General features: G+C 38.7%; 1 long non-coding RNA gene across 2 annotated transcripts; it reads right to left on the bottom strand.

The window, feature by feature from the left end:
• Nucleotides 1-48,378: 48,378 nt before the first annotated feature.
• On the bottom strand, nt 48,379-57,694 carry LOC116486833. 2 transcript variants are annotated; one of them, XR_004253004.1, is made up of 2 exons: nt 57,610-57,694; nt 48,379-49,794 (listed from the first exon to the last, which is right to left on the bottom strand). It is a non-coding gene; the product is annotated as an uncharacterized LOC116486833 (long non-coding RNA). The 2 variants fall into 2 exon arrangements; XR_004253003.1 differs by lacking the exon at nt 57,610-57,694 and adding an exon at nt 56,928-57,594.
• Between the last annotated feature and the right edge of the window lie 14,395 nt (nt 57,695-72,089).

Here is a 72,089-nt window from a genome sequence, read left to right as displayed (position 1 = left end):
AGTTCATGATTTCTGGGAGATCAGAAATCTTTACCTAGATTTCAGGAAATACAGATCACATCCAGGAAGTTTAAGATGCTGAGGTGATATCTGAAATAGATCTTATTATTCTATTAACTTGGTGTATCAGGACTCAGGCAGGAGTGACCATAGGGCAACCATCAGTGTAGCAAAGAGATACCCAAAGTAGAGTTAAACCAGCTGGTTTAAATATGACAATGGTTTTGGCATATAGCACTACAGAGCACTACATAGCGCTGCAGGTAAATTCACATCACTTCTTGGCAGGCAAAATTAGCCTTCATGAACTCCATGCTGCTACAGTTTTTTTGTTTCTGACACTCAGTGTATCTTCTTTACAACTTTATGCTTAATTACAAACTTCAGACATTCTGGAGTGCTGAAATACAACTTCCATATCGTGCTTTGTAGCCTGAAAAGGTTCCTTTGTTCTGTGTGCGAGTTATGTTTTTATGGGGCACTTAATGTTCATATGTTCCTCTGCAGTACAGTGTGGCTGTCTTGGATGCTGCTTCACTTAGACAGTCATAGTCTTCAGCTACAAAAATAGCTATGACTGAAATGGCTGCTTTCCTTACTAAATTGAAAACAAAATATTATTGGTACATTAGTACACAAATATTGAAGATGACACTGCTTGAAAAGCAAAATATCTGGATTAGTGTTTTTGCGATAATATAACAACTGCCTTTGTGAATGGTAGGAGCCGTGTTTCCTACAGATTTGTGTATCATGTTAGGGTTCTCAGGCATTTAAGAAGGTGTGACCTATAATTACCTAAGGGTGAAGTAATCCTGTTTCTCCCCCACGAGTGGATTCTGGACAGGGATGTAGTAATGGCTGAACTCATGTTCTATTCTTTCACTCAGCAAGAGTTTTGTTTTTTTCTGATTTCCTGTTTTCATGAAAAGAAGGTCTTCATTTCTGTGAGATCACCCTTCTGATATCTTTGTTTGAAATTAATAATCAGATTCAAAATTTACATGGAGAGGAAGAGATAGATACACACATATAAACATGAACCTCTTTCCTTAAGAAACCAGGATAAAAATAGTAATGAACCCCAGAACTGTTAAAGTCTGGTTCATTCAAGGCAGCAAATGACTGCCATCACTATGATATACAAGTCAAAGCTAAGCATTAACTAATGCAGCATAATCTGCGTGTCTAATATGTCAATGCCTGAAGTGTTTCACACGGAAATATTTATACCAATATTGAAAATATTAATTTAGTTTTCCTGTAGAAGAATCTTTATCATTTTCAGCTGTTCTCATCAGTTTAAATATTAGCTAGAATTCAGTGGCTTTTTAATTACGTCTCTGCAATTGTGATTACTTTATGCTTAACTGTGGGAGGTCTTTCATCCTCATTTGTTCTTTTCTTTCAATTTCTAAGAAATGTCTTTCCATTAATAGCATTCCCAGCTTTCCGTTCACAAAAGAATCACTTCTCGAATTGATATTGACACATCTACTGGGTAACATCTCTCCCAGAATAGGCTGGGATCTAATCATCTGCCTGAGTTGTGAACCTGAGTGAGAAGCGGCAGAGGTACTGCCTTACCACTCCGGCCATTTCCCCTGCCATCCCACCTTGCTCCAGAGGCAGCTGCCCTGGAAGAGAGCACTGAGGCAGGACACAGGGTTGTGCCAGCTCACTTGGCTTAATCAGGGCTAAAGTTTGGCACGTGTCGAAATACTGGCATCCAATGGGGTCAGTGAAGGTACAGGCACACTCCTTTCTGACATAGCACCTTTGGGTGCAATAATTTCTAGCACAAGAAGTGGCGCGGATAGGTAGGAAAGGACACTAGATCACCTACTCTGTCAAAGCCTATAGCAAGCAGTAATGGTATAACTTTTCACCTCATCTCCTGGATTTCCAATATTCTTTCTTTTATAATAGACAGAGCCTCTGTTTGTTTGTTTGGTTGGTTGGTTGGTTTTGTTTTTGTTTTGTTGTGTTTGTTTTTTTTTAAATAGACAGAGCCTAGTCTTTATCTGTGGCCTGTTCTTTTATGGGCCACGGAGGACTCATATTGAAACAGGAATTCCTAGGACAGCCAAGTCAAATTAACTAAAGGTACATCAATGAACATAAATTAAACTGTACAAAACCCATGTGTGGATAATCTCTGGCAGATTTTATTTTAAGTGGATTTAAAATAAAATTCAACATCAAACTGACTCGATCTAATAGATCCTCGTTCACACCCTTTTGCCCCTCCCTTGTGCTAGCCCTGGCACTTGTGAGACGTGCACTGAACTAATCCCACTCACTAATCCAGAAAAAAAAAAAAAAAGAAAAAAAAACAACACCAAAGCAGCAAATGATATTTTTTTCCTAAGGCTACTGAGCTGCATCAGCCCAGCACAAGGGAGGCAGCATGATGAGATGGCTGGAAGCAGGGGCCAGGGAGCTGGACTGCCCTTTTCAGCAGCAGTGAACCCTTAGGTTTGCCCAGTTATATTATTTTATTCTTTGATCTGTGGCACTGTGAGAGAGATTTAGTAGGCAGAGGGAAAGGAAAGACTGATAAACCAACAGATAGTTGAACAGCAGACACAAACAAGGATTTGTTTGTATTTGCATCTCCAAATTGGACTTGCATGTGCATTCTCTCAAGTCTGCTAGGGTTTGTGCTCATCTGTCCTTCAAGGGAGAGATCTATAAGGGTCTGCATTTCTTAGTTGGCCAAATATTTTTATAAACTTTGTAGGAACTTAATATCTGCCAAAACATATCTGTCCCTCTGCAAAACTTGATTGAAATAGATCCTCTAAGTTATTACAGAACCCTCGTAGACAAGAAGCTCTTGTCTGCACATAGACAGACAGACAGTGCAATAGCATAGGATATACTTTCTTAGAAAAAGAAGTTAAAAAGAAGTAAAAGTGCCACATTGTTAATGCTTCTTTTTTATGGGAAGTTTTTAAAAAAATCAAAATGTCAAAATGGGAAAAGAAAAAATATTTCTATTTTATAAATCATTATTTAAAAAACATTGTCCAACCTAATAAAACTACAATCCAATGTATATTTTACACCCTTATGGATCTCAGAGCCTCACAGAGTGCACTAACACATAATTTACCCATACATTAAGTGTAAGGAAAAGAAATATTTCATAAAGCGCATACCTTTTCAGGCAAGCAGCTTAGTAAAGACAACCTGAGATTAGAGATACTATTCCACCAAGGACCTGTCACCATATGGGTTGTAATTCTAATTTACAGCTGCAATAGCACACCCTGCATGAGCCTCACTTGATTCAATAACATTCTATTATTTCTAAGAGCTGCACAGTGAACCTTTATCAATCTCCCAATACTAAATATATCAAGATGTGACAATCACTCCTTTCCTTATGGATTAAATAACAATTTGAGATGTCATATTTGGATGTAGTGAGCAATATGCCTGCTGCCAACCATTGACAGCAAACCACAGTAGTTAATTTGACTCTATGGAACATTTGAAAGCAGGCGAGCTTGAAGCATGAGCGTAAAACATGCTTGAGGTTTCACTTACACATTTCTGCAAATTGATCATATATACTTATTAATATTTCAAGTTATTTTTATTTAAAAGTATCTTCACACACGGTGAAACAGAACAGAAAGGGATGCTTAGAGATCCTCTCGTTAATGAATTACCCTCAATTGAAATTCCTCTCACAAATATCCTTACACAGAGGAAATATTTTTCCCCTCATAAACTTTACTCCCATTAGAGAACATTTTATATGTTGACTGCAAAATAGAAGGAGATTCTCAAAGCCTCACAAGCCTTTTCCTGATTAAGGTAAACAGTGTAATTACCTATCTAAATTGTTAGTGTGCTTCAGTAGACTGAGTGACAGTTCTCACTCTTAACAGACTATTTCACCTGTCCACCTGGCCTAGATCACGTGCTATGCTTCAAATTCTTTATAAGCAGAAGCCCAGTCATTTAAATGCAAATTATCTCTGCCCATAAATTAGGAAAGAATCTCTGAGTTTCTTTCCAAAATTCTACATTTATATGCCTAGAAGTTGGGGTTCTTTTAGAGATCCTTCCTTCCTGGGTGTTTTTCTGAGGACCTCTAAGCACAATCAGAAAGCTGGTATCAGCTCCAGACTTCGGGTTTCATCAAAGTAGGACACAGTTAGTGGGGAATTGCATGTACTGCCTGAGGCTAGATGGGAAATGGATGAGAGCTATAAGGCCCCCTGCTTGGCAGAAATAACTCAAGGATGTGAAGTGTAGGCTGCTCTCTACCAGAGAATGTCAGGGGAAAAAAAAAAAAAAAAGTAATTAAAAAAAAATACAATCCTATAGGCATAGGTTGTTTTGGCAGAAGGGGTGGATATACAGAAGCCAGTGGAAAGATGACCTTCGCTCATGCTGACAAAACCTTCCCTGGCTCCTCTCGTGTCTAATTGATTTGCCTTCCTCCAGATGCCCCGCTGTTTAGAGTGGCCAAGCCTCACGTTTCTCCACAATCACAACAAAAAAGGCAGCACTGGCTTAAGCTGTACCAGTTCTCCACTGGAGGCTAGTGTGCTCAGAACAAAGTCAGCAAGAGGGAATGGATTTGCATGTCTGAGCCAATTCTCTACAAAACCTGGTGCAGGGTTGGTAACTTCGAGGAGTGAGGCTGAACAGAGAGCTGGGGGCAGTAATTTCTTACACTGTAAAAGCAAAAACTAGATTTGCCAGAGCTTGTCTGACCATGCCCTAACTCCCCTTTTTGAAGTGCACAGCTAACCTAAGAAAAGCCAGCACTGCCCATTAAAAAAAAAAGTCTTTGAAGATACCTTTAAAAACTAAGCCAGGTTGATTATACGATTACATATTTGTGTGAGAAAATAGCTGATTTCATCTCTAAAATTACAGGGGTATCTCAACTGTAAATAGTTCTGCATATCAGAAACAAATGCTCATTTGGAAAAAAAAAATAGCCTGCAAACTGCTAAGAGAACTGGTAATGGGAATTAGATCCTTTGGATTATAGGTCACTGACTGAAATTCATCATAAGGCAGTAATTGGAGCCCTGAGGAACTTCAGTTGATCTGATGGCTCTCTATAACCCAGTATGAAATAAGCTAGTCACTCCAATTCTGATACTAAGAGGTAGATATAACCAGTACCAGATTTTTTCCTTCAGCCCCAAATAAACAAAACAGTGCCAGCTGCTATTGTGGTGAGAAGCAAAATACTATATTTCTCATCTGAACATTTTCTTTTGTTCTTTGTGGAAGCCTGTTCATGGAATCAGATGAAAAGATGTCATTGGTACTGCACAGAAAGTTCTTGTTCTGTGGATGAATAATTCTATTTTCAATGTTAATCCACTGCCTTTCAGAAACATTAAATTAAGTTTCAATTAAATATGTCTGAAGTCATTTGACTGTTTATCTTTTTGTTTTCTACTCTGTTAAACCACTCTACCTATGAGAAATGCATAGAAGGAAAAAATCACAGTGACAAATTCTATTATGAATTACTGGAGAACCATTGTGCAGTAGTGTAAACAATGTTTTGGTACATCTATTGTTATTTTGGTCTTTTTATAGAAGTTTTTTTGATATTTTTTCAGCTTCCTGACACTATAAATAGGCAACCTTTTTCAAAATCTCTCAAAAGTAGTAGTGTTCTCTACGTAAATGTTAATCAGCTTATGCAATGTATCATCCTCATGTCCCTTTAATGAGATTAAGCTCTCCTTGCTGAGTGCAAGATTTCCTGAAGTGCTCTATTCTTCTTGCTGTTTTTTTATCAGAGGAAGACTCCACCCCTCCCATGTCAGGTATTTTCAAACATGTAAAAAAGATAACCCCTGCCCTGACAGAAAAATTCCCTTTACCTGCTCTCTAACATTGCAGGGCAGGGTTCACAGTACATCTTGAAGCAGTGCAGTGATGACTGTTGCCATAATGGGGAAGATCCCTTCCTGGCCTTCCACTCTTCTTTCAGGACCATGACTGACAGTACATGTTTGTAAACTAAGACACAAATGTTAAGTAATATGGGTGTTCTTGCCCTTTTTGACACATCTCAGGCTGTGGTTGACTGTGCAATGTGTTTCTTTGGGCCACTGAGACATATTTAGGAGCCCCTATCTACTTCTCAGCTGCACCACCATCACTGTTCCTGGAGGTACAAGGTGACAGTCCTGGAATTTATATTCAGGTTAAAAAGAGCCTTCTTTGCTTCTCCAGTATTTTTTTACCAGGTGGTGTAACATAGCTCCACCAGGAGTGGTATCAACACAATGTGTTGTGGCACATGGTTGCAGGGAGATGTAAGGGATGCTTCAGCTGTTGCAGTAGCTGAAAAAAGGTCAAGTCCCCTGATATTACCCCTTAATATTGTCTGTCTGCAAAACAGAATACAGTATCTAGTCCTCAGACTTCAGCTCACTGAGTCTTTGGGTAAAACTGGCACTTAGATGTGACAATTTTTTGAGTATAAAAGAAAGAATAAATGTATGATGAAACAAATCAATAGTAACTCCACACTGCATGCATGTATGCTAAGTCTGCACACACACATACATATACATACAGAGAGCAGTCTAATTCTTACACATTAGCTGTACTTTACTGATCACTTTGAAGGACTGATGCAAGCAAGACTTCACACTCTACAGCTTCCTAGTGCCCTTGGGTGTCTTATAGCAGGAATAGGGAAAAGGAACATGGAGAAAATGTTGCTTCTTTGTCTCCCCTGAAGCCAGCTTTAGGCACAAGCAAAATAGTCTGTTCCCAAAGGCTGCAGCCTTGGCTTCACTACCTGTTTTGCCTTTGGAAAGCTGAGCTCTCTGCTGTTGCTGAGAAAACTGGGATGTCCAGGAAGCAGGTAGTGTGGTGACCTCTGCCCACAGCAACAGATCTCTCTATCTCCCTCCCCATCTTTAGGCTTGCTGCTTCCACTGCTGCCTCTTGGTAGGATTTCCTCCTCATGCCCCAGCCTGCCTGCCTCCCTCCTCTCCTCAGCTGGGTGTAGCAGAGCTGAATGTTCTTTGCCTCTAAACCATTCCTTTCTAAGTTAATTCTTTCTAGCTACTTTAGTCCAGGAAAGGCAGTGATGAAAGCTGCTTACACCCTTTGTCTAAGTAACGCTTAGCATTCTGAGACCATTTCTTGGAAGCTGATGACATGCAAGCATGTCTCTGCATATGGAAAAAATAAGATTTGCAAAAAATCTCACCCTCATGTCTTCTTTAATGCACAGAAATTTGACACACATAAGCACTTTCCTCCTTTTTCACAGGTAATGCAGTACTTTGTATTGGAGCAAGGAAGGCACTGGGGCTTGAACTAAAGCTCTAAAGCACTTTGCTGTGTCATCTATCTTCATTGTCCCTTCTGCAAGCCACAGAAACAGACACGCCCGGTCTGGGAACCAAAACCACCTAGCAACAGTAGCCTGCACGAGGGCTAGAAATGCTCTGCCATTTCATTTATCTTCTCCGTCCCTCCTGGCAACAGGAGAGACAGCAGCTGAAGGCACACCCCATCCGGAAATCAGAGACACCCAGCACTGGACTCTGAGTAACAGCCTGAAAAAAAGCCATCCCATCCATCTCCTGCTTCCTGTCTGCAGCACTGCACCTGGCACAGGAATCAGTTAGGTAAACAAATGCCATCACAGCTCTGAAAAATGATGTCAGCTCCCCATGCTGATGAGAAATGCAGTCAGCCTCTTCATACCACAGTGCAGTTTGTGCTTCCCACTACCACGTGAGCCAAGCCTGTTAGCTACAACCTCGTCTCACTGCAAGCACATGCCTGTGCAAATACACCCCATTCGCAGAGTGTCAAAAATCAAGACTGGATGCAATCCTGACATTGGTACCTGAAGACAAGGTAACAGACATGTCATCATGAAGTTTTGGTGGGAGAAGAGAAATGTATTCTCCTCAGACTTCCTATTAAAAGCATCTTGGTCTACTCAGGCATATCAGCAGGTACAAGGTCTAACCACCTGTCACTTCATTTATTATCAGAATGTGCAAACTGGGAGGATGCAGCTTCTAGAAATTCTCACAGAGGAAATACAGATTTTTATTGCACGAGATCTTTCTCGTGCAATAAAAGCAAAGTCTTGGGCTCATCTAGAGAGTGTACTAAAGTGTAGATTAAAGGTGTAACTTCACTTTTCCAGACAGTGAATAGAAGTCAATGGATTTCATTCTTAGGTTCCTCACTTCACCAAGACTAATATTTGGAATAGGAGATGAACTCTGTTATGAATACAGGGATAGGTTTCAATCATGTTATTTAGAATAACTACTGTCTTAGCCTACAGCTCCACTCATTTCACAGACAGTAGTTCTGGGTTTGTTTTATTTCAGAAATTATTTATTTTTATTTAGTTTGCTGTTTAATAAACTTATGTGTTGGTAGCTTCAGAAAATTTATTTTGGCTTTATTTTTACTGTTCATTTTAATTTTCCTTTCCTATATTTGTATATTTCTCTAACCTAGTGTTAGACTATGAAAATAAATCACTGTATATTTTTACTGTGTGCTTATTAGAGCCCTTTTGCCTTGAGCTGATCGCGTTATGTAATGCATAAACGAAGGAAGAGGACATAAAATCAGACAGACAGCACTGCTATTTTCCAATATTTAAGATAGCAAACCCTCTTCAGTTCCAATGGTCTGCAAGCACTAAAACCAAGAATTAATTTGGTGACAGTGAAAACACAATTCATTTTATCATGTACTGAAAAGATCTACCAGTCTACATTGTGTAACTTGCCGATAGGGATCAGAGGTTGTCCATCACACCATCTGCCTTTCATTCAGCAGGCTTCCAATTTCCTACAGACAGTCGAACAGCTGGGAACAAGCCAGCCTGGAGGCGCAGAGCTGGGTGCTGTCAGCATATTGCTGGCATTGTAGCTCAGGGCATTGCACATTCTTTCCCAGAAGTCTTGTTGAAGTGCTCTTGAATAGGAGTGGTGAAAGGTCATGAGTAAAAGGAGTAGTTGTAGGTCTGCCAGGAATGATCAAAGCCATCTTAAAGTATAACTCTTCATCCCTGTGAGGTCTCGCAGCCAGGTCTGCAAAACCTCCTCCCTAATCAATGGCATCGAAAGCAGCAAACATGTTGAGTATTATTAGCATGATGATTCTGACTGAATTAATGACAATGGTGGAAAAGCCCTTGTGTGGCTCCCATTACATTAAGATGCTCATTAGAGCATCTAATGGAATAACAAAAAGATTTGTCAAAAATTGCCTTTTCAAGTTTCTCTTATCAATACTGGCAAACAAAACAGTTTCTCACAAAGGCATTTTTAATTTAATTCCAAAACCATTTTGGAAACATAATAGTTCATTAGAGTTTACAAGACTTGAAAGCTTTTGATAAATCTTTCCAAGAATCTTAATTAGAAATGCTTAGAAAACTGCAAAATGTGAAATAGGTCCATTTCAAATGTTTCCAGTTTGAGAACAGAAATGTTTTCAAATTTCTGATAAAAGCAGGTTTCCAGCTTCTGATAAATTCAAATATTGATGTAAAGTTTGGTCTCCAAGAACGGCCCTGTTCTATGACTGGGCATTTTGCTGACATTTTATCCTTGGGTCAGTGCTTCCATTGTTGCTGCAGCTTAGACAACTGGAAATTGGAAATCCATTCGTCATGTTAAGTTGCTTACTAGAATAAAATTACAAGGAAGCTACTATAGCCAGTCTTTCCATCTTCCCACTGAAAGCGAGCTCATTGATTTCTCCATGGAAGTGAATGCCAAAGAAGAGCATTATCCAGTGGATGGGATACAAAGTTAGAAGTGAAACTACATGTCTTCTCATGCATGCCGTTAGCTAAGTATTTGGCAAGTATAACGTGTCCATTCCTCATTGAGCCTGCCTTCAAAAACTTCACAATATCAATATACAGAGCAGTGCTTGGAATACCTGAACACATATGCGAAGACGTTGCAAAGTGTTCCTTTGCCTAATGAAATAATGCTTATATGGCTGAGATGTCATTCATTCTACACTTAGTTTCTTACTCAATCTGCAACTTTAAATTTGACTGAGGTGAAGAACATTTGTAATTATTAAGTTACGGAAATTTCCTGAAAATTGTCAAACAGAAAGATCCAAACTGGCACTGCCGTTCTCTCCTCACTGCCCCTTCAGGGAAGTGCTGCAGTGTAACCTCAAGCATTACTTGTTCTGTTTGTCCTTCCTACCACACAACTGTTGTGTACATCAGAGCGAATCTATCTACATGTATGGAGCTGCAACTCGGTCACTGAATATTCTGTTTCTTCTCACCTTGTAAAGGCATGTAGCAGGATGCCGTGGATACTATAGGATGAAGGAAGAACTCAGAGGAGTCATGTAAGGAAGCTGGGGTTTCTGTCTCTGTTTGTGAAAGCAGATGTAGGATGCATCTGCATAATAGACCAGGCTTCACTGGTTCCTCTGCTCGTGGAATAGTTTATTAGTAGTAATCAGTCATGATCTATCAATAGCTTTAAATTCAAAATCAATTTCTGTATGTTCCCTTGCTCTTATATTGTACAACTTTGTGAAAGCCTTCATGCAGAAGTCATGTCGTCTTCAAAAATGCGTTTGCATTTAATCTTTCCTAGTTCATGTTTGTAGTAGAGCATTCGCTTCAGTTATCACATTTCAACCAAGCAGGCAGTAACCTCCATTTCAAGGGTGGCAATTCATTAAATTACATAGTTCTATTACTTAATATAGTCAGGCTTACCCTGAGAAAAAAAGCAGTGTTTTAGGGACAACCTGCCAAGAAAGTGACTCCAATTTAAATTAAGGTAATGCAACATTTGTGTAAATACTAGTTTAATCTCCTGCTATTTTGTTTTATTTTAAACCACTTGGGACTGGTGTACACCTGACTGAAATAAAGTGTCTCTGTAGTAGCTTGCACCCAATTAAATTGGTTTTAAACTGACTTGAGCTAAGCAGTGAAGCATTTTGGTGCATACAAATATATAGGATTTTCTAGCAAGTTAGCTAGAAGGACAAAATACCTTACCTAAAGTTGTCCCTCTTGAAAATGAAAAGCAAATTAACTTCAAAGGAGTTACTTGCTAATCTTTAAACATGAAATGTGTTACATAAGAGATACAATGCTAAAGAAACAAATTATGTCTCAGTTTGGGTGCTAATTCTGAAGGTGAGGGGAGAGGGGTAATGACGTTATTTTAGTAGTGATATGTGAGATTTTCTTAATTGTCTTTATTTCCATCCTATTTTTTTTTAATTCCCTATTGCAGTTTTTTTCAACCTTTTATATTTCATAACAATAGCTTAAACATTTTACATGCAATTTTTTGCTGTTGGAAATAATTTAAAAATGCTCTGAAAATACACTAAAAGCATAGCAGACAAAAACATCAAGATGGAAGCACATTTCTTTATATTTCAGCATGAATCCAAACAATAAATTTTAACACTAGAGACATTTCAACTACATCTTCATCTGATGACAGTGAAATAATATCTCAATTACTTTCTCTGCAAAAGAAATCTTCTACATTGTGTCATAATGCAATAGTAATTGAGTTTAGCAATTGTGATATTGCTATTTCATTTTTTTTAATAAATTTATTTTTGTAAGCTAGTGAATATTCAGTACCATGCCAGTCATAAATGAACCAACCTTCCTTCCTTCCTTCCTTCCTTCCTTCCTTCCTTCCTTCCTTCCTTCCTTCCTTCCTTCCTTCCTTCCTTCCTTCTTTCCTTCCCTTCTTTCTCTTTTTCTATTTTTCTTTCTCTCTTACTCTCTGTCTTTCTCTCTTTCTCTCTTTTTCTTTCTCTCTCTCTCTCTCTCTCTTTTCTGTTCTTCTCATATCACTTGTTGCAATGTATCCTTTCATAGCTATGTAGAAATTTCTGTGGTTCTATGTCAGTCAGTCAACTTTTCCCTTGGAATTTACATTGTATGTTTTGTATTTTTTTTCTCATCACCTCACAACATGAATGAAACGGCTATTTTCACAATAGCTTTGTGAGTTAAAGAATCTAATTGTTAGGTTGCATTAGGAATGAAGATCTACAGTTGAGGTCATCTGCAGACCATGGCAGACCTGGCCAAAATGAAGGTGAATGGAACCTAAATCGTTCTCATTGCAGGCTAGTCCCTTAACTCAGAAACACATGCCCCTATGCAAAATCTTTCTTCAAATCCCACATCTCAGTTTCCAGCAAAAGAGTAGTCCAGAAATATCATCCATATCCTCATCAGCAGAGATACAAAAATATTTTTTTCTTGCTAAAGCTTTATCTGTTCATCCCTTACCCTCTTAATAGCCAAGAGTTGAACACCTGCAGATTAACTTGCAGTAAAAGTTCTCCATTTCTGATAATATTTAGCCTCTTATTATTTGCCTTGATGTCTCTGTCTATTGGCATTTCATCTTGTAATTGTCTTCTACTACCTCTCTCCTATGTCTTTCACCAAATAATTAATATTTCATTCCCCTAATACTTGTTTTTAGGTTGGTTTTCTAAGGTTGCTAACCATATGCAATATCATCATAATCCTCATTTTTCTCCACCCTTTCTCCCTCTAGTAAGTTTAGAAATCATAGAAGTCAATCATTTTTGACAGTGTGTGTATGCACAGCTTAGAGCTCACCACCACATTTCTTCTGCATGCCAGACTGGTGACTTAGTACTCACAGAAGTGTTATGTATAGGGAACAGTGTAGGACAAATGAAAAGTATTGCTGGGGCTTTGTGGGATGTAGTGCTTTCTCAGTGGGAGTGTAAAGTAAGGGAGAAGTTTCTCTTAGGTTATTGGATTATTTAGAAGTATTTTGTAGAAAAAAATACTCATATAGTTACATAATGAAAATACATATACATGTATATAATAAACATATATCACAATTGAAATATATTTTCCATGTATTGGTGGTGATCTCCCAGTATGAACAGGTGATATAAAGCAAACTGGTAAATCAATAGACAATAAGGTAAAGCAAATTTTTGCTATTAGGATGACCCTGTTTTTTACAGTGTTATTTACCAGAACACAAGTCAGCCTAGCCTCTTTGGATCCTTTGATGATATGGACCAGTAATGCATTATGAGAATTTTATTTGGCATTCTTGACTAAATAAAAAGAAGACAGCACAGGAGTTTACAAAGGAATTTAAGTGCTGAAAATTTGGTGCTAAAATTCTGAAGTGCAGTGGCTCTGCCCTGTCTCATTTTGCTTCTGTTTGCACAGGTACAGTGACAACTAAGAGAGAGAATGGATTGAGCAAATAGAGAAGATAACTTTTCAAACTCTATAGCAAGATTTGACAGAACCTATCTGCAAGAGTTTTGTTACACCATCTGACCTAGTAATATTTGTCCTCCTGTTGCTAACCCAGTTACTTGCAGTTGTGAATATGTCTATGGGACACAGCTTAGTGCTATGCACAGTTATTTATCTAGATCCACTCAAATGGTGGCAATGTGGTTTAATGAGAGCAATGCACAGGGAACTCAAAGTAACAATGTAAAAACAAAGTACAAAGTAAAAATAAAAATATATAGATATACCCCAACCAGTAGAGAGGAAATTATAAAGGCAGCTTGAATATCCTTTCTACCATGTTACAGATTTGTTATTATTTCTAGAATGTGAAATTTACAAAGAAAAAGAGTTAGGAAATTCTAAGGTTGATTTTAAGTGACTTAACTGAGATTTTTCTAAGAGTGTAGCTGTGGCAATCAAAGATACAGGTGGACTAAAGATGCCAAGGGTTTGGGCATTCTGGAGAGTTTCAGCTTCATCCTGCCAAAATAATATCATACAATGTGCCTATCAGAATAATGTGGTCCTCATCTGAATGGGGCTGAATAGATTGGCTACAGGTGTCATCTGATACAAGTGAAAACTGGATGGACCGATCCAATTCATCATTAGCTTTGGTCTGGATGATCTCCTCAGTTAAGAATGATTTCTTCAGCCCTCAGCTAATAGAGACAAGGAAGGCTTCAGTCAAGTTTTAACAGAGATTCCCGCTCTTGTTTACAAACTTGATACTTACTGTAGGAGTAAGGGGAAGATGTATCTGAGGTTTATATCCAAGAATAGCATTGACCCATCCAAGACCAAAACTTTTAATGCATTGATAGCATGTCAAGGCTTGACACTGTGTTCATACAATACCTAAAAACTTAGGAGTGCAAATATTGATAGATGGGGTAGTTTAGGATACCCTTATGAATTCCCACCCTCCAAAAATACAGATGTGAGAAAGTAAACTAGCTGAATGGTTTTTCTGTTTCAAAACTGTTTTCTTAGGCAACTACAACTATGTATAAAGTAATATTATTAAAACTGAGCAATAACTGCTATGGTTTAGCTGCATTGATAATACCATATTACAAGTGTTCTGAAAACCTGTTTTTATCAATGAAAGGAGAAAAAAGAGCATGCATGTTTTGAACCCTTCTACCAATGTGTTCAGACACTTCTGCTGCACCTTCTCTTTTTTACATTTCTTCTTTCCAGGGATTTTTTTTTTTCTTCACAGTTCTTCCATAGATCTCCTGGTTGCTTGTTGTTACCTTTTTATCTAGCTGTGGATGTGTTCATTTTATGTCTACCTAACAACCTGCACCAGAAGTATGTTTCTGTTTCCCATAAATATTTGAGGTGTATCAGTATCAGAATTATCGTGACATTAAGTAAAACAGTTTTTAGAAAAACAGATTAGGGATCTTATTTTCCTTAGGGTTTAGTATATGTTGAAATGTATAATATTATTTCCAAGGTTTTGTGTTTTAGCTAAAAAGAAAAATAATTTCAAACATACTACTTTTCTCTTTGCTCTTGCTTTCTTTTCTATTTGGCTTTTCAGTAGGCTTTTGGCTTTTTCCTTTTTTTCTTTTTAATGTATATATTAAGTTCTCCTTTATTTTTCACTTATATGTGGACTTTGACACGCTATAATTAATAGAAAAGTATGTATACTTCAGGGCTTTGCCAGAAATCAGGAGACAAATCAAAAGAGATTTATTTACTTTTTTGTACCATGCGTATGTTTCCTAACTGGCCGATAAGATTTTGGAAACCTGAGGATCTCTTGTGAGACAAATAATGTAATTGAGAAGTCTCTCTCTGCTTATTCCCAGCACAAGATTAATGAATGGCAAAGATTTCTTATTTTTATTCTTTCAACTTAGTCACAGAATTCTAAATTTATAACACAAACAGCATATACTCCAGTAGCTTTTGGCTTCACAGAAAGCATGGTCAGAAACAAAGCTGAAGTAGGTGCACAGTAAATATTCAGTTCCAAGCCATAAAAAAAAAAAAAAACATGCTGCTTTCCAGTTCTGGTTCTCCAGCCCAGATGAGCACAAAGGAATGTGGGTGGAACTCGCCCTTCTGCCAAGGCTATTACCTAAGCCCTATTTTGATTGGGATTTAAGTGGTGCACAGGCCTTGCGCTGCACGGGATGGAAATGGAAAATCACAGAGGCCTTTGTAGACCTTCCCTCAAGCCAGGCGGTGGGACAGCATGTGGTTTTTTTCCATGGCTGTGAAGCAAAGCCGCCTCTGTCACAGAACGCTGGTCAGTGGTCAGGGGACTGCTTCGTACCCCTGCGGCCATAAGATTGGAGGGAATGGTGCAACCATGTCTTGCTTCTTCCTATCTGATTGGCGCAGAGAGGGACTCTAAGAAAAGGAAATCCCAGGTTTGCTTTTTCTCAGCAGTTGTAGCCTAAAAAGGTGTGTCTGTGTTTTAATATAATTCTTAATGAATGCCAGAAACTTGTTAATGCTACTTTGCAAAAGATTAAAAAGGAAATGTCTGAAGGGGATAATGTAAGCATGGGAGGATTATATTTTAATAAAATTAATCCCACCTATAAAGGAGGACTGTAACAGTGTCCATCTGGACAAATCCAATTTTACCGTCTGAGAAGCAGCATTAAATTTGCTCAATGTGTTTCGTTAAGAGAAAGTGGAAAACCAGTAAAATCCTTCTCTTGTTAGGTGAAAGAAAAGACTTGGAGAGACTAACTGCAAAATGCCTCCAATTTGCTGAAAAAAAAAATGGAAAAGAACAAAAAAAAAAAAAAAAAAGAAAAAAAAAGAGAGAGAGAGAGATCTTAAATCCCAAGGTTTTCAACAAAAGCTGAAACACAACATCCTTAGGCCAAGGCAGGCCGAGGTAGGCCTATCACATCACCCTAAGGCAGACTATTTATCTCAGAAACCAGAGATGAACTGAGAGAAGCAGGGAGGAATGGGTAGAGTGGACCCCCTTGTCACGCATATCCTCTAGAAAACTAGTAAAAACCTGGTGAAAACCCACTGCTTAAGTAGCTGGTCAAAAGCCTGAAGCTCCTTGATTCCACCACAACAGAAAAATACTCTCATCCAAACAGCTCATTACACACAGAGAGAGTTTAGTGCATTCTCCCTGGCTCCAGAATAGATGCTGAGGAAGAAAATAGTTCTGTCTCATGCACTCTTCTCTTTTTTTTTTTTTTTTAATACAAGGAAATGTTGGTTCTTGCCAAGAAAAAAGGTTAGTCAGCTGAAAACGAAGTTCTCCCGGCTGCGCCCTCACATGTTGCTGCTTGTGCTGCTGAAGCACCTGTGCTCCGAGACACCAGAACCTTCCAGAGAGAAGCGGCCATTGCCTCCCCACCCTTTCCCTGCCTCCAGGGTGAGACCCACAGAGCCCCTCACACACTTCTGCTGCCGGTGAGCTCTTCAAGGCAAATGAGTTATGTACGGCTGCCAAAAAGGTCAACGTGCATGAGAAACAGGGCCCATGGATCTGTATTGCAGGGCCTTGCTGTCTGCCAAAGACATTAGGATCTGGTTCTGGAAGGGTCTGGAGGTGTAAAGCCCACAGCTTGGCAAGAGGAGATCTAAGATGTCTGAATGGAGCCACTTTGCATCAGCCTACTGTGCAGATTGAGCAGAGCCCCTCGTTTCGGTAAAGCCAGAGTCTGCCCAGAGAGCAAATGACATCGCTGGAGCAGTAAGAGGCACTCAGTGTGGGTCTTAGATGTTGCTGAGTCTTGTGTTACAGTTGTAGATGACTGTTCTTGTGCCAGTGAGGAAGAGGTAACTGGTAAGTATGTCACTTGCCGAAACATATATAGGTATTATATGCTAAAACCTGTAACAGAACCTTCAGCCTACTGAATGAAAACGTTGTCCCAAGGGCGTGCCAATATACTATCTCTCCCTGGCAGAAGAGATGTTAGCTCTGTGCGATGAGGATAATGAAATTCATGAGGAGGAAATTCCTTTGACACAACTGGCTAACCATAACTTGGTAGCCTAATGGCTCCCATTGTGCCGTCCCTCAAAACTGAGACTAACATTTTTATGTCTTTAAAAAATAAAAATTGTCATGCAGGAAAAAATCCCTTGGCTCCAATACTTTTATTCAGGAGTCGCGTCTTCCACATGGGTAATGAAGCTGAGAATGAGTAAGAGCTAAGATAAATAAATCTGGCTTCAGCCAGTGGTAAGCAGCGACTTTGCATCCTGTTCTATCATTGACTATATACAGTTCTGCTTTAGAGATTACAACTATTTCTCTTCTTATACTAAATTAAAAAAAAAAAAAAAAAAAAAAAAAAAAAAAAAAGAGGACTGACTATCCAACTGTTCCTCTTACAATGGGAAATACATAATTCTGCGTCCCTTGCATCTGTTTTTGAATAATCTAACAATTAGCAGGACTGTTTAAGGTAAACACATGTCCTTCAGAGATTAACTGCAGTGATAGACCTGTTTCATCAAAATGGATTAAGCACTGAAAGATTAAGTCCAGAGTCATGTGCTTCCATCTCTGATTTTCCCTTCTGATATTCCTTCACATGTAGTAATATGGTGGCTCTTCTAAGAGCATTGGATAGCTTTATCTCTTCATTCTTGCTGGCTTTGCCATGGAGCATAGCTAACATTTGCCTCAGCTTTTCCCCCTACGTGACTGTTAAGGTCTTTAGCTGAATGTTAGCATCTGAGTTGAAGAACAGCTTCCAAACCATGTGGATTGGGTGATAAGATTGATGACATACTTTGAGACCAATTAGTGGAAAAGACTGATAATATATGCATTCATGAAAGACTGTTACTTGAACCTAATCTTACATATTAAAGGAGAGCTCTTATTCTAGCAAGCAAAATTGAGTTGGTTATTAATAATGCAAGGATGGTTACTGAGGGAAATACTTAGCTCATATGAGTGAATCTTATTAGGACAGACTGGAAAAGCAAAATTCAAATGGGATAAGTGCAGCTTAGTGCTTCTGCTTGAAGCATTACTGTTGCAAACAGAAATCTCCCAGATTTATACTTGTGTTTTCTTTTATTTGCCTGTGGCCACACCACTTAGGTCTGAGATCACATCAGCTCGTATAATGTAAGCAGAGTCAAGCTGGGATAGTACTACTGTAAGAATAGCAAGGAACAATGCTTCTGCTTTTCCTGAGTGGCAGCTTTTCTCCTATGGCAACACTGACCCTATGGATTACTCTAAAAGCAGTGGTGCTGAGCTGCAGGTGATGCCAAATAAGAAAGAATTCCTAATTATGTCTTATTATTGAAAATCCCAAGATGTCTTTTTTTCCTGGTAGACACTGACCTTGGATAAACAGATGAGAGTCTGATAATATAGTTACTTCTGTACAAAGGAGGAGATTATGTCCTTGTGCCCCCCAGGGGACATAGAGCAGAAGATGCAGCCTTGCAAGAGAAGGCACAAATTTTTACATTCAGGGCTATGGGGCAAAAACTAAGCAAGGGCCTCAGGAGAAACACCTCTGAATGAAAGCAAACAAAACAAGTGGATAAATGTTTCAGACAGAAATCAAAGTAAGCAGCACAATAACCAGTCACATCTGGGGTCCCTATTTCCTTGTCAGCATTGAAAACAGTGTTTCATTTCATGGCCTTTTATACTAGGACCTGTGCCTGCATTCTTTCAGTATGTTCAAAGATATGGATATGTCTTCTTATGCTTTCTAGTCAACATTATGTTGTCTTCTAGAAGTACGATGCACAGATGATTTTGAAAGTATTTTTAATGTGGTTGCTTAAACCAACACACATTATTCTATACTGATCTGATGTAGTTAAGTTTCAAATTCAAACCATGCCTGTCTAAAAGTTTTATCCTATATTTGTAAAACATTGATTTAATCTATACAGGAGTAGCCTTAAATCCTGTAGGCACTGGTAGATGTGAAGGACATTTCAGATGAAAGGGGTAGATGTACTAAATTACAAGCCAAAAAAATCAAACCCAGAGTGGTCTGCCCCAACTATTTTCCTTGTCAGACTATGGGCAACAGATACTTTACTGTAGTTATGCACCAATATGTTCTCCATAACATATTTTGCATGTAAAATATGACACACAATTCTGGGGAAAAAGTATTGAGTTGCTAGAATAATTTAGAACAAATTTTTATAGTGCCTATATAAAAAGATATAAAAAGCAGATTGAGCCCACAAAATTACTTATTATCTCTTCTGTCCAACCTACCTCTAAAAACAAATAAACTGCTTCATAGAGTATTATCAATTGAAAGCTATTTGTTTTTCATCTAATATAATGTAATTTAAAGTACAAAATGCAATTTTAAATTTAAAGTTAAGGATGAGAGGTTAAATATATCTGAGGTTCAAAAAATATTTTAAAATATACCTGTCTAGAGTTTGTCTGGATTTTTTAAATGACCGTTAAACTTCTGTATCCCATTCGTGACACCTTAAAACAGCTTCAATTTTCAAACAGCCAATGCCTCCTGCTTTCTGGATACATAGTCCCTTCAAGCAGATAGAAACTTCAAAAAAGTGAGTGAAAATCCAGTTTATAGTTCCCATATCTCTCCCTTACATTCAGATTCTCAGGATTAATACTCTGAAAACCTTTTAACCAGTAAGGAACTACCCCATGAGGTTTATCATTCACAAAGCCAGACCATATGCTACTCTGGGAAAGAAGTATTTCTAGCTAGCTTGTGGAAGAATAGACAACTTAGACTGAAAAGAAAGGACACTCTAATGTCAAGTGTAAAGACAGATATCCCTTTAAAAGTGATACATACAGGTTTTATCCAAAAAAAAAAAAAAAAAAAAAGGTCAGTTATAGTGATATAGAGATAAGCTGTAATAGAATTTGATCTCGCTCTTGCTAGTATAATACAGAAATAATACCACTGAAATCATTAGGGTTACTCTGCTTTTATATATACAGAATTCTGCCCTGTCACAAAGCATGTTTCTTTTTGCTCTTTGTTCAGTCTGAAAGATGGTAATTGGTATTGAGATCTTTACCTTTAAAGGTGATAGGATTAAAAAGTAGGAACATTAATATACTAAGCAACAGTGAAGGATTCAGTTTGTCTTCATCTTTCTGGCAGTGAAGAGTCCAGAATTAAGTGCTCTGAGGGTCACTTGTACAGCATAATAACCTAAGTAGACTAGAACTTGCCAATTTTTTAGACGAAAAATACTTCCCATTTCAGTAATGTCTCAATAGTCTCTGTATATGTAACCCAAATTCCAATAACTTATTTTAATTCTTTTCAGAATTTTGTTTCATGAGTAAGTTAACAGAAGGTAAGCTTAGAGTGAGAACTTTATGATAGTGAAAACGGACATTGTATGTCATTAAATGACATACAATGTCATAAAGCAATGTAGCTTACCTCTATTTCATTGTAGCATAGGCAACCTCATGTTTACTACATAGTCCAAATGTGCACCCTGGCAGTTAACATGCAGTAACAGAAACACTTTAAGTTCGTACCCGTGCTTCTTCTGTAGTAACTTGCACATGGGACTGTACTTTGCACTACAGCCTCCTTGCTAATTTCTTGTACATTCTTTAGCAAATAGTCCTCATATAAACATGTGAGGAAGTCAATATTTCTAATTCCTTTCTCATTTCATTTCTCTTTCCCTCAATGCTGATTTGTATACTATATATTTTTTCTCCAAGACATCAGCGCAGGTGTTAAATGACCTAGGAGAAGTAGTAGTCTTTTGCTTTGTTTTTATAAATACAAAATTCATCAGTCTTGGTTTCTTGGGCTCATGTTAACCAAGTTCTTATGTGTTCTAACTCCTTCATGTTACTGCTTTTCACCTCCTTAAGGTTGTTGGACCAGTGGTGTACCCACATGGTATTTTTCAGGTGCACAGGCCTCACAAACCTCTACGTTAGACTGGAAGGTATATAGCACTGTAAGCCTAGCACTAAGCCCAGTTTGGTATATCATACTGTTCAGTAGGGCATTTTAGATCAAACGTGGAATTGCAGTAAGCACAGCTACACATCTAGCTCATAGCTGGTTAGCTCAGGCTGTTGGCAAGACTTGTGCAGACTTATCCCAACAGGATTAAGAGCAGGATGTTTCTTTAGGTGAGTATCAATTCAGTGAGCATGTTTTCATCTTCAATCAGTTCTCTAAGTTGAAAATCTAACCCAATTTGCATTCACATTGTTGAATCTAAATCCAAGATTCCAAGCTAGTCCCCTAGCTCAGGCCCCAAATTTGCCAAACCTTAAAAGGCCATTCAGTGAGATAAGTTAGGATCAAGATTGCAAATAATAAGTACATGTCTTTTGGGAATGTACTTTGGGGAATGGGTAGAAATAAAACATCTTTGACTTATTTTCCCTCCATACCAGCTTCCTGTATCAGCTGAGTGGCAGTTCCGTCTTCTGATTCCAGGGCCTTGCCTCCCCAGGCAAGATGGGGGAACATCTCATGCACAAATGCAGATTTCCCTCTCCTCATGCTTCTTCGCAGTATCATCCTAGCAAAGTGTACACTTAATACTGCTCAGCTGCCAGAAGGAGTAGGAATTGAATAAAGGAAAAGTTCATGTAGCTCTGGAGTTCTCCATCTCTTTCTATTGTAAAATAAATTCCCAATGCCAGCTGGCTAGTTGTGCCTAATAGTTGATCCAATCCCTTCTGCCTTACAGAAAGGAAAAAAAAAAAAAAAAACGTTTCAGGCAAGCTCCCATAACACCTTAGTGGGATCATGGAAACTACTGCTGCCTCTGTCCTCACCTTCCCTTGTCTTTCTCCCCTGCAGAGACCAATGGCAGACATGACCAGTGTTCAATAGACTGGCTGTGCCAGAAGGCTGACCTTAAACCCTAGTTTAAAATACAGTGCAAACATCGTTGGCCAGGAGTAAAACAGAATGCTAAAATCACCTTCACATCCATCATCTGGAAACATTCTCTGGGTAGCTAATTAAAAATCCATTTCCTAGACTCTGAGGAATATCAACCTGTTTGATTCTCAGAGATGAAAATATTAAAAGTTAAATATATAGCAGATAAATAATCAGGTCACAATTCTTTATACGATATTCTCCCTGTCATGGAAAAAGTATGTAATTTAAATTTGTCAAGAGCTTGGAAACTGTGGAACGAAGACCTGAAACTGAAATACCTTCTTTCAGACATTGTTCTCACTATACAAACAAAGTCTACAGCAGAAGAGGCCTCTCTGGAGGAATCGCAGTCTGCTGTTCAGCTGTGAAATGATCAAGTGAAAGTATTCCTCCTCTACTTAGTACATGACTTACCCATTGGCTACATGGTTTTTAATTAGGTTATTTGTTTGTCTTCATTTGTATATCTTCCAGAAGAAAGTGACATTAACAATTTCATAATGTTACCTTAAATAACCTGTGTTCTTTAAAAATATTTTGCTTTTATATTCATCTAGCTTTTAAAGCCCTGGCTTTTTTCCCCTTTCCAAAATTTCTCCTATTCATGTACAACTCAGTTTTCCTTTAACTGACTTAAAATTATCCTTAAATGCAAAGGGTGAGTTTTAAGACACTCTGAAGTGTATGATCAAAGGGAAATGAGAAAATGTCTTTTCAAGATCTTTTTGAGTGTGGTAGAAGTTTCCTCCTCCTCATTCATATAGAGGAAGAAGCAGATTGCATGGAGCTGCCAATTTAAAGAGGTGGGAGATGGGTCAGTACATGTAGAATGGGGAATACAGAGGATATGTCTACATGAGCAAGAGAAATAGACATGTAGAGTGAAAGGGTTAGAGCTGAGAACCCAGTATCCATGCTGTACACATTTCAGGGTTTATAGCTTATGATGTAAACAGGACAACATAGCTCTGATGTTTCTGTACTCATTTCTGCAGTCTTTTTCATTCCTCTCATTGTTTTTTAGGTATAACTGCTGGAAGGACCTGCCTAGACGTGCTGTGCAAAAGATGCTGAGGGCAGCTTCTTCATTATCAGGTAGGGTGTGTTCACTATCCTTTCTGCAGAGTCCCATGCTTGTAATAACTTCATCGGTCTGAAATTTAGGAATAAAAAGACCTTTTATTTTGTTGCTCTGAGCAGAAGTTTGAGGAGGACCAAAAACTGATGAACAGGGTAGGTTTGCTGTTCAGTTTCTATGTCTAGAATAATGCAACAGGAAGACCTAATGAGATAGACCTGATGACATCTTCTATTTATAATGCAGACATTTGGACCATCTCCAAAAAACATCACTTTGACAACTGGACTCCATATATTTTAAAATGTAAGGAAAATTAAAAATACATCCAATGTTTTCAGTTATTTTTACTAGTTCTAGTAAACATTTACAAGTCTGTGCTTTGTGACATGTTGTTAGCACTTTTGCCACATAATTTCTCCTGTTTGGAGAGGTTCTGATGCTTGTTTTTGATATGCCTCAGCAACCTTACTGATTTTCAGAACAATAAGAAAATAGCACAATAATCAAGATAATACAAGGTATCCTATGTCTTTGCTGCATTTGACATGTATTATGCTTTTGTGAGTGATACCAAATCTCCTGCAGTATCACCTTGAATGGAAGAAAGAAAGCAAAAGGATAATCAATCAAGGCTTGATTCAGAAAGTCATGTGTTTTACAGATTTTTTTCAGTCTAAGAGCAGTCTTGAAATTGAACATGGAGCAATAAAAACAGAAGTTGTTATATAAACTACAAATTTCCAGAAACTATTTGACAGGATCATGATGAATCATTCTGAAACATACCTAAATATTCAATATGTCAAAAAAAAATTAATGAGTCTTCATATAGGACTTAGTCTAAGGTATGATCAAGGTGAGAACATGTTAAAATGTTTAATGTGGACTGTTTTGAATAGGAAAGTATTCTTTCATATTTTCTGTAAGCATTGTTTATTCATTCATTATGAAAAAAAAAATGTCTTGCTGTAACACATGCATTGCCTAGTTCAGCAACAGTACATTAGGAGAGTTAGATTTTGCTGACAACATGGTTTTTCTAGGTGATATCTCAATTAGCATCCAAGTAGACTGAAGAACTACTCAGCATCAAGATGACTGGGTTAAAAAACAATTATGAAAAACACCTAGAAAGAATTTCAGCAGTTCCAAATCAAGTATTATCTTAAAAGGCAGAGGAACAAAAGAAGTATTTCAGTTTGCATATCTGCTCTGGGCAGCAACCCAAGAATATGAGCATGGTTGTACTGGGTCTGTGTAGCCCAGTATCCTGTTTCGGATGGTTGCCAAGCGGGGGTGGAGGTACTAGGCTCAAAGCTATGAGTTTTTCTGCAGCAGATTTTCTGACTGTCTTGCAGAGTCTTGGGTTTATGTCCTACACTTGACATCAGAATTTAACAGACATAACCCCTCCCACTGGTGGCAATTCTTCAGGTACACACCAAAGGCAGTGATCAAAAGCAGATTTCGGTGGAAGAGTGCAAAAATAGAAAAAACATATAATGATACTTTTTCAAATACTCTCCCAGTAGTCAGCAATTTGAGGAAACATCTGAGAGACAACATGACTGTGGAGGCTCTCACATTCCCCTTGTGAAATCAGCATAGCTCGGGGCACATTTCAAATGCCTGTACACAAATGCATACATCCTGAAATTAAACAAGAAGAGCTAGAAGTCCATGTAGCTGTAAATCTGTGACCTCACTGGAATTAGAGACATGATGGTACAGCTCACATGACAGGAGTGCTGCAGTGAATGGATACAGGCTTTTGAAGAAAAACAGCCTGAGAAGGCAAGGATAAGGGTTTGCACTCTATGCAAAGGAGTGGCTAGAAAGCATGGAGCTTTGCCTTGGAACAGGTGAAGTGGCACCACCTGAGACCTTATGGCTAAGAACCAGAGCACAGGCTGACAGAGGTGGTATTCTGGTAAGCATGTGCTACAGACTGCCTGATCAAGAAGACATAGACAAAGCTTTCATTAGACGGTCAGAAGCTTTACAGTTGTACAGCCAGATACTCATTGGTACTCAACCACCCAAATATCTGCTGCGTGGACAACAGGGCTGGGAGACAAGCAACCTAGGTGGTTTCTGGAACATGTCAATGAAAATTTCTTGACACAGTTTATAAGGAAGCTGTTTAGAGAAGATGGTCAGCTAGACCTCATTCTTACTAGGAAGTCACCAATGTAAAGGTCAAGGGCAGTCTTAGATGCAGTGACCATGAGATCATGGAGTTAAAAGTCTTGAGACAAAATAGACAAACAGTAGGATCACAACTCTGGACTTCAGAAGAGCAAGTTTTGGGTTATTCAGGGATTTTCTCAGTAGAATCACACTGGAGATTGCCCTAGAGGCCAATATAAAATACAATAAAGATGTACAAAGAAGGAAAGCTACCCAGAAAGACTATAGAAGCATTTCTTGAGTACAGAGTAAAGAATGTGGAAAACTAAAGCTTGTCTGAAATTGAAACTAGTGAGAGATGTGAAGGACAAGAACAACTTTAGCAGCAAAAGGAATGCTGGAGAAATTTTGGGCCTGGTGCTCGGTGCAGATGGGGACCTAGTGATAAAGGATACGGAAGAGGCTGAGATACTGTTTTTGTTTTTGTTTTTGTTTGCCATTGTTTTCACTGTCTAGGTCTCCTCTCTGGCTGCCTGGTTCCCACTACCTACTAGCTGAGCCAGTGAAAATGCAGAGGAAATTACAATTAAGGAGCGCTTAAATCAGCCGAGCATATAGAATTCCACTGTACCAGATTAGGAGCATCTAAGAGTACTGAGAAAAGGCAAACATCTTACCCACCTTTAATAAGGGCAAACAGTACAGGGAAGTACAGATTGGTCAGCCTCACTCCAATCCCTCAGAAGGTCAAGGAGCAAATCCTCTTGAGAGCTATTTCCAGCCACAGAAAGGAGAAGGTGGTAACTGGGAACAACCAGAATGTGTTTACCAAGGACAGATCGTGTCTAACCAACTGATTTTCTATGATGAGACATCTAGCTGTGTTTGCAATGTAAGAGCAGTACATAGAAATGGTCACAGAAATGGTCACAGAATTTCTAGGTTGGAAGAGACCTCAAGATCATCGAGTCCAACCTCTACCTAATGCTAACAATCCCCACTAAACCATATCCCTAAGCTCTACATCTAAACGTCTTTTGAAGACTTCCAGGGATGGTGACTCCACCACTTCCCTGGGCAGCCTGTTCCAGTGTCCAACAACCCTTTCGGTAAAGAAGTTCTTCCTAACATCTAACCTAAAACTCCCCTGGCTCAACTTAAGCCCATTCCCCCTCGTCCTGTCACCAGGCACGTGGGAGAACAGACCAACCCCCACCTCGCTACAGCCTTCTTTAAGGTATCTGTAGAGAGCAATAAGGTTGCCCCTGAGCCTCCTCTTCTCCAGGCTGAACAAGCCCAGCTCCCTCAGCCGCTCCTCGTAGGACTTGTTCTCCAGACCCCTCACCAGCTTCGTCACCCTTCTCTGGACATATTGCACACCTTGACTTTAGCATGCCTTTGACATGGTCTCCCATAATATTCATACAGGCAAATGAGTAAGATATGGACTGGCTAAGTGCATGATAGGGTGGATAGAAAATTGGGTGGGCTGTGTGGCTTGAGGAGCAGTGATCAGAGGTAAGAAGTCCAGCAGGCAGACATTTACTAGTGATTGTCCACGGAGATCAACACCAGTAGCAATACCACTCAACATGTTTATTAGCAACCTCGGTGAGAGAGCGCACTCAGTGAGTTTGCAGATGATACCAAAATATGGGGGGGTGAATAAGATACCTGCCTCCTGTGTATTTTTGTTGCTAGATAAGCTAGAAAAATGGGTTGTCAGGAACCTCATGAAGTTCAATGAAGGCAAACACAAGAGTTGAATAACACCGTGCAGCTGTACAGGCTGGGGGCCAATTAGTGAGAAAGCTGTTGAAATGGCAAACAAGGACCAGCTGCTTCCTAAAGGATGGGGAGATGAACACAGCAAGGGAGGAAGGGGCATCCCCATCCAGGACCCTGTTCCACAGTCTCTGTACAAGGCAGGAGGGCAGGCACACAGACGGCATCTGGATTTTGCCAAAAATCCAGATAATCACACTACTTTCTGGTGATAACCCAGGTCTGAAGTCTAACAGGGAATTCAGACTGCAGGTCAGGCCCAAGACAACAGGGTTCTTTGGCCAGGCACAGACATAGCTGTGATACAGATGGAGACCAGTTTACCTACAAAATAGCTCAGGCAGGGACTCTCATCTTGGAATTTCAAAAGCAGCAACAGACATGGCATGAAACTTGGGAAATTCTCACTCAATATAGGAAAAAGAGCTCTTGCTATGAAGGTGGACAGACACTGGTGATGCCCAAAGAGATTGTGGAATCTCCACCTCGGAGGCATGTGGGACCTGGCCAAACAATGTCCTGGAAAAGCTGTTTCACCTGGGCCTACTTTGAGCGCAGGGTTGGACTAGGTGTCCCCTTCCAACCTACGTGACTCTGTTTCTAATTTGCAATTTAGGGACACACTGAGCCCAAGGTACTTTCTTATGTAAACAGTAATCCTCGCTGTTTCATAGCTTTGTGGCTTAACTGCATGCTTTGTGAAGAACCACTTCCTCTTCCTTGGTTTGAGTCTGCCACCTTCATTTACTGCCCTCGAATGTTTGTATCAGAAGAGACTGTGAACAATTAATAGTTTCTTACCTTCTCCATGACAGTCAGAATTTTATAAGACTGACTTTTCCTCCTTAAACATCTTTTCCAGGATGAAGAGTGCTAACCTATCTATGTGCTGCTTGCATAGAAGCTGTTCACATGTTCTTTTAGCTCATATCTAAAATTTTTCCAGCTTTATGTTTCTGTTTTTGGTATGTGCTATTGGTGGAAGCGGTTGGCATGTCCTCACACAATATCTAAGATACAAGTTCAACATGGATGAACACAGTGTTCTTTGTTGTATTCTCTAGTACTTCCCTAATCATTCCTAGTATTTGATTTACTTTTTTCACTTACTAAACATTGAGCTAAAATATCCATACATGCAAAAAAAAAAAAAAAAAAGACACAAAATCATAAATTTAAAAATGTTATCATCTTTACTGACAAGTTTAAACAAGATCTGGGTATCAAACACCTAGAGCTTAAGGAACTATCTACCAGTTTCCAGCTAAAAACTTATTCCACCATATATTCCATGCATGTGTTAAAGCTGGAAAAAAAAAAAAAAAGAAAAGAAAAAAAAACACAACCACCAGTGTCTAAGCCCCTTCCTATCCAAATACCTGAAAAACTTGCTAGCTATATGCCAACTTTCATTAGAAAGTCTAGCAGATCCATCTTTCAAAAGTTATCCAGAAAATAAAATAGAAATTTTAGAGGCACATTTTAAGAATGAGGCCAAACCATGTGCTGCAGCATAGCTGTCACTGGACAGCTGGAGGCAGCTGGAGGAACACACACACACACTCAAAATAAATAAATAAAAAAATAAATGGAAAAAATCCTGCAAATATTACTCATTTATAGCATCTATCAATGCCTAGTACATGTGAAGATCAATCCAGAATGCTTAATGGTGGTTTTATGAACATTTAATGGTGGTTTTATGAACGTTTGGTGATTACTACTTTTACAGGAAATATTCAAAATCCAACTGGTGACACAGCAAGCATTACTGTGATAGTAAGGTAACTTACAGAGCAGCCAGTGAAACTACTCTTTAAGTTTTGTTATGATCAGGTCCTATGCTAATCTCATGGTTTTATAATCTAAGACTCCATTGCTGCAGGTGGTCATTCCTGCAGGTAGTCTGCTGTGTATGCATATGTTAAATTCCAACTGCATCAGGGAAGTATAACAAATAGAAAGGAGATGTGTTTTAAGGTATATAGCAATGTCACCTGGTTACTCTGCTCAGATATTTAGAGAACTTGATAACTCAGCAACAGCTGATTTTTGTTGCTGTTGTTATGTTTTGTTGTGTTTTGTTGTGTTCTGTTGTTGTTGTTTTGCTTTGTTTTAAATGACTTAATACTTCTGATTTTAAAATAGAATAAAATGGCTTGGGTTGGAAGGGACCTTAAAGATCATCTAGCTCCAACCCCCCTGCCATGGGCAGGGATGCCACCCACCAGATCAGGTTGCCCAGGGCCTCATTCAACCTGACCTTGAACAACTCCAGAGTGTGGCATCTGCAGCTTCTCTGGGCAACCTGTTAGTGGAAACTGTTTATGTTATACCTATTTATGGAAGCAAATATCAAAATAGGGATTTGAGTGAACAGAATCGGCCACTTTGGCTTCCCCAGCTTTAAAAAAAAAATAAAAATGTTCATGGATGACAATTAATGGGTTAGATACCCTCTCTTGATTTGCTATTGGCTAACAATCAGGGCTTATAGTTAGTGAAGTGTTATAAACATGATCGACTGCTTATTTTTTTTTAAATAAACAAGAGCTACCAAGAAAAAATTATCTGCCTCCTTCATAAGTACATCTGTATTTAAGACAGCTACCTGCTGTACTTAAAAACAAACAAACAAAAAAAAATGGATCTGATTACTTATTTTAATATTACTACAAATCATTTGCATTGTTTTTGCCTTTGTAGTGGCTAGGCAGTGCCCAGTTTCCCAACATGATTGCAGGCACAATCCACATAATGTTCCCTCCTGCTGTGCTATTCTGTTCATTTAGGAGGAAGTAGTAGTAGAATTTGTAAAATGGAAGGGAAAAAAAAAAGTCATATTAGAAAACTAACCGCTTCATGTTCCAATGAAGCCAAAAGGAGAATCGACATGAAGGTGTTCACAGTTTAACACCCACAATCCAACAGAGATCAAGTCTTCACAAGATTCTTTAAAATCTTGAGGTCCATAGACAAACCAATTAAAACAGGATTGTCAGAAGAGTCTGGTCTAACAATTTTTAGAACTTGTCATATTTCGTAATATAAATGAAAACAACTTACAGAAAACATCTTTTTTTTTTTTTTTTAATAATTTTCTTGGGGGTTACAAACTTTCTTGACAAAGATAGTATGATAACACATTGAGATTTCTACAGTGAATTTAACTTAGTCTTGTATGGCACTCTCATTAGAGTACTTTGATCTCAAAACAAAAAATCAAAGAAGAGTACATTAAGTAGATTAAACCACGATGAATGATACGTAGTCATAAATGGTGAGATGTCACCCTAATGTGGAAGTCACTTGTGTATTCATCAAGGAGTTACACTGAGCCCCACAATGATCAATATTTGTGATAATGATCACAAATATAATAACAAATCACACAAAAAAAATCACAATAATTGTGATAATAATCACAAATATCACTGAAGAAAATACAAAATCTTTCTCATAATATAAAATCTTTCTCATAAGACTCATTATCTGCTTCCTCCATCCATGCTGTATGATATCTTCAGTGGAAAGCTCTGTGAACAGTCTGACTTCCTGTACTACAAATTTATTTTCTCCCTTTCAATTTTGCTGTCTTCAAATTAAACAACTCTACTTCTTCAGATTGACAGACGTACTCTAGCTGCTTTCTTTTTACCTGCAGCTTACTTCTTACGCCTTCCTTCAGTACTTTTTTCACTTGTATCTTTGTGACAGAAGCCACTGATTTAATTCCAGAGAAAAATTACGAACTATGATGTAATCTTTTCCATAATTTGGCTAACCTGTCCTTCCTCTACTTCAACTACATCTTCTTCATGCTAAGATTTCTAGTCTGATGACTTTCTCTGACTTCATTAGTGACTCCCTTGCAGATCAGGAGGTGTTCTTATCCACTCATATTACTTGCCTGCTTTTTTCATCACTTCTCCATTTTCTTGACCTTTCCTTTCCTAATAAAATTGTTTTATTTTCTCCCAAGTTAAAAAAAAATAATAATAATAATCCAATCTTTTCCCCTTCCTTCCACTCTCTAAGATCATGCTGTCCACAATTGCTGCCAGGAGTCTCATGCTCTGATTCCAACTTCCTTTCAGTGCATCTGACCTCTCAGAACCTTTCAGTTCACCTTGTAATTCCGTCAGAGTTACAGTCAGTATTACCATATTGACCTACATCTGCTTAAGACTCAAAATCAGTGCCCTCTCCTTGCCATCCATGCTTGTCTCTTGCCCTTAACACAATAGCCATAATCTTCTGTTGAATTATTTTCCTTCTTTAGCTTCAGTGACTTCAATGACTCCTTTTGGAGTTCTCTTACGGATCACTCCATTACTATGTATTTTCAAGGATCATCTGCCTTCATAGATAACTGCATGAAGTTCTGACTTTTTTTTTTCTTTCTGCCTTTGTTTCAGTAGTTTCACCCACAAGCTAAAGTTTAACTACCATTTCCATGTGGAGATACAAAATTAATACCTCTACTTCATTGGCTTGTCTCTCAACTTCAGCATGCTCTCTTAGCTATCAGCTCAAATGCATTGTAACTAAAGCATGTCACCGCCTTCTCTATTCACAAGTTAGTCCTTACAACTTCCCTCTTTTAGAACTGCTGTGAATAACGTGATTGCCAGGGTTGTTGTGCATGCAGGTGATACAGGAAGCTTTTTAGGTTGAAACATCAGATTAAGTTTCCATCTTACATATTGTTTCTGGAGTTTGTAGATAGCCTCAAAATTATAACTCTTTTACAAGTGTTCATAATCTTTATATTCAAACACTACAACTTTTTTTTTCTTCTGCTCTAAAGAAAAACAATATTCATACCATCACTGCACAGACCATTTTTTTTTAGATTTCTTTTCTTTTTGAATGTCTCCGCTGATTCCTTCTTTGCTATCACATCAAGAATACCTTCCTTGTTTTAAAGAAGATCTTGCAGGCATATTCCCACTTTTCAAGACATTTTCATTAATTCTCAGTATGTCAGCTCCTGTCTAGAACTGAACAATTATTCCAACCTTTTCTTCCATATCTCTTAAATAAAATGACCTACATGAGGGTTGGTTTGTTGTTTTTGTTTGTTTGTTTGTTTTTTGGAGTTTTCTTATATTGAATAATAGATTTGAAAGGAATTCCCTGCAAATGATCACCACAGCAGTGCTAGTGGGTGTGGGATACTTGGCGCTACTGAGGGGTCCTTGGTGCTGCCACAGAGGAAATGATAATGGTTAATACATAAAACATGAATTTTTAACCTGCAAAATCAAGATCAGATATATAGCATCACTGAATCACACAACACAGGCTGGAATTAACCACCAGTTGTCTGTAGTGCAGCTCTGTGCTCAAAGCAGGCCCAGGTGAAACAGCTTTTCCAGGACTTTGTTTGGCCAGGTCCCACATGCCTCCGAGGTGGAGATTCCACAATCTCTTTGGGCATCACCAGTGTCTGTCCACCTTCATAGCAAGAATTCTTTTTCCTATATCGAGTGAGAATTTCCCAAGTTTCATGCCATGTCTGTTGCCTCTTATCCTTACACTGTGCAACTCCAAGAAGAGTGTAGAGTCACCTTCTGTACAACCTTCAGTCAGGTAATTGTACACAGCAATAAACTGTTAATCTTCTCTTCTTCGAAATAAATCTGGAGGCTGAGTGGCTAAAGTGGGAGACCATTTTCTGGAATGAATGACTAGGAAGAGGACATAGGAGTCATAACAACTAAGTAAATATAAGCTTCCCATGTGATGTTTCAGGTATGCAGGCAAATACCAGTCTTTGATGCAGAAGCAAGTGAGCATCGGAGTCTGGTGAAAGGCTATAATGAAATCTAACGTTTGAAGTTGATACTAGATACATGCTGGTTGGAAAGTATGTCTTTTTAAAAATTATTTTTATTCTTAACTGACTGAAAATTAACAGCAAATTAGAAGGACGTGTTTCATTCTTTGGCACTTGTGGTCTGAGTTAGGTATCTTTCAACATGTCTCAAAGAGATGTTAAGATGTTGGTGATACTGCAGAATTATATGGTTTAGCTTGTGTTATACAGAGTCAAAGATTAGGTCATTGGAATACTCATGTATTCCTTATAACATTTGCCACGTAACATTTTGAAGAAAGGAAGATAGGACCTTGAAGTGTATGTAAAAGCAGTAGATGATTCCCTACTATTCCTGTTCCAGGCTTTTACAGTAGTGAAATTATTCAGTCAATATTATACATAATATACAACTTCAAGTAACTTATTCATTAGTTCCTTTCTGGTCAATGTTTTTGTGTAAAAGTAATTCTAATAGTAGAGGGACTGGTCCTCATGATTTCATACATACTGTCCAGATTTTAACATAATGTAGAAAAATTGCAATTGCTTGTCGAAGATGCACTAAATACACTCCAAGTTACTCCTCTCATATTATTAAGTACCCTTATTTTTAGTGACGTTTCAAGGAAGTTTCCTGATTGGGTTTGATTTTAATGTGAATTTCAATATATTTTAAAATAAACCAGTCTCTTTATTGACTTTCTTTCTTGATATGTTATCTCATACCCACATGTCACAGATAGCTCAGTGTCACCAAAATGAATCTAATTAATCTTCTTTGCAGCTTCTTTGGCATGCTAAGTTTAAGAAAAATAAATAAAAACATGCAGAGTAGAGTACTGTTGTCTGTCCTAACTGACCAAAGCTTCCATGTCTGTCTGTGTAAACACAACAAAATCTGTTTTGTTTTCCATATACTCTCTGTTTCATGAGTCTCTCTTATTGTCCAACCTATGGCGGACTGCTGCTTCATCATTAACTGACAGACCTTTTGTGGCATATGGAGAGCTACAGGGAGAATATGAAAGTTGCATGGAATACAAGCATGTACTCAGAAAATGAATAGAGAAAACAATTTGGTTGATTTTTTGCCAATCATAAATCTTGCCTTTCTATATGTCATCATCCCATCAAAATATTCTGACACAGGTTCTGTGCTCCAGAAAGTCCCCTTTAGCACTAAGTGATTGATTTAGCTTTTCAGAGGATAACAAGAATTAATGTTTCTCCTATTGCCTTAACACGCACCAGATTCTGTCAAAATCCCACCTTTAATAATGAGACCCTAATTCTTCAGCAGGGTTTATGATCAATCTCACTTAATTCTACAATAAGTGCTTTTATATCTGAGCTAGTTATACTGCTACCACTCTAGAAATGAAGGAAGGAAGGAAGGAAGGAAGGAAGGAAGGAAGGAAGGAAGGAAGGAAGGAAGGAAGGAAGGAAGGAAGGAAGGAAGGAAGGAAGGAAGGAAGGAAGGAAGGAAGGAAGGAAGGAAGGAAGGAAATGAACTTTTAGAAAATAATTAATTTGACCTATTTTAGATACATACTTTATGCTTAAGTAAATCACATCTAGGAGTGTTATTTTCTCTCCCATTCAATATAAAAGAAGTCTAGACAAAAAGCTCAAAAACAGACACTTGACATCTACTTCTATTCAGACAAATCGTAATTCTGATTCCATTTTTATTTTTACAGAGAGATCAGTGATAAAACTCTTAACTCTCTCACACTAACGTATTAGCCCCAAGCACAGTCTAGTGGTACAATTGACAATATGTTACTATTCTACAATGTTTTTGACTTATCAATACATGGAATAATAATGCATCCCTGGCAGACCAAAGTTTAGACATCTCTGTGTCATCATTTTTTGAGACAAGTGCATCATCTGTGTTGGATAGGCTTCAGATGTACAGAATAGTTAAAAAACAAACAAACAAACAAACAAAAAAAACATAGATATTGAAGTTAATATTCACAGAAGTTAGTCCCATACATTGCACACATTCAGGTCTTTAGTTGAAGCTCTTGAAGGCAACTGGAATCATCACCATCATTTGATATCCTTACAAAAACTCATTTTAAAGAATTCAAAATTAACTGGAGGGGATTGAAAATATAAAGGGCTAAAGCAAACAGGGTAAGGACTTTTATTATTTGTCTTGCAAAACATCTGTGAAAGCAGCAAGGCTTCTAGTTATGGATACTTCTATGCTATTTTTATTTTTAAAAATTACCAACATCAACACAGCTGGAATAATATGCCAATGCGACACCCACAAAAAGATTAGAAGACGCTGTGTTAGGAAGCAATATATTGCTGTCTTTCTGATTCCTGTAAGGGTGGGATTCATCTCACTAATATCATTCATGTAAAAGCCAGACTCTACCTAAGTTGTCAAGGCTCCCTCTATAGTCAACAGGGAGAGACTGGCACTTCTCAAGAATAATTAATTGAAATGCAGATTAAATGTCTGAAGGCACTGACTGAGCCCTTACTGAAGTTCCTAGATCTATCCCTTGATTGTAAGGGAGACCTATGTGACTAGCTCAGAGTTAATACCTAACTTTTAGATAACTAAAATGAGATGAAGTCAAGCCAGATCATTTTTTTTCTTATTTGTGTAGTAATTGTTACTTGTAATGGCTACCAGGCCCTGGCCAAAGATAAATATGATGAAAACATTTTGGTAATAATTCAGAGATAAGATTACAATGACCATCTGGATGTTACGGAAATCTTCACAGAATTAGGGAAATCTTCATAGACAAACCATTCACCACATTTATTGTAGGAAATGTAAATGAAATGTAACTGAGTTGCCTGAAAAATATCCTGAGTTAATTTCTATGTGGCAGAAAATTGAGACTATAATTTTTTTATTTTTTTTTTTCATGAATCTCAAATCCTGTTTTCAGAAGAAAAAAATACTTTGGGAATTTTTGAAGCATTTTCTGTTATCTTTAGCTAAAGATCCTATCTAAAATATTAGGGAATTATAAAAGAATAGCTCGTGATTTTTTTAGTGCATTTTTAATAAGTAACTTTCCCATTGCTTGTTAGTTAGACCTTTCTCAAAGGAGCCTTACTCCACAAGCATGCAACATGGTATTAAAATCTATTAAATGTCTGATAAGACAGGTTCCTCAGAACACACCTACCTTTGATCCAATGCACTGTTACAACACTGGTCTAATAGTCAGATTAGAATGGAAGAACTATTTGCAGCTCTGACGTTGGCTCTCTATGACTTTGTATAAGTCACAATTCTGCAAAGTCAGAGAAAATGACTAAGCCAGGCTAGGAGGGAGGAGGCTCCTATCCACTTTAAAAAGGACAGTCTCCACTCCCTCTGGGAAGTGAAAAGACTGAGAAAAAGATTCAAACTCCACAATGAGTCTAGTTCTCAGTAAAATTGCATTCCCCCTACTTAAAGATTGAAATTGTACAAACACATTTTATCTACCAGCACTAATGAAATGGCACACCCATGACCCATTAGCTTTTTTTACAACTGTATTTCAGTTCATCTCTATAATTATTTGTGATGTCAGTGCTTGTGATTTTATAACTGGCATTAGAAATCAACATGTTCCAGTGAATAGATCAGAATTCTCCAAAGGATGTGCAGAGAATTTTATTATGTGTAGGATAATTACATACTTTGTAACTGAAAAATAATTTATTTCAACAATGAGCTTTGCAGCTGACTACAAGGCTGATTCTCTAGGGAAGGTTCTTACACCTGCACAAAATCCCTGTGCTGTTAATGGGGCTTCATGTGTTATCAAGAATCAACCTACCAGATGAGCTTGCAAAATTAGAGCTTTAAAACAGTCATTTTTAAAGCTCAGTGACCTCAAGCAGGCTGCCTACAAGTAGATCATAAGAAACAAGCTCTGTTTAATCAATGAAGTCTACTGACTGCCAAGTTCTCATCCTACTTCTCTCCTTTTCTCCTGTAGTCAATAGAGTACTGACCACTACAAAGAATATCCTCCTAATTAATTTCTAGACTCGGTCCTTACCAGACTCGTTAGGAACTCTTAACTGGTGTGTGCCCAAGAGCCATGTGGACTAACACATATTCCAAGGGGCAAAGTCTCTTAGCTATACATTTAGAAATAGAGGCATTACACTATTTCTACAATGGAAGTCCATTGAGGGGACTTGTGATAGACAGCAAAGGTGCTGCTGCTAGTCAGATATGTTTTCTAGACATAAGATAGCATCACTGGAATAGTCTAAGAAAGTGAAAGAATGTCATTCACATGGTTGCTGTAGTCTGCTAAGACTGAGCATCCATCTGAAGACAGGTACTTTTCTTCATAACTGAAAGATAGTTAGTATCAGAAGAATATTAGAATAAAATGGATACTGGAATAAAATGGTGCTGTAGTTACAGACCTGAGTGTGTATCTAATTGTTGTGTGCCAAGCAACAAAGACTATTACATTACTCCCCAGGAAAACAAGAATGTGAGGGATCATCTCAGTGGGGGTCATCCTACCAGAGAAGAAGTAGAAAGTTTCTCCCTTCCCCTATTTTCATGTCACATCATGTTATAGGGTATATCTGTGCAATATATTTGCAGTCAGGTAGATGACCTTTGCACTCTGTGGAACTATAGATACTCTTTGTGTCCTTGCTTCTGGAATAAGTGGTTATGGGATCAAGAAATGCTTTAATGTTGTGCTGAGGAAATGAGTTTTCAGCTCCAAAATGAGAGGGCTGAGGTCCCATTGTGGATAAGACTGAGCATATAAGAGAGTGGTTGAAATGGCACGAGATACAAATGATGCTCATTTTCAAAATACCTCAAATTATAACTACACAAATTACGTACTTACCTATTATTATTGTCCCTAATAAGCATATATAACAAAGGTGAATTGTGGTGATTACCTGCATCTGTTACTTTCTCTGTTGCAGTATTACAGTTATAATTTACTGGGGATACAGACAAAGTCAAAAAATTGAGATGTTTTGATCAAGACACTCTAAAAACACCGTTCCTTAAAAATACATATGTGACATCAGTGTCATAATTTTTATTTTTTTTTATCTTGATCCAAATTTTAATGCTGAGCCTCCTCATGGATGGTTTTAAATCCATCCACAGGACTCCAAATTGAATAGGAAAATGAGAGGGGAGTCAAATCCAGGTGATGACCTAAATAAAATAATTTGTAAATACACAACAGGTGTAGAGACCAGTTATGAGCCAAAGTGTTTGCAGACAGGCTTATACTGGAATAAATATGTGGCTTACAGTAACATGCTGAAGCCATCAAACCAAATAGCACTTGGATAGTGTGAATTTGAGTCTAGCCATTTTAAAGTTTTTATGTGTGTTGTTTGCATTCTACAGGAGCTCCTCCAGGAACATTTGCCCTGAAAGCAATGATTCAGGTTTAAGAGCCAATATTTCAAAATGCTTTACAATCAGTGTGCATACCCAGATTATTCTAAAAATTGATGTGCCTAGGGAAGGAAAGAATTAAAAGTGCAAGTTTAAGATAATTTCTTTCACTTGCCTCTCTGCTCAAATGAACTTATTTTTATAATCAGGATGCTTTATTTATATACCTAAATGCATTGTCTTGAAAACAATATGAAATGCTAGGGACTGAAGCAAAATTAGCTGTAAAAACTTTGAACATTTGATTATGGCACTTCCAATATCCAATGCCTACAGTACATCTTTCAGATTTGCATGTGTTCTGACACAAGGCATTCCTCAGGTGTAGCTCTCCTCAGGAAAGAGCTGATTTTATTATTGAGAGTGCTTTAAATTCCATGTTGGTAGTGAAACTGTTTAGAAAACTGATAGACTTTGAAGGAGGGAAGGTGAATACACACCAGGGTGAACAGGTTGTCTCAGCCCCCAAGAACTAATGTGAAAATCTTTATTCATTTCCATTGACATTCATTTAATTCAATGCATTGCCTATTGGTATGTATGAGCTATTTTGTATTTACTCCAAAGGGTCTGAGGTCCCTTTCTCAGCTACTATCCATTTGAAATCAAGTAAAGAATCTAGGTCTCTCCCATACAGTCCTCTTACTGCAAATGATTCGGAGTTGTTTGTCTCATAGCCTATTAGTTACTGTGTTCTTTCCTGTAGTCCCTCTTCAGCTTTACTGTACAAACCTTTCTCATGGTGGCCAAACCAGCTTAAAGTGCTTTTATCCGCCCCTGCCCTGGGCAATTTGTTCCTGCTTTTGCATAGGAGTTAGATGCCCAGTTCACTTGTGCTAATATGACTTTCTGTGAGGCTGTGTTATAACCTGGACCAGAAACATGGTCTGAAGTTTAAAAAGAATCTGTGGTATTTTACCTTAATTCAAGTTTCTGGCAACACGAAGAGTTGAAATATGATTGGAGATCTGAGCAGCAGAACTTGAAGTGATGGTGTGCTGGCAAGTAAGTCTTCCAGACCTGGAAAACTACACATTTCACCTTTTCTCAATTAGATGTATGCATGTAGGCCTCTTTTCTTCTTCATTCCTCAGCTCTGTAGTTACTACATTGCAATAAAATAGGTATATATTTTAAAGTACAAGAATCTTGACTGGCATCGTGTAAATAACATCAGTATAGCCTATGAACAAGTAAAACTAATGTTGTGGAATCCACTCTTTATTGGGGTAGCTCTCCTGAACCAATTGCTCAGATAGACAAGTTAACACACAAAAAATCCTATGCAATCAGAAAGATAAACCTGTCTGATTAGAATGCTGGTGTCTCAGATGGCCTCGGTTACAAACCTAACAATGCACTATCTAGCAGGAAGCTTCCTTGTGACACCCCTCAAGTAAATCCCAGGTACAAATCCTCATTGACAACACTACTAAAAAGAATGGAAAATGATTGCCACAAAGCTTAGCTACTAAACTGCAGCCTGAACAGCGTTTCTTTATAACCTTACTGAATGCAAGATGTACCTATACTTAAAGTTGCTGAAAAATGATAGTAGAAAAAAAAAAAAAAAAAAAAAAGCCCATAAATTTGGATTTATACCAAAAAAATACAGGATTGAAGTTGATGCTAGGGAATCACTGGCAGCAAAGAAGGGATTGTTTTCCTACTATGAGCATTTCTATGTGCAGGGAAATACAATATATACCACAACAAGAAGCAGTAGATTTAGAAGAAATTGAATTTAGGTTTTCCTATAACTTTGGGCAAAACTATGCCAAGAAGCTTTGGAGGGTAAGTTACACAAAGCTATGAAACAGAAGAGTATTAGTACAGATAGAGTCTTTATCATATTTAGCTAGCAACTGTCTCTAGGTTTTTCCAAAGAATGACATTTGGCCTAATAATTACTGAGTGGATTTTCCATGGAAGGGTAGCAACCTTGCCAAATTTTAAGTCTTTGCTCAAAATTACTGGAATGTTAGACCTGGTTAGTTTTATTCTAACACAGAGGAAAAGAAACCACAACATAATTTTTTTCAGAAGAAATTTCCCACAGAAACACGAACTGAAACAGACCTTTTGGAAAAGGGTGAGTCCGGATTTGAATCTAGATGGATTTTATGTTTTTTGAAGTAAAAGACAAGTGGGGAAAAAAAAATGGAGCATGTCATGCCACTACTGTGGCAGCCTACAGCAAAGATGACATTTTAAAATTTACTTTCTATAACTTGAGATGTGCATTAAACTGTGCAGAAATTCTTTCATGAGCAAGGGGAGTACTAAGGAAGCTTGCTTCTCTATGAGTTTTGGTCCTTCATTCCTAAAAATTCACACCATAGTAACATGACTTTCTCTCAGCAGTAATATGATTGGATTACCTACCTTGCTGCTGACTTCCACTACATTTTAGGGAGCTCGGAGAACTCTGTCCTTCTGTAAAATTTGTCTAAAATTATTTAACAGGTTTATAAGTCATTAGAGAAACTCTAATAGAAAATATCACATAATTTATCAGGCTACCAAAAATAAACACCCTTTTGTTTCCCAAGTAAGAAGTTTCCTTTTGAGAGTGAGTGTTATGTTACATGTCTATATAGCAAGTAAAAACATAACTAATTGGCGTAATAGGTAATTTTCACCTGTAAAGACAAACACAATAATCAGGTAATCTCAAGTCAACAAGATCTGAAGAAGCCAGGATGGTTTTTAAGAAACCATCTCAGATGAAATGCAGTAAATGACAGTCTGTGTATTCTCAGCTATGGAAATATAAATAAGTTAGCCTTTAAATCATTGTGACAAACAACTATACAACATTTCCAAAAATAAAACCACAAAACACCATTATTAGTGACTAAAGGAATGTTTCCCTCTCACCATTATAGTAACAAGTTTAGATGAATATGAACAAGCTTTTTTTAAAAAACTCATTGGAAAAATATATAATGTATCATGTATTATTTTCCCAGTTTTATTCAGAGGGACCTAACAAATAGATTACCAGTTGTTAAATTATGCCTTTTTTTTTTTTAAATGCATTTTTTTAAATTGTTGTGATCCTACTTAAAATACTATTTTTTTTTTTTTTTTTTGAGAAGCTCGTAATTATTTAATGATGTGGATGAAGGTCTTAAAATTTGGCAACTAAATAGCATCTGTATCAGGGATGAACCTTTTGTAATCTCCCTGATGAACTGTCACAATGATGTCTTTAATGAAACCCATTCTTTGCACATGCTCTGCAGTGCTTGGTCATAATTTGACAGCCGCAGTCTCTTACGAATTTTTCCACACTCATGTGCTGAGCTGGAAAATCCCTGCCACTACTCCAGGTTGCTGTAGAGCACTGTAGGAGCAGGTAACAGAGTTAAACCCAGAAAGACCATTCTTTGTGTTCTCAGTGTTTTTATACTGCCAGATCAGTACTAAGGAAAGAATTCATATGAAACATAGAAAAAAATAAATGTCTGAAATGCAATATGTAGCAAAAGCTTGGAAATATATTGCTTGGGAACTTGGGTAGGCTTTGGGGACCAGGGAACAGGTTTTTCTTATTGGCAAATTGAGAAAAGGAAATCGGCTTCAGGAAAGGGAGATTTGAAACAAAAATAGCGAGGGAATAGGAAGGCTGAAATAGAACAGAAAGTAGAAGGAGATCCTGAGACTATCTACATAAAGAAACTGGACCAATAATTCTGGTTTGAAGGATGAAAGGCTGGGAGATGGCAAGGAAGCAAACAAAAAGCTGGTAGAAATTGGGGAAAAAAAAAAAAAAAAAAAAAAAGCTGGTAGAAAGTGGGACTGGGGGAAGAGACAGATTTTGTGTATGTTCGAAGAGAGTTGAACAGAAAAGGGTGTGGGGAGCAAGAGCAGCCTGGGAATGGCTAAGCACACTCACCAGGGCAGGAAACTGGTTGTGAGCCACAGCCAAAAACTGATTAGAACAGGAGCTGGGGAGTGGGGAGGCTGGAGCTGCAAGAAGAATTGTGGAACTGAAGACATATATTAGCTGACAACAAGTCAACAATGGTGTCTCCTAAGATTATAATGGTGTCATCCTAAGATTATAAAGAAAACAAAGACCTGAAAGACAGATTTGAATGGATGGGGACAGTAAACAGCCAGCCATGTTGAATAGAGAAAAAAACTCTGCCTAGCAGAGCACACCCTGGCAGTGCTTAGACCTGACCCCATGTTTCTTGACTCTTAACATTCTTCTGTGTCGGCAAGTACTCATGAAAATCACTAACATGCAGGCATCTCATTATGTGGCTTTATACTTGGCTTAAGTGGATTTAAGACCACACTGCCACTGAAAAGGATCAACATGTGTTCTCTGGTTGTCTTTTCTTGCTTCAGCACTGACGATTTTGGTCCCACAATAAGAGTTGATGCAGTTCACAGATCTAATCAGGCACTAGATAGTATTTTGCAGAGGTAGTTTTCAGTAAGATCAGCAAGGTGGTCTGATTTATGGCATTGCTACATGATTACTCATACTAACAAAAGTTAATATGGTGGAAGTTGCAGCAGAGACAGATGGGAATGCAGGGAACACCGCCAGTCCCAATTTTTTTTGACTGTCTGGTCCTAGATCTACTTACACCAACCCTGAAATGGTGCCCTCTTTCCCTGCTACTTGTCAACCATATGGAGATGGATAGCTTACTAGTACTAACTGCTACATACTAACTGAAGTGGCAGCCATCTCCTTTCAATAACTAAAAATTTCAACCCTGATAGTTGTCAATAGTACTGCAATCTGTATGATGCTGTACAAACAGATCTTGGAGTTTTGTTTGCTTGTTTAATTCTCTAGAAAACCAAAAATGGAAAGATCTGTGTTAAATAAGCATTCTGAAATGAAGAAACACTACCATTAATGTTGCCTTTTAGAAAAAAAAAATGTCATTGTATAACTAAAGACAGTATCATAATGCCTATAAAAGTATACAATTAAGGCAACTAAGAGTTCTTGACTTAGCAAACTTTCATAATGTTCTTTTAACATTTTCTGTGCATGTGAAGTAGTATACAAGCTGTTTTGAGTCTCTGCTTAAATATATTAGAAAATCTAAGAAAAGGGAGAGTCATAGGTGTTTTGTATGTATAAGCAGGACAACTAAAGGTACCATAGCTGAAAGAGAGTGAAAAGGCACTTACATCATACAGTTTTCCTGTAATAAAACTAAATACAGCAAGGATTCTTGAATATTCCCTTGGGGTTGCTTATTGGCACCTGCAAAGCTAAAAGAACTCTTTGTATTGTATTCATTATAATGTCTCAGTACCACTAAGAATAATGCAATAGTACTTTCTTTTTCACTCTGAGGGAGAAGGGGAAAAGTCAGTACTAACCAGCTTATTTAAATAACTCTAAATATTAATTACCTGAAATTCCACGCACCGAGTTCCTGTAGCTGTGCTTAGAATTTGTATGAATTCTATAAATGTGTTTTTGTTGTTGTTGTTTGTTTGTTTAATAGTTGACTAGAGAAAATGCCTAATACGTGCAAAAGATGATTCCAAGTAACAATCACTCTGCTTTTATAGGCAGTGGGCTTTGCTTTAGTAATTTATATCAAAATCGACAAACTCAGGAAGGAAAGATATCCTTTGTACAGGCATGTCTGCTTGGAGAGTTTGTACTTGCATAAAGCGAATTTGATTGGAGCAAAATGGCAGCTGCATTTGCAGAGCTGACTTCTCTGAGAATTATCTTATCAGGCTGGTAGCATTGGTTGAACTGACCTGATTTCACAAAGAAGCCTGAGAGGTGATGGTACTACTATCTTGTTGGTCACAGCCTGGGTCACATTAGAAAACTGGACCAGCTAGTTGCAAAAATAACTGGATCAGTTGCAAAAGCTGGTTGCAAAAACAAGCTGGTCCCGGCATAAGTGATTTTCTTTAGGTCGACTGGAACAGTCTACAAGAGACACCTTCCCTTTGTTACCCTTGATATCACCAAAGCCAAGCAGATTGATGAGTAGGATGATTTCTATTTGAACCTGCAAAATTTTGATGGAATGACTTTGAGCTTTTTGTCTGATTTGTTTTTCCCACTTTACTCCCAATAAAAGATAGTCGTATTCATATTCTCCAAGGATCTTGCAAATGGCAAGAAGTAGTTTATAGGGATAACTATGGATTAGTTTCAATTTCTAGAGCCAAAAATCAGCTGGATGAACTGGAGGTAGGAGACCTTAGGCCTTAGTGAAATTTCATTCATAAGACAGAACAATGACATTGATTCCAGTAGAAAAGGCATACCTTTGCACATTGTCAGGATTGTGGGTTAGCATCCCTTTCTATCAGAGCATTGTGCTAGTGCGCTAATTGAGGAAGATACTCATTTTGCTGTGGTTTTGACACCAATATATATATGATTTATATAATTTATATAATAGGTATAGGCTTAATATGCTTGTTTTGTGTCAGTCTACACATTAGAGGATCACTGCAATGGAATGTGTATCGATCAAAAGAAGACCCTATATGTTGTTATTACAGAAACCTAAAACAAAAACACAATTTTGTGGAAGTTGCAAAGTGCTTTGGACAGAATTGGACTTACTTGTAGATTGGGAAGAGAGTACTTAACACCAGTCTACACGGGTTGTCAGCATTACTTTATGCCCACTGCAATGGTTTTAGAAGATGGTTTCTACCACTAGAGTAGTTGCTCCAAGATAGTGTTTCCACTTAATTAGAAAGGAAAGCAAACAAACAAACAAACAAAACCACTTTGCTTTGACACATTTGAAAGGCTTGTTGAGCTCCACTCCAGGAGCACATTCTGTGGGTACTGCTCTTTCCCAGAATCAGTTAGCAAAGACTCCGGTTGAAGGTATCAGAAAAAATTGTACATTTTTTTTTTGTTTTGTTTTGTTTTTTTGCCAAGTGTCGTTATTTTCTGTGAATGAATTGCATTATCTGTTTTGAATGTGTCACCAAACATGTCTTGCATGTCTACACACTTGTAGATTATGTCTAAGAAGAAAAGAAAGATCAACAGAAAATCTCTAAAGAGCAAATTTGACATTATTGACACTTTGAAAACCAGAAATGCCAAGGTTCTTTGGCATAAGTCAGCAGTAGCTTGGTAGTGTGGACACTGCTGTGAATCTCTACTACATGTTTCTCAAGCCACCCTATAGAGAGCAAAAATATAAAAAATCCAGTGTGAAAAGAGCCTTAGTAATGATTTATACCAGAATGGATTTGAAAAGGATTTTTCAACTATGAATTCTTCAGTTAGGTTTGAAACAGATATGTTCTCTAACCTACATGCAGTTACAAAACTAAATTAAAATATGCTTTCTGAGCAAAAACATCTCCTGTGGTAGCAGAAGGGGCTTACATGGTATTGTTGGTGAATCCTGACATGTAACCCAGAATTTAATGGACTGCATTCCTATGATCAAAATAATGATCACCACCTATTTAAGATAGGAGGTCTAAATTGAATAAGAAGAAAGTATCTGAACTTGTATCCCCCAAATTGCAGTTGGAAAAAAAAAAAAAAAAAAAGAGAGAGATTTGTTCTGTGTAGAATCAAAAAATTGGAATTTCACTTAGGAGTGAAAAGATAAGTGAAGTTCATGCTATTTAAAGGAGACTCAACAGCCAGTTGTGAAAGGCAGGAAATAAAAATATTGCCTTAAGTAGCTGATGAGGTCCTCAAGATTTAGAAGTGCCTGAAAACTATTCATAATGAGATTTGACGGGGACTGTCAATGAATGGAAGCCAAAGTTCACCAATCTTAGTCTTTTTTTAACTCTGTACTTACTACTGTCAACAGGTAAGGAAACAATACCTGAAAAAATGTAGGGATCCATTCACTTGTTCCTGCATGCAGGAGAAAAGAAGAAGCCTAAGTCTAGATTAGTCTTTATTTCACAAATGGCAGGAATTCAGGATTGGTACCAAAGAAGACAAGGTTAGAAAGAAATATAAAAATAAACACCCCAAGAAATTACAAGAATTATTCATTAAGCAGAGTTGCTGATCTTCCAGATTTTATATGTTAGTTGAGTGCTTAGGAATAAATCTCATTGTTACTTGATTATCATTCACAGTAAACCAAAGCTTTTAACCTCCTATCAACCTTTACCTTGGTGGACACTTAACAGCCAGAACTAGAAATTCCCTTGAAGAATAGGATTATCTCGTCTCTTCAGGGGTAGGGTTTGTTTTCAGAAACAACATCCATGTGAAGACTTTTTATTTTTGTTTTTATTTCCCAAGAACATTTATAATTGTCTAATGAGATTTAAATAGAAATTGGATTTCTTCAGGAAGCCTGAATCAGCAGAGCGTTAGTTTACATGTTGAAGACTATTTATAGTGGAGGGGAAAGTATGTGTATGTGCATAGGTGTCTCGCTTTAAAGTTTATGTTCTGATGAAAACAAAAATTCTTTTCTTTAAAATACTAAAATATGAAAACAAATTCTTACATTAGGCAGCTCTTCAAAACCCAAGGATGTTAGCAGATATGCAAAAACTCTTTTAAATATTTTTCATTTTGCCAGGAATAGCAGAGAGGCTGGATGTTAATCTTCACCTTTATAAATTCCCTTTATTCCCTGAGATTCCAAGTTAGCTGACCTGTTTGAAAATTCTCCTCAACCAGCTGGACAGAAAATAAACCTGCTTAAAACCAACTTACTTTGTTCACTGCTACATTTTCATCATTAGGAATGCAATTGTCTTTCACGTTACTGAAGAAAATACCTATGATGAAAGCTAGCAAAAGCTTCTGTGGAACAGAATAAATAAGAAAGTGGAAAGAGAAGTTTGAAACTATACATATCTTCAAAAACTATTGCATTATTTAATCTCTGTTAAGGACATAGTTACAGCTATTCTCCTCTTTAACTTTCTGTAAGTAAACTAGAATATTTCCTGATGTCACATTTCATGCTAAAACCAAGCACATATTTTAACAGACCTTAGAATACCAGATAAATCTAAAATCATTGGAACCAATTCTGTTTCATTCATGTGCCTCTGTTTATTTTATTTTTGCCAGATATTGTTTTCTTCTTACACAATGTAATAGGAATGTGACTGTGACAAATGTGGGTGTGCCTTTGAATAATTTTTCAAGCTGTATTTAGATCTGTCCTTAATATGATGTTTCTGTACTATATACAAGGCACCGAACACATTTGACTTTCACGTTTTGAGGTACATTATCACTTCCCAGTTCTGTCAGGTGACAGACACATGCGTCTAAACACCTGGGTTAACCTTCTGTGGATGAGAGTATTCCCCAAATGAAGTTCTTCGTTCATTGATATCCCCACTGGTTTTCAAACTCACTCGTGCAAATCAGGTTATTTGACCTGAAATACTCTTTCAAAGTTGATTGTGTCAGTTGTTAGAAGTTGCCTGTCCTTGGGGTGTGGGGGGGAGAGAATTGTGAGAAGCTATTTGATGACTATCAGCATGACTATGTTATTCCTGCCTAACCCTATGAAGTGGATTAGTTCCAGCTGGACCTTAACCAAAATTAAATAAAATATGCGCTTAGGCTCTTTGGTGTTTCTAAAATCCCCTTGTCTCTCATGCTTTATTCCAACTACTAAATAAAGGTGCCTTCTTTTAAGGGAGCAGTTTGTCAATATCAAAAGAAAAACAGGTGTCTGAAACCAGTCAGATCTGCAGGATGATAGGCATTAGTACATACAAGATAGTGCTTGCCTCCTGACTAAAAATAAAAGAACAAGATTGCATACAAACACAAGCCCAGGATCAGACAAGTCAGGAGCCAGAGGTGAAGCCAGTCCTGTAACACTGAAAATGCCATGTCAGGTTTCTGGTAAAAGATAATAGCGATTCCACTGTCTGCTCTTAAACTTACAACTCTGAAAAAAACAACAAACAAACAACAACAACAACAACAACAAATAATAATAAAAAAAAACACGGACCATCTTACCATCTTTTGAGTTTATTACCCCTTGGATACAATGCATTCTTCACCCAAGAATGAATACTTTCCTTTAGTAAAATTATGTTTGCTGACATTTAGAAACTGCTTTATAAAACCCTTGAAAGTCAATGAGAGTTTTATCACCTGACTTATGGAGTTTGTCCTTAAAACATTTAAAAAAAAAAAATCTACTTCCTTTTACTATATGAAACTTAGCAATTATTTTCCTTGGTACCTTTCAAGTATACACAAGAACAACCAACACAAAGAATAGGATCTGGAGCAGGCCCTGAGCCCTCAACTTCTCCTGTTTCATGCAGAAGCAGAAAAGTTTCTTCTGTGATACCATCTCCAGTTTCCTTGAAGTGTTCCACATGAAAGATTCTTTAAATATAGACAGGAAGATGAACAGTCCCTGTTCTCTTCTCTGGACTTAGATACTTTTAATAGAAATACAACCAATTTGTGATACTTGTCGTAATATGTTTTTGATGGTTGACATGTTTTTTTCCTTGTCGTTCTGCAGAGCTTTGTGTAAGAAGTGTATTCCCTTGGGAGGGGCCAGTGTTCCAGGCTTTGAAGTTGTAGAAAATCCTTTATTGCACTTTAAAGCTGCTTCCATATGCAGAAATAATTTTCAGTAGTTCTGTGGTCTTTTACAGGTATTAAGTCTTTGTCTTGCCTGAACCTTAAATTAGTTCATTCAAGTTAATTAGAGTGGCCTCTGTAGGTACAAATGACAGAGACAACAATTACTGTACTCTTTTTCAGATTTTCAAACCTACATTTCAAGTAGTTCCTCTCCAATATATGTATTATATTGAAAGCACGTAACACTACAAAGTGATATATAAAGATGTTACCTTCTGCACTCACTTGGGATGACCCATATAAAACTAACTCATAACTATGCTATTTGTGAGTAATGGAATCATCCCATCTTTATTTTATAAAAATCTTTATACTATGTAGTATTTATGCATGCCTGTGCTGATCTGAGATTGTATCTTTGGGGAGTGCGTTACATGCTATGTTATACTGTTTTTATTATAGGCAATACATATAGCAACGCCTACAGTTAATGTTGCTTGACACTTTCTGGAATAAGACACTTTTATGTTGTTATCTTTGCTAAATTTAAGCCATTTGGATTACAGTTTTTCAAGTTGGATACATGCCTCTTGACAAATTCTTTAAAGGAATATTTCACCTAAAAAGATTCAGCTTGGAGCTTTTTGTTTTCCCCAGAACAATATTCATCATAAGTATGTTCTTCTTTGTATAGCTTTTGTAGCTTCTCCTTATTGGGTTGTGCCAACAATACAGCTTGATAACTGCTTGACTCCTTGAGGAAGTACTCACTGGAGTGTCCTCATATCTCCTTTGTTCACTCGTTTTACTTACTGCTTCATAGTGATCTAAGGGTAAAACACAAAAAGGTAGATACAGGGAATGGTTAATGGCAAGAGTTCCTTCCAGACTACAGATGTGATCAGTTGTGGAATTTCAGTTAGTACAATGTGACATAAATACACAAACATGGTTGACATTTAATTAGTTTCTCAGTCTGATTAGACATGGCTTTGGACTTTATTCTTTTTTTTAAAGAAAAATGAGTATTATGCTGCAACACAAAAGTTATTAATGACAAAATAAAAAATATGGCATGTGCCTGTGTTAATGCTTGACCTTCCAGAAGAAAAGTCATTCCCATTGCATTGTATAAAGACATAGATAGAAATGTATCCATACTTTGCCAATCCACAGTTTCCTTGTGTGAAGACAATGAACACAGCTCAAGATGATATACATGTAGAGGCTTGATGCCAAAACCAAATGTTTACTAGTGTATTACCCTTGTTTATTGACAGCAAAACTTGAAAAATGATACCGGAAGATCCCCAGCTACCAGCTGCTACTAATTAACAGAGCAAATCCAGTAGAACTCAACATATCCTAACACAGGCAAACTTCCGGAACTAGGCCTTTTGTTCCAATGCCACCAATCTAAACAACAAGGCTCCTGACTGCATGCACCAACCTTTGTTAGTGAGGGCTACCTGAAAAGAGGGAAATTTCATGAGTCTGCAAGTTCAGATTTATTAGTTCTCAGCTGCAAAACCTCCATCTGTAAATTGACCTAAGAAGAGAAGTCAAGTTGAATTAAGCTTCCATGTTAAAAGATCATATTGTCATAGTCTATCCCTAGGAAATATAATAAATTTTATATCCAGTGGCAATGCTGAAGAAGTCTCAAGAAACCATAGCAATAGTTTTGATCTCTAGTATCACCATGATTGTTGCAAAAGGTTATTAACTCATCTATGAACCACCAGTCAGATCAGTAAACCCTCTGGACAACTTCAACAACAGATAAGGAACAAAATGAAGGGCATTCAGACAACTTCCTCTTCTACTTCGTCACAATTTTACGACGCTATATGCTGGCAGGGCCATACTTCCCCCAAAAAGGAACTCTTCAGGAACCACCTCCAAGAAACTTCATTAATTCTCCCACTAAAGATTCCTTACCTTGTGCAGCTCTTCCTTTATGGACGACAACATTGTTTTAGTTCAGACTATATTGAATTCACAGTCAAATTTCTAGTCTAATGCCGAATCAAGTCAAACACTTTACTTTCCCCTCCCTATGTTGAATGGTAGTTTGCCTATTTATTTTTATTTTTTGAAAGAATGGTGTTTCGAACTCCAATCCTAACTGATTGGAATAATATTCTTATATATTAATATAATTTTGGTGAGATATACTGGTAGAACTAGGCTACGTTACAGTGGAACAGATAAGTCTACTTCATGATGATTACACAAAGTATAAATTTAATCTGCTGTCTAGAAAGCCTTGCCCTAGGCAGTCAAGGGAAATGAAGTAGTAGGTCATTTCTAGACCTATATTCCCAGTACTGGGTGGAAGGCAAAGAACCAGACCTACATGTAAGAAGCCAACCATGTGGCTGTTTATTTCTTCATCATCTTCTTCAGACAATATTTTGCATTTCTGTAAGCTGGAGGAAAGAAAGGATTACAATCTGTGCCATTCTCTCACAAACTCTAGTTGAAACATCACAACACTACTTGATATGTTGAGATTACCGTGTTAAATTAGTCTTCTGGACACAGAAAAATACTGTGTTAAATCTTGAAACTGAAACTAACAAACCAACAAACCCATAGATCTTTGACCCATTTCAGATCTGCAAAAACTGTTAGATCAGAAAGTTCATAATTTTTATTCCTAATGATGCCTTACTATTGCTCTAGGACAGAGCTTTCCTCTGCATTTTCCAGTTTTCCTTTTTTTCAATTACTTAAGAAAAAGGAAAAAAAAAATGGTCAAGTCAAGCTTTTGACTTTTCCTTTCTGTTAGGAAAAAAACAATGTTTGTTAATCTTTCTAAAATTATCAAAAGGAATACCCTTTTCTTTCTCAATATCTAAACATGCCCTTGCCACAGAGAACAGCTAATATTTTGTCACTTGGACTAAGATTCTTTTCTCTTGTCAACACTGGTTATAGGATTTTGAAAATGCTTGGTATGTCATGCTGAGAAAAAATCTTGAAGATTTTTAAGTTTTGGAAAAATCAACTTGTAAATGTCATACTCATAACCTGGGGAAAAAAAAAAAAAAAAAAAAGAAAAGAAAAAAAAAGTTCTTTATGAACATATATCAATGTATCCTGCATGAGCTATATTGGAATATCTACCTCTTAAAGATCTGTAGGGTTCTTTGTATTCACTATGAAAGCACGTAATTTCAGCTGCCTATACTCTCCACATATCAGTGACTTTAAAACTGTATTTAGACATGAGAAGGAAAATTAGAGATTCTAGATGAAAGGAAAGAAAGACTAGCTTTCAGAAACAGAACCCACTTTTACATCAGTTCTCAACCTACTTCTTTCTTAGTTTATGGCATCTCCTTTCAAACATTTAAGAGGACTTTCCCTAATTTAATTTTCAGGTAATGCAGTCTTCATAATGATCATTACTTTGACTATGAGAATAAGCAAACTGTTATGGCTGATCAGCCACTTAAAGAGTTCTGTAAAGATAAAATCATCCTTCAGCTTCATTCCATGCTTCCATCCCAACACAACCATTAAGGTAGGATTTTGTTTCCTGAATTGTTTTGTAAACCGGTTCTCATCCTTGCCAAGGCAAGGGAAGCTACATTACAGTGGTAAGATTGCGCCAGTTTGAATAGGACCAAGGCATTCAACAAAGTAGCTAAAACTCCGATGTGGATGTCAACATCTAGGCTCTGCTGGTGACCAATGGGGTGAGCTGCAAGGGAGAACAATGTGATTGCACAGGATGTTTTTTCTTTTCTGTTTCCAGTTTGGGGCTTTACAGATAAACTTTTTTAAAGTTAGGTAATACCTGTACACATTCGCTGTCTGTGTGCATGCTCACTATCCAGTCAGCTTCTCACATCACCATTTCTATGGAGCTTTTGCCTCATTCATGGCACCTTCTACGAATAAATCAGGGATGTGTGGCAGACAGATTTGCCAGGGATGTAAACAAAGTAATCAGATTTCCATTACTATTGACTGCATGGCTCCCATAGTCAGGGCTAGGTCTGTCCCTGTGCAGTGATGGAAGCTGTTGTATTTCAGATTCCAGTGTCATGTGCTGCAAAACTAGAAAGGCTGGTAGTGAAAGAGGTAGGAGAAGGCAGGAAGAGAAACACAGGTCCTATAGATAAAAGATGCATTTTGTCCCTTGAGATTATAATTTAGTCCTACTTCTGTCACGGAGCTTTAATTTGATACTAAGCAAGTCATTTTTAAAGCATAATGGCCAAGGATGTCTTCTCTATATATCTTCAATATATAGAGAATATATAGAGAATTCAATATATAGAGATTCAATTCAAGATGTTGGGCAGACAGATGGAGTTGCAGAAGTATTTACACCTGCAACTCGTATAAATAAAAATGCTACTTTTAACGTATTTTAACGTACTACATATAGAGGAGGTGAAATGGCCTCAAGTTGCACCAGAGGAGGGTTAGCTTGGATATTAGGAGGTTTCATTACTGAAGGGGTTGTGAGGCATTGGAACAGGTTGCCCAGGGAAGTGGTTGAGTCACCACCCCTGGAGGTCTTCAAGAAACATGCAGATGAAGAACTTAGTAGCATGGTTTAGTGGTGGACTTGTCAGTACTAGGTTAAATGTTGGACTAGATGATCTCAGAGGTCTTTGCCTACCTGAATGATTCTATGATTCTGTGGCTCTATGATATTATCGTAGGTACTTAAATCTAGGCCTTTTTAATGGAGCAGCAGATATCTCTGACAATTTTGACTTTAATTTCTTGTCTCAGTTCTACATGGGTAGATGATGGATTACAATACAAGTTCAATTCATGGGTAGATTGTGAAGAAAAATTATTGTTTGTTAACAAAAATTATTGAAGTCCACAAGAAAACAGTGGAGCATCTGCTAACATTTTTGAAAGCAAGAATCTGGTGAAATAAACTATGCCCTTTTGTATAAAGAACTAGATATGATGATAACAAAATGTACAAAAATTACCAGTAATCTATTACTGTAAGTAATGATTACCACTGTTTTCTTCAGTTATTTACATATGATTATGTTACTGTCCTAATCTAATCCAAGAGTCAATGTTTTTCAGATCAATGCAAATCATGTTTTAGTAGTTGAGAGAATAAGGAGACTCCATCTTCTAGACTTTCACTTCAAGAGTCTTGTTTAACAGCCATTCCTTTAGGTGATTCCATTTTTCACAACATGTCACGGAACAAAAAAAACATCTTTCTGACTGAAACCACCTCTGTTTAAGCCACCCCTACAACAAAATGGGAAACATAATCCCCAGCTTTGTGTTGAAATTATAGATACAGATTTCAATAAAAGTGGTTTGTTGTTGTTATTTTACCTATCATTTGTAATTGTTTATTTTAACTTAAATATCCCAAGACACTTAGAAGACAAGAGAATGAGACAGAGATGGGGAAAGGAAGAGGGATAGAAATTTCATGAGACTATCAGAGTACAAGGATGAACCATATCCTAGGAGTTAAGATGAGGGCAAATAGGAATAGGATCAAAATATAAAGTGAAAATATTAGGGGCAAATGGATATTATATACTACATACCTAATCTTTCAACGTTGTTTGGCTAACATGGAGTTTTAAATCATCCAGTTGTCTTAGATGAAAAAGACAAGATCATACAAATGTGAGTAGGATTCATCTTACCTTTCTTAGGCAGTTGAAGGATAGGTATCATACTTCCAATCAGCAAAAATTCAGCCAACATAGTCAATCAAATTTAAAGTGCAATTCATCTGGCCAGACATAGGCAGCTATCTAAGATGAGACGAAGCATGCCCTGAATTCCATTGACTATGCTGACTAGCTTTTCAGTGACTGTGAAAAAGTAGCATGGGATGAGAGAGATGTGGACATACTGGAAAATGTCCAATGGAGGGCCACCAGAAAGATCAAGGGACTGGAGCACCTCTCCTGTAAGGAGAGGCTGAGACAGTTGGGACTGTTCAGTGTGGAGAACAGGAGGCTCAAGGAGGATCTTATCAGTGTGTATAAATACCTGAAAGGAGGATGCAATGAGATGGAGCCAGGCTCTTTTCAGTGGTGCCCAGTACCAGGACAAGAGGCACAAACCAGAACACAAGAAATTCCATATGAACATCAGGAAGCACTTCTGTACCGTGTGGGTGATGGAACAGGTTTTCCAGAGTGGTCGTGGAGTCTCCCTCTTTAGAGATCTTCAAAAGCCATCTCGATGTGGTCCTGGGCAACCTGCTCTAAGGTGGCCCTGTTTGAGCAGGAGGTTGGACCAGATGGCCTCTACAGATCCCTTCCAACCCTAAACATTCTGTAATACTGTGATTCCATGATATAATTTGATCAGAAGTTAATATCTATAGCGTAGACCATCACATTTGACCTTATCAGTCACATCTTTTGAAATCCTTCAGGTAATCACTGACTACATCTCAACTACTAAATGCTTTATTTCCAAGTTCTACTCCCAAATATATATTAAAAACAAAAACAACAACAACAACAAACTTAAAATGACCGATCAAAAAAGTTACTGATACTCACCTTAATGTCAAGAGTTATGATCTTGTGGATAAATGTCTGCATATCACATATGGCTGAGATGCCTTGGTCAGAGCAGATTCTGGCAGTGTAGACTCATTGCCATCTAATACAGACCTCTATGATATTTTCACTAATGCCAACTTTTAGGCAGCTATGGTCTAACACCATAACTATCTCAAATTCAGCCATTCCACCATCAATGAAGATCTTTATAGACATTTCAGTGGCACATGGTGATATTGAAATGGAGTTGACCTTTTTAAATTAATGTGATTCCATGATCTGCACCTTGTCCATAAATTTAAACATTCTTCACTCTGCTAAATGAAAGAACGATTGTCCCGACATTTGCCAAGACTGCCACTACAGGCAGTTGTCTTCTTCAAACTGGAAGCACTGTATGCTAAAACTTGTGCATTTTTCACATTGTCTGATTCTTTCCAAGACTGGGTTAACCAAGGCTGTTTCACTCACCTCTAAGAAGACACCCTGCTACTCTCAGATTTCAAACAGGCCTGGCTTTTCACTTTTCCTAGACTGCTCAGTAACTGTATTCCATACAACCTCTTTACTAGACACATTGGTATGCCACATTAATAAAGCCATTTACGAAGTTGCTGTAAAGTTTCATTTTAACAACAAAGATTGTTCAATAGAAAAGGCAGATAAAAAAGATACATCCTGCCTCAGTGAGGAAAGTGTGAAACACTTTAAAAAAATTAGAAGGAAATGCTGATCTAGACAACACACACAACATTTAGACAACTCAATTTTTTCTAGAAAGAGCAAGAAGAGATCAAGCTATCGTGAAACTTAATGTAAGAAAACCCAAATGCAAAACCTTGATACCAGTCACAAAACTTGGTACCTCTCAGATGCTTGAACCACAGCAGTATCACGTGGTATTTTTGAACAGTATGGCTGATTCACCTGAGAAGTCTTACAAAGCAACAAGGACAAAAGGTTAGAATAGGCAGCAAAGAAGAATTAATGGCACTGCAAGCAATGAATACGTGTAAAAGAAGAACGTCCTTCAATGAAGATGAAATGTGGAGGGTGGTTGAAACATTTAAAATTAGTAATAACTCTGAGCCTTTTGTTGTTTCCATGAAGTACTAAAAATAGAGCAGTACTGATGAACTGTATTTCTTTTTAGTCATCCAGAAGAACAAAACGCCTAGGATCTGTTTGACTACAACGTTAAAACAGAAAAGAGGGGGCAAGAAAAGAAGAACTTCCTGTGTTCTATGCTTATGCCTTGCAAGCAAAGCAGCATCTTCAGCAACCATTGCTGCCAACCCTTTGCCAAAACATGACTACAGAATACTTTAAAAGGTTGTCCTTCAAAAGATGGCTACAACGATGGTATGCTGTGTACAGCTCAAAAAGGATTCAGACCACAGCCCAGAAACTGAGTGAATGCTCACCTCAGGGTCAAGAGGAAGGCAGTCACAGAGATCCTAGACCTCAACCATGTCCATTTCTTACACAGGCCCAGACTTGGGTCAACGATCCTGTCACTGAACAATTTACAATACCTAGGTTAAGCCCAGCTCTTGAAGACCTCAAGAAATGGTTTAAAGACAAATCAGTTCTAAACTCTTCATAGGCTAGTTAGGAAATTACACAAGTATTGAAGGTGGCAGACATTTTGTCTATGGAAATGGTGTCCATCTGGCTGTCCAGTGCCAGATTTTCAGTCATCTAGAGGAAGAACGTTGGCCTGGAGGAAGTGATCTTTTGGTCACGAAGAACGGATGGATGGGTAAACCGCATCTCCAAAAGGAATTTCCAGTCCTTTCTGTATAAATCATCCAAATCCCGTAAGTAGATCGGCATTTTCTGAATGGATGCCTCCTGGACAGTGGTCCCAAACTCGTTTATCAAAGTAGAACATTGAGGGGTGTCTTCGTTTTTGAGAAATGCTTTTGCAAGTCTTTGGCCAAAAAAAAATAATAAAAAAAAAAAAAAAATAGAAGCAAGAGGTAACTTGATCAAAAATTTGTTGAGTCAGTGTGTGGGTTGACTACACGCGTGTGATGAACTCCGCTTTAACTTGCGCTGCTCTGCGGCAGGGTGCAGCTTTCTGGTGTAGGATGAGACACTCACCTGGACGGGTGGCTCGGCGTGACCCGGTGTGGCACGGGCACGGGCACGGGCACGGGCACGGGCACGGAGGAGGAGGAAGAGGAGGAGGAGGAAGCAGGGCGGCGGGGTGCCGCGTGCGTGTGCGTGTGCGTGTGCCCCCCACCAGCCCGCGCCCGTCCCGCGGGCGGCCCCGAGCCCCGGCTGGGCAGACAATGGGAGATCAAAGCGGGGGGAGGCGGAGGAGGAGGAGGAGGAGGAGGAGGAGGAGGAGGAGGAGGATGGTGCCGGGCGGGCGGCGAGGCGGAGCGGCGGCGGTGCGGCGCTCTCTCTGCGCTCGATTAGTGTTCCTGGGGAGGGAGCGAGCGGGCCGGGCCGGGGAACGGAGGGCTTGAGGGGGGGGGGGGGAAGGAGGAGGCGGGAGCGCGCGCGCGCGCGCCCGGGGCGCCGCCGCGTGCGCGCGCGCGTGAGCGAGCGCGCGCCCGCGGGAGGTGGCGGAGCGAGGGAGGGGAGGAGAGGGGAGGAGAGGGGAGGGGAGGGGGGGTGTGGGGGGGGAGTAGAGCGCGAGGGCGCGCTCGCGATCGGGGCGCGAGCCGCGTTGCGCAGCTGCGGTGCGCGCAGCCCCGCCGCCAGCAGCAGCGGCAGCGGCAGCGGCAGCTCAGCGGCATTCAGCGAGCGGGGCTGCGGGGTGCGCTGGAGAGAGACGCGCGGGGCGGAGGAGGAGGAGGAGGAGGAGGAGGAGGAGGAGGGGGAGGAGGAAGAAGAAGAAGAAGAAGAAAAAGAAGAAGAAGAAGGAGAAGAGAGGAGCAGCAGCAGCAGGAGGAGGAGGAGGAGGAGGAGGAGGGAGACGGAGGAGACGGGGGGGGAGGAGGAGGCCACACGGCCACCAACTGAAACAAAGTCTCCGCGAGCCCGCACCCAACTCCACCTTGTGAGGCTCCCCAGCATGGCTTCCGAGGAACTCTACGAGGTAACAGCCCCCCCGCCGCCGGCCCCGGCCCCGCCGGCCACCCCGCCGCACCCCGCCCCGCCCGCGGCTCGCCTCGCCCCGTGTCACCCCCGCCGGCAGGGCCCCGGCCCGGCTGCCCCCGGCGGGAGGACGGAAGGAGGGCAGGAGCCCGAGCGCTGCCGCCCGTGGCCTGCGCGGCCCCCCCCGGTGCCCTCCGGTCCCCTCCGGACCCCGCCGGTGCCCCCCCGCTCCCCCCGGTGCCCGGCAGCAGCGCTGACAGCCGCCGCCGCTCGGCCCCGGGGCGAGCGCGCCAGAGCGGCGTGCAAAGAGGCGTGCAAAGAGGCGTGCAAAAAGCCGAGTTAGCGCCCGGGTCCGGAACCGGGCTGCGTGTGTGCGTGTGCGTGTGTGTGTAAAGGGAGAGGGAAAAGCGGGGGGGGGGGGGGGGTGTTGGTGCGCTGCTCGCTGCCGGCGCCGTCCCCGCAGCGAAGTGCTGTGCCACCATCCTGCGCGCCGCGATGCGAAACGCCAGGAGCGCGACCTGCCCCGCGCCACAGCGCCGGGCACGGCTGCCCGAGGAGCCGGGGGGGCTCCCGAGCTGGGGCTCCCGCACGCCGGGCGGCCGCGGGGCAGGCTGGCAGCAGGGGAAGGGGCTTCGGGGTGGCGGCGGGGGGTGCGGTGACAGCCCAACTTCGAATTTCCTGTCCTGTGTGTGGCAATTCTCACATCCTTGCCCTTAATTGAAAGGCATCATGGTCCTCTTGGATTTAACTTCCTTGTTTTTATTTTGACGAGAAGTCATCCCTGGGAGTGCAAAGCGGCGGCCGTTTCAGAGCCTGTCTTGTCTTTTGGGTAAATGGGGTAGTCACCCCAAGCCACAAAGGTGTTTATCGCATGGTTAGCAGGCAGCCAGTCCGCGATTTATATATATATAAAAAAAAAATATTTATATCTAGAGGCTGGAATGCTAAGGTCAAAGGAGACAGGCGGCCTTCAGGACACTTGGCAGAAGGAGACGCCTTGCTGTGCGCGCTGCTGGTGCGCAGGTGTCTCCTCAGAGTGGCATTACACCCGTGGGCGAACAGACCTGTGTAAGCCAGGGAAGGGTACCCCGTGTGGGCTTATGTCTGAAGCAAGTTGAAGGCTGAGCAGAGGTGCTGAACTGATGGATGAGAGGACCGAAGGCCTGTGTTCCCAAGGCAGATAAATCACGGTTAATTGCTTTGGCAAGTTTCCCCCATCCTCATAGTGTGGCTTAAGCCAGTCTTGAAGGGATGATCCCTGGAAGTGGCTGAGAAACGTAGGGACTGCTCTGTTTAGGAAAGAATTGCCCAAAACTTGCTTTGACTTCAGGAAAAGTTCTGTCGGGTTTGAAGAGTTGGGCCCGTAGACCGTGCTGTGGCCAGTGCTTGCGTGTTGCGTGTTTCTGGATTTGTTCAATGACCAACAATGGGACGTCATTTTCGATAGGCATGAGAATGACAAGAAAAGTTCTGCTTGCTGGATGTTGGGCTGAAGTTAAACAGTGAGCAGCCTTTATTAATCTGTTTGTTCGTCTTACGCTGTGTTCCCAATGTTGACTTGTATGAAAGGCTCAGTAGGCTGTTGACCATGGTCATCCTCACTAGGAAGGCTACACATCGTATTCGTTGGGCAAAAGTGCGTCTCTCAAAATGCTTGCAATCATAGACTGCTTTTTTTTTTTTTTTTTTTACTTTTAAAACCAGTCACTTTCGTTCATTGTGTAAGTGCAAAGTTTACTTGAAGTGCCAAAATTGTTAATGCTTTTGGACTCAGATGTGGTCAAACTGTTGCATGTGTTTGTTTTTTTCTAAGTTGCTGTTATTGTTTGACAAGTTTTGTCTTTTGATGCAATTTACAGAGCCGTGCCTGAAAAATCAGAAATCATAAATAATTTAAATGTAGTGAATACTAATTTGGGAGGTATATAACTTCAAGTTGAACTGAAACGTTGAATATTGGATAATTTAAATTCTCCGTGAACTACCACGTTATTGACCATTTTGTGGATATTTCATTGTAACTAACGCAATACAGTATTTTTTCAGTCTGGTGATTGAAGTCCAGTGCAATTTGCTATATATCCATTTTTCCTTCTGAATCTTCGTCTTGTGTCTTGAATGAAAAAAGTGTAAAATCTATTTGAGATTGTTAGGCTGAGTATGAATGCTAACTGCTCCTGCTGATAGGTGCCATGGTTCTTCCAAAATACAAATGAGAAATCCGCTTATAAGCAATACAAATGAAGGTAAGTTCCTTTTTTAACAAAAAATTCTTTGTGGATTTGGTTGTGTATGGGATGATTTTTACTCTAGATATAAACTTGGGAGAGAGGGAGCCCAACTATAGGCCGATGATTGGGAATTCAAAGATAGAAACCTTGAAATATGCTAACAGGCTGAAAGAGTGACTTTGTTGGGCTGGCTGTATCCTTCATGTCATTTGCTTTCTCAGAGTTGTTTTAATGATGACCAGCGCTTTTTTTTTTTTTTTTTTTTTTTTTTTTTTTTTTTTTTTTGAGGGGGGAGTTGATTTGAAGAAAATGTGAAGCATTTATAGAAAAGCATTGAAGAGGCTGTCTTTTCTAGATGGAAAATGAAAGACAGTAATCTTGCCAACCTCAATGGGTGAGGCAAAGAGCATAGTTTTTCTGTTTGTTAGTTTGAGTCTTCAAGTGACAACATGTCAGTGAGGTGGACAGACTTGGAAAAATTGGTCAACAAGGCAGGTAAAGGAAAATATAAGTAAAAGTGCCATCTTTTTTTTTTTTTTTTCTTCCCAAATTTGTTTCAATAGGCGCGTTTTACACCATCTTTCTTCATCCATGTCTGCTGCCTTCTGCATTGCTGTAGCTTTTGAGAAGTTCTGTGTTCCAGCAAGTACTAGGGCTACTTTCTTTTATGTTGTGACAAGTTTGCTTTACTTTATGGGCTTGTTCCCCGCCCACTGCAAGACTGTTGCTTGTTCTCGTCGTCTCCAGTGGAGTAGTTGTAAGCGTGGTGCCATACTGCCACGTAGATGGTTCGTTTGGAAAGCAGCTGTGGTTGCTGCCTCCGCAGTCACATCACTTGACCTCCTCTGGCAGACCCTTGCTGTCATGTCTGGGATTAAAGTCAGCCTAAATCGAGATTGCTGTGACAAATTCATTTGATGAAATGTAGAAATGATCCTATAAAGGTACTTCCCTGGACAACTGCATAATCTGACAGGTCAAAAGTACCAAAAGCAGTACTAAAGCTGTGCTCAGTTTGGCAGGGTCTCTATCTTCTAAATTTCAGTAACTGCTGTACTAACTGCAGTGGAAATGTAGTGAAATTCTCTGCCTGTTGGAGATTTTATCTAATCAAACGACCAAGTGTTTCCATCTTTCCTCTAGGTATAACTGTTACAGTTGATGGTTTACGTGACCCACTGGATCAATACATTTGAGTAACTGTAGTTAGACCCGGGCTGTGATTGCTACTCAGATTAAAACATTCCTACTGGGGTTTACCAGGAAGTAAGCAGAGCGATTTGTCTGAACCTCGCCAAGTGCAAGTGTGCGTTGGTGTCTTTTCTTCACTGTGTATTTCACCTTGGCATTGCTCATAAACCTAGTATTTTAAAGTGACTTAACCAGTTTCCATTAAAATATTAAAAGCTGACATATTTAAAGTCCTGTAGTCCAAAATTATATGTTTATTTATGTTTTATAGATTAGAAAATGTCTTTTTTTAAATCCTTCATGTGTCTTGCAAAATACATGCACTTTTTTTTTTTTTTTATCCTAAAGTCTGTTGTTTTCAAGGTGATATTTCACTTCAGATGATGATTTGTTATTTTTGTTTTTATTTTTAGAACTAAAGCCTTTGACATTAAATTTTACAGATATAGTGAAACTACAAACTGAAACCAATTTCAGAAGCACCTGACTGAAGTTCTGTGGTCTTGTATTAGTCTATATGTCAAGTTTGATCACCTAATATGTAAGCCCCAAAGACATGTATTCTATGAATATTTAAACTTCGTGTATCCAACAGTGGTCTCAAGTTCAAAAAAATAAAAATAAAAATGCTTCTGATGCCATGGGCTCTTCTTCAACTACTGTGCTAATTTCTGAAATGGTAGAACATAGAAAACTGGAGGAGAAATGCTGTCACTTAGTTGAAAACTGGATCCTGCATGGGAATCATCAACTTAAAAGTAAAGTTTGTATCACAGTCCTAGTTATATTGTAGCAATCACATCTTTATCATGTTTTGTGAACTTTTACCAGGAAGTTTAAACATCTCTTTCACTCAAATTAGCTGAAAGGTGAAATCCACTATCTGCTGTATGCAACTTGGAATGCATTGTAGTTTTTGGTAGCTATTTGATGAAAAACTGATAGCAACATAAAACCGATAATACCCGTTTGGGCAGTAGCAATTTTTTCCCCACTGAAACGGGTTGTTTTTATTCAATCTGTCTCATAGAAATTTTAAAGTATCTTGGGATATCTCTTTTGTTTCTTTTTTTTTTTTTTATGTGACAATTCCTAAGATGTTGCCCAAATATCAATGACATTTCTTCATGAAAGGGGGTCTTACAGTCATTGTGTTGTAATGGCTGGATCTTTCTGGTTTTAGTTTGACAACAAATTGAACGAATATTACTGCTTATTTCAGAAGAGGTGAAAGACTAAGAGAGACTTGCTTGGCTAGGCCAAGTGCAAGGTCCTGCACCTGGGTCAGGGCGATCCCAAACATGAGTACAGACTGGGGGATGAACGGATTGAGAGCAGCCCTGAGGACTTGTGGATATTGGTGTAAGAAAAATTGGACATGAGGCGGCAACATGCGCTTGCAGCCCAGAAGGCTAACCATATTCTGGGCTGCACCAAAAACTGCAAGGGAGGTGATTGTGGCCCTCCACCACGCTGCTCTTATGAGACCCCACCTGGAGCCCTGCACTCAGCTCTGGGGCTGCCAGCACAAGGACATGGACCTGTTGGAACAGGTCCAGAGAAGGGTCATGAGGATGATCAAGGGGCTGGAGCACCTCTCCTGTGGAGACAGGCTGAGGGAGATGGGGTTGTTCAGCCTGCAGAAGAGGAGACTCTGGGGAGACCTTACAGTGGCCTTCCTGTACCTGCGTGGGGCCTACAGGAAAGCTGGGGATGGACTCTGTGTCAGGGAGGGCAGTGAAAGGACAAGGGGAAATGGCTTTAAAGTAAAACAGGAGATTTACACTAGACATTAGGAAGAAATTCTTCACTGTGAGGGTGGTGAGGCACTGGCACAGGTTGCCCAGAGAAGCTGTTGATGCCCCATCCCTGGAGGTGTTCAAGGCCAGGCCAGATGGGGCCTTGGGCAGCCTGGTGTGGTGGGAAGTGTCCCTGCCCACGGCGGGGAGGTTGGAACTGGATAGGCTTTAAAGTCCCTTCCAACCCAAGCTTCTCTATGATTCTTCAAGAAGAGTCGAAGCTGTACATCTAACTTAAAATAGATTTTAGGATTAGCTGTTGGTCCCCCTTTGGTGACTTTCCCTTTTTAAAAATGGAGAGCTAATGGAAGAGCACCTTAGGAATGGCACCACCACATTTAGTGCAAGAAACGTGATGCTTTTCCACATCCCTTGCCACATTGTCTTTCACCAGTTTGAGATATTTCTTATCTTCTGTCCCAGAGCTCTAGACAGAACCCAGGAGGCCTCGGTGCCCCCTCTTCTGCTGCTGCCTAGAAACTGCCTCAGCCCCCACTCTTTCAGCGTGTCCTGCTCTCTGCTGTGATCTGGCCTAGCAAGAATCTAGTAACTGCTCCTGAAGTCCAAACAGCCAAAGGAGTTTAATTCTGATTGTGTCCTCTGTAGGATTGCAAGTGAATCACAGAAAAGGAGATGGTTAACAGTTTTTTAATGTATAAAACTGCTTTGTACGAGCATGTATATGTAATGTGCATGTATATTATGAAAACAGATAGAGATATATTTTTTTGCTTTGACTTACCCATGTCTGTCAGGGAGGGAGAGGGAGGAGAGGAAGAGAGCAGGGGGAGAGATGCTTCCTCCACAAAGGATACGAGGTTCTGATAATTCTTACCTTCACAGTCTCTCCCTTGCAACAGACTGCAATTTTATTTCTTGAGGTTTTTGGGTCAATCAAAGATGTTGGCTAATGCATTGCCACTCACACGTAGAGTTACAGAGTAATTACTTCCACCTTACAAGTCTGTACTATCAGAGAAGCTTGCTCCCACTATTCCTACTTTCAGTACCTCTTGAATGAGGATAAATTGTTGGACACACTGAACTTAACAATACATGCCACAGCCTCTTGTTCTTCGGGAAGCTTGATACAGCTGGAACAGCATCGGTGATGCAGTATCCCCCTTTGACTTCTCACTAGGTGCAGCTTCATTTATTCCTGACCACTGTGGCATGACTGACCTGTGCCAAAGCCATGGAAGAAACAAGTTACGAACTGTTATGGTTTCATCTCTCTCTCATAAATTCTCTGTGCTTGCAAAGATTGTACTTCATACAAAGCATTGACAACCAGAATGACTTTTTAAATATGTCATAGCTGGATGTGCAGATGTGTTAGATAGAACTGATATGCAGGCCAGTAATGCCACTCATAATGTACTATAACAAACTCCAAATCTGGTGTCACTGGGTAATGTATTATTTTTGGATATCTGCTGAAAGAGTGAGCTCTACAGACTGTATTTGTAAGGTGAAAGGGAATATGTAAGTCCTGTTAACTTCTTCTGTGCCTTTGAGGTTTTGGATGGATGTTGCGATGAGGTATGTGATGACCTTAATTTGTCAATAAATACAGGATTGTTGGGTTTTTGTTCATCTTTGAGTTGGACATTTGTAATTTTCATATTAAGTGTACAGTGTGCTTTCTCTGACAACATATTGTTAGTCTAGAAAATATCTTAAGAATGAGAGCTCTGTATTTTTCATTATCAAATATATTATCCAAAGTCATAACATCTCCCCAAGCAGAGCTTTTATTTTTCCAATTTTTGATGGGCTTTCAATATTTACAAACAAGAATATTATGCTCTTTGAAATATTTTCTTTGAACTTCCCTCCATACTACTTAGAGGAAAAGAAAATTAACATTTTACCGGTTCCGTACAGTATAAAGGCAAGAATATTTACTGTTTTAATAAACATCCTCAGAAGATTTCCGTGTGTCCCTTAACAGTGACCTGCTGTAGATCTTTTGCAAGGAATCTACAAACAGGTATGAATACATAGATGGATGTTAGAAAAAAATTTAACCATAGATTTTCATTTTTGTAATGATTTTAAAGCCACTTTGCTAGCATTAAAATGTGAAGTAAAGTAACTATTAGATAAATAGTTGAAAGATACTTAGTAATTTTACTGAATAGTGAAACAAAGTAATTACCATAACTGGGTTTTGGATTTTGTGATAGATTTTGTGATTCTTCAGTGAGGTTGCACAGTTTATAATCGCACTGCATAAAATAAATTAGTACAACTCTGATCAAATCTTGCTTCTAGGCCATTTTATTTTATTTTATTTTATTTTATTTTATTTTATTTTATTTTATTTTATTTTATTTTATTTTATTTTATTTTATTTTATTTTATTCTGTGGAGAAAGATAAAGTAAATGTTTTAAGTGGCCTAAGCACATTTATAGTTGTGCTTCTCCAACTCTTCTGCCCCCACAGTTTCTGAAAGTTTCACAGCTTTTCTGTAAATTAAGACTTATGTTCAGTCTTTGCTGATTGTCATAATAGCATCTGAAAAATCAAACCCTGTTTTTCAGAGTACGTTGGATAGATACAGAAGGAAGGAAAAATCTTTCTTCCTTTCCGACTGGGATTTTCATTTTGCAAGTGCTAATGCATACCTCTGTAAGAATTTCTATTTGCTGTAAAGCACTAGTTTACAGAAATTTGTTTGTTTCAAGGAATAATAAAAAAATGGTTTTAGTCTAAAGCCATTGGATATACATTTTACAGATACGCAAGTGGGAAAACCATTGAGGTACATTTTTAAGTCAGTTGAAATATATACAACTTCAAAATACTTCTCTGACACTGTGTTGTGTTGGATGTTGTATTTAGTAGATACTCAAAAGTCGGTATTTTTTGAAGTTCTTTCCATAAAACAGTTATCTGATGAAACATCATCTGCATATTGACAACACTTGAATGTAGAAATATTAAGGGTTCAAAACAGTTCAAAGTACCTTCAGGAAAATTAGCTGGATTATACTTTGGCTAGTTGCTATGTAATAGTTATGCTTGATTTTAGCACCTGATTTTCCCCAGTTGCATGTATAAAATATAGCGTGTGCCAGCACAGTGTGACTCTTCAGTCATATTTTACTGGCCAGGTCACGTACAAGGTTAAAACTAACAGACCTGGAATTGTGTCTTGAAGAAATAATGAGATTGTAAAACTATATGCATTGTCACAAAAGATCTGCCCAGTTCAGCATCCTATCGCTGGTCAGTAATGTCCATCTGTCAGTAACGCTAGAGGGGAAAAATGGGAAATGTAGCACAGCAGTAATCACTGGGAGCTTTTGTGGTTCATTTTGCTGGGGCCAAGAGAGATTTTAGCAGTGGCTTTAAAACTTGGGCAATGTAACCCAAGCCTTCCAGGTGTTGATGCCTGCTGGAGGGCGGCTGACACAGGCTCCAGCAAGGAAAGGCACACCCGTAGGAAGAGCGATGCCTCACACATCTGTAATTTCTGTTGGTATTGGTAGGGCATGATGTGAGTGGGAATACAGCATGATTGCCAGATCTCTCGCTCTGTGTGTTGAGCTAAACTTTTGCTGCTTCCTCTCAGGATGTTTCTAAACACACTCTGATATGTCATTCAAATGGTAGAGTTTAAGGCATTTGTACAAGTCTTCTCTTAGTCAAAACCGCTAAAAGATCGCTGTTACTAAACATGGTTTTAACTTGAACCTAAGTTTTCAAGGAGAGGTTGTTATCATATATGTATATGATCAAACAAAACAGAAGCATCAGCTCCAGATAAAATCTAAAATTATCAACATTGTACACTCTAGATAGCCGCAAAGTTTGTGGTGGAGACTTGGTATACTAAAGGACTAAATATACTAAATATACTAAAAGACAAAATAAGGACTGGCTAACTGCTTTGTGTGGGTAGACTCCTAGTTGAGAAAAGTTAGAGAGAGGAATATGGCCACAGAATAAAACAAATCGTAATAACAAACTCCAGGAATTAATCTCACTATTTGAAATTAATACCATTTAATACCATTTTGTAAGTGGGAAAGTTGGGAAGATGGGTGGATAACATTTCCTTAAAGAGGAAAAATCAGTTTGTTTGTTTAGCTATGTAGGCTTTTTGCCATGCAGTAACACTATGTGGTAGCTCTGAGATGGCTCCTCATGGTTTCAGGGCTGAGATATGCTTGTTTGGGTCACAGATAAGGACCTGAAGTAATCTTTGATTATTAACAGGGCTTTCTAAGAACAAAGAAACACAAAGAAAGAAGAAGTGATGGTGTTTTCATCACACGGAGAATCTTGAGCTTTTGTTCTCAGTGTACTTATCTGCGGAATTACCTCATAAACATAGTTGCTGTCAGAGAATGTGTTTAAAGCCAATGCTACAGTCAGTTGCGTGCGTATTTATAGCTAAACGATTTCTAATGCTTTCTGAAGGTGACACTGCAGATTGTCTTCCTCTGGAAGACTGGGCTTCCATAGAAACAACTACCTACTGTCTTTCGCAGCTGAAGAAATAACTAGATGTGCAAACATTCCCAAGGGCAATGGAAGTTTTAAATTAGTGCAGTTTTAGAGGAGTCAATCAATTTTCACTTATGATACAGTAAGGTCAGAAGATTCAAAGTTAAAATTTAAACTCAGCATACACCGGGTTGTTTATAGTGTGTGTAAGTATCTAGAGAAGGTTAAAGCCCAACTTAGAAAGTTCTTTTCAAATTTCTTCTTTTCTTTGTCTGGTTCATGTGCTTAGTGTTATGCACTTCTTGTTTTGGTTTGATTATACAAAAGGCTGTGTGTTGAGCAGGAGACGAAAGGACATTTGATATCTATTTTGCTTTAGTTGAAAAGAAACATACATGAGACAATGTAAAAGACAAGTCTAGTGCTAGTTTAATATCATGATTTTTGAGAGGCATAGCTTCCAGAGAATCGAAGCTGGATAAGCTGTATTTTTACCCAGGTCATTGCTGATCATCAAGGGACGGTGATCAATAACAACAAAGGATTTTGGTGCCGATGGCAAATAAAGTAGCTTCCTGTTTCGAAAGGTCCATAAACGTTTCAGATTCTATTTCACTCAAGTTAGAGGCATCTCTCTCAGATCAGGGTAGCTGCTTAATTGATTTGTTTTTCCTTTCTACCACATTATACTCATCAAATCTCCAGAGGTTTGTGCTTATTTATTTAAATTGCCCAAGAATAAAATATTACGTTCTGAATTAGATAGAAATAATTTTCTTTAGGGATGCTTCTTTGCGATGTAACATTGTAAGACTGTCAAAACGTGGAAGACAGTATACACCCATCTTAATTCTATGCAAACAGTGCCATGCTTCTCTACTTTCTTATCAGTGAAGGTTGAATAGTCGGGCTGTTTGTCTTTTATTGGATTTATTATTATTAGAAATGCTTATTGAGGTACATCATTATTAAAACACCTAATTTTTCCAACCAATTACTTACAGGTGGAATGCTGAATAAGCATGTTGAATGAGGTGTGTGTTTTGGAGATTGTCTCTGATGCCATCAGTGACAAAACATGGATTTAATGAGAAGATAGGATGAGTCTGTCCCATGGATGCTAGGGCTTGACCCACATCTAGTGATAGATGAAACATATTACTGTTACTCGCCTATTCTTAAGTTATTTTGCTATGATCAACCAGATGAAACTGTTCTATTCTAGCTTTCTTACTTTTAGATACTTGTGAAAAGCAATGAATGACGCACAGTTGTCAGTTAAGTTACAGTTAAAATAGTGTGAGATAAAATTTCTTTTCAGTGTAAATGAAGATAATTGTTAATCATTTACTGTTATTGGTCTGTAAAGTGTGGAGTTCCAGTCTTTATTGCTGAGTGTTATTTGAACACTTTCAATATTAATTGAATTATTCAACATTAAAGTTGTTACTCAAGTAATTACAACCTAGTTTATTCTAAAGAATGTAATCCTCTGCAGTTGGACATATATATTTCTAATCAAAGCTAATAGATGTAACAAAACGGAGTCATTGCATGCATAAAAAAATAATTTCTTTTATTATGTCATTATTATTGTCAAGTAAAAAAATGTCCTTTGGCTTCTTTGCTTGTTCTTGATGGACATTTTTATAAATATTGGGAATTAATAACATTCATTATTCTAACTTTATATATATATATATGTGTCTGTGTGTTTTTATTCTTTCCATTAGTAAAAAAAATATTTTATTTGGCCCTTTTTTAATTTTCTTCTGTGCTATTATATATGTTTAAGAAACTTGAATTGAGGTGTGATTAATTTTGGGAAAGGGATTTTAGATGTTTATATGCTAAATAAAAAAATTATACCGAGACATAGTAAGTCACAAGAAGGGGAAGAAGAAAGTCACGACTGGCCTGCAGAACCATGTGATAACTCTGTGTTCTGCTTTTAACAAAGCAAATGTCCCATTTTCATTGCTTTGTCCCTTTTGTCAAATCTTAGAGCTCCACCTTCCCAGCCTCTTTGCTGTACCTGTCTCTCTCATTTTCAGTCAAACCACCAGAAAAAGCTTTTACCATGTGACTTATTCAGAAAAGGACGATTTCAGAGTAGAATCAGTTCCCTATTGATTGTAAAGTAAAGATGATTTTTGTTTTTCTGAGCAAGAAGCTGGAACTTTTCTATGGAGTGGAAGAAAGGCATATCATATCCTACTAGAACTTCCTTATCATTTGTAGAAGTTGGCAAACAGGTAGGCAGGGGCTGTGGGGAGAAAATGTGGGATCTCATCGTTAGGACACCTGAGTGCTGTCTTGAAAAATGCCATTCTTCCTTCCCTTCTGTCATGGTTAGTCTAGCACTGAGCAAATCACTCAGCCTGAGTATTTCAGAGATGGTTGCTAATCATTTGCTCATCTCTCTGACAAAGTTTGAATCCCAGAGCCAAAATATAAGCAGAATGGAATAGCAGAATGTCTCACCCCCCCCCCCCCCCACCCCAGCCTCCCAAAGTAAATATTGTCACAACATCTTAGAATAAAGCAGAGCAATCTAACTGAGTCTTATAGAAGGAAGCAATGTTACAAGTACTATACACAGATAAAGCTGTCTCTCTTTTATGTCTTTTTTTTATTTCCTTTTTTTTTTTTTGGGGGGGGGGGGTGCGTGTGTGTGCGCGCTAACTGCTGAGTGAGGTATTTAGCTAGCATGTAATGTCATCTCTGATATCCTTTGTAATCAGTGATAAGAGTCATCCAGAAGGCCATTCAGACCATTCAAATAAATTCCTCTAGAAGGTCACCAGAACAGAAACTTTATCCCCTTTCTCTACAGAGAGGTTTAGAAAGGTTAGTCTGGTTAATTTAGTCATTCTGTTAAATATGCTTAAATTGTGACCCCCTAAGCAGTGATCTTTTTTCCCTCCCTACGGTCTTTTGAACCTAATGCAGGATAATACCCAACTTTTCTTTCATTGCAGGCCTTCCCATGGGACTGTAAACTGTGTTAGTAGGTGAATGTTGTTAAGGGATTGTGCTGTTGAAGCATATAAAGGGTTTAGGCACAGCACTGAGCTGCCATGGCGTAAATTAAGTTCTTTTTTTATCTGAGTGACAGTTAATCTGAGTGATGGATCAAGTTACATTTTTAAACCATAATTGTTGTATTTTGCTTTGTTTCAGCTTAAATCTCAGAAGGGTTTGGGGTGGTAGTGTGTTATAATTGACTTCAGGAGCTCCTTCCTCAGACCATTCATCTGTTTCTTCCATTGAGCCACAACAGCAGCTTGGCCACATGCTAGGAGGATTAAAAAGCTGACCTTGCATAATAAATGACAAACAAGAACCCTAGCTCCAAAAATATTTGTTTGGTTGAATCCATTCCTCCGTGCGGTTCAGTGCATTGCTGTACACGTATTTGCCAGTATGACAAAGCAGGTGTCGAAGGTTGAGCTCTACAGCCAGCAAGTAATGTACACAGAAATGCCCTGAGACTAGAGGAAGAAATTTGCCCATTCTGATAGCACTTGTGTTGGTTTTCCTCTCTTTCTCTTAATGTTTCCTTGTTTGTCATAATGATTAAAAGTCAGTTTTAAAGCATACTAAATATTAAGGAAGGAGACTAATTATTCCTTGTCTGGTTCCAGCTTGCAGTCTGAGTGCTCAGTTCTCTATGGCTTAAGCAAATTTCAGTGCTGCAGGCTTTACTTTGCACTACTGCCTCTTTCTCTGGCAAGCCACCCATTCTTGCCTCCTTCCTTTGCACTGACACTGATTTGTGTCACTGGATCAGGAGAACACCACTGAAGGCAGCCTACCTAACTGAAAGCTGTCCGCTTCTTTCAGAGTTTTCT

The sequence above is a fragment of the Aythya fuligula genome, chromosome 2 (assembly GCF_009819795.1).
Source record: "Aythya fuligula isolate bAytFul2 chromosome 2, bAytFul2.pri, whole genome shotgun sequence".
Taxonomy (NCBI): domain Eukaryota; kingdom Metazoa; phylum Chordata; class Aves; order Anseriformes; family Anatidae; genus Aythya; species Aythya fuligula.
Note: the sequence above shows the minus strand (reverse complement) of the source record. Positions and strands in the feature narration are given on the sequence as shown.